At 40.0% G+C, this 72,089-nt stretch overlaps 3 protein-coding genes and 2 long non-coding RNA genes across 9 annotated transcripts; 4 read left to right on the top strand and 1 right to left on the bottom strand.

The window, feature by feature from the left end:
* The first annotated feature begins 26,522 nt into the window (after positions 1–26,522).
* On the top strand, positions 26,523–28,590 carry LOC135781181 (uncharacterized). 3 transcript variants are annotated; one of them, XR_010545089.1, is made up of 6 exons: positions 27,100–27,205; positions 27,294–27,374; positions 27,819–27,992; positions 28,129–28,211; positions 28,347–28,407; positions 28,506–28,590. It is a non-coding gene; the product is annotated as an uncharacterized lncRNA (long non-coding RNA). The 3 variants fall into 3 exon arrangements; XR_010545088.2 differs by lacking the exons at positions 27,100–27,205; positions 27,294–27,374 and adding an exon at positions 26,523–26,672; XR_012335863.1 differs by lacking the exons at positions 27,100–27,205; positions 27,294–27,374 and adding an exon at positions 26,523–26,672 and having other exon boundaries at positions 28,540–28,585.
* Positions 28,591–29,409: 819 nt separating this feature from the next.
* LOC135781179 (uncharacterized) lies at positions 29,410–30,623 on the top strand. The gene is made up of 3 exons (XR_010545086.2): positions 29,410–29,587; positions 29,685–29,880; positions 30,016–30,623. It is a non-coding gene; the product is annotated as an uncharacterized lncRNA (long non-coding RNA).
* A 9,135-nt stretch (positions 30,624–39,758) lies between these two features.
* Positions 39,759–41,952, top strand: LOC135781163 (uncharacterized). Its single transcript, XM_065291508.2, has one exon. It carries the CDS (start codon positions 39,812–39,814, stop codon positions 41,528–41,530), a length of 1,719 nt encoding a protein of 572 aa, XP_065147580.1. The 5' UTR covers positions 39,759–39,811; the 3' UTR covers positions 41,531–41,952.
* Positions 41,953–43,288: 1,336 nt separating this feature from the next.
* On the top strand, positions 43,289–53,898 carry LOC135781156 (uncharacterized). The gene is made up of 19 exons (XM_065291494.2): positions 43,289–45,147; positions 45,285–45,399; positions 45,586–45,660; positions 46,201–46,584; positions 47,406–47,504; positions 47,633–47,865; positions 47,971–48,149; positions 48,397–48,493; positions 48,708–48,817; positions 49,049–49,174; positions 49,307–49,421; positions 49,665–49,727; positions 51,045–51,099; positions 51,301–51,392; positions 51,576–51,693; positions 51,801–51,902; positions 51,993–52,160; positions 52,240–52,404; positions 52,522–53,898. Exons 1-19 carry the CDS (start codon positions 45,055–45,057, stop codon positions 52,728–52,730), a joined length of 2,598 nt encoding a protein of 865 aa, XP_065147566.1. The 5' UTR covers positions 43,289–45,054; the 3' UTR covers positions 52,731–53,898.
* A 2,874-nt stretch (positions 53,899–56,772) lies between these two features.
* Positions 56,773–71,419, bottom strand: LOC135781169 (uncharacterized). Of its 3 annotated transcripts, XM_065291520.1 has the most exons (20): positions 71,121–71,419; positions 70,881–70,952; positions 70,675–70,761; positions 70,279–70,430; positions 69,130–69,192; positions 68,255–68,317; positions 66,019–67,409; positions 64,419–64,462; positions 63,815–64,045; positions 63,164–63,320; positions 62,868–62,963; positions 62,655–62,738; positions 62,426–62,509; positions 62,189–62,278; positions 60,410–60,496; positions 60,034–60,114; positions 59,909–59,935; positions 59,559–59,641; positions 57,826–57,869; positions 56,773–57,039 (listed from the first exon to the last, which is right to left on the bottom strand). In XM_065291520.1, exons 9-20 carry the CDS (start codon positions 64,031–64,033, stop codon positions 57,003–57,005), a joined length of 1,089 nt encoding a protein of 362 aa, XP_065147592.1. In that variant the 5' UTR covers positions 64,034–64,045; positions 64,419–64,462; positions 66,019–67,409; positions 68,255–68,317; positions 69,130–69,192; positions 70,279–70,430; positions 70,675–70,761; positions 70,881–70,952; positions 71,121–71,419; the 3' UTR covers positions 56,773–57,002. The 3 variants fall into 3 exon arrangements, with proteins under 3 accessions (XP_065147592.1, XP_073669431.1, XP_065147591.1); XM_073813330.1 differs by having other exon boundaries at positions 63,815–64,462; XM_065291519.1 differs by having other exon boundaries at positions 62,655–62,723; positions 63,815–67,409.
* Positions 71,420–72,089: the final 670 nt, after the last annotated feature.

The raw sequence follows: 72,089 nt of genomic DNA, 5'->3' as shown, positions 1-72,089 counted from the left end.
AATTTTCTCCCTAGCAACCAAATACATTACCCTAGCAACAGAGTAAACAAAGCCTTTTATCTTCACATCAGAACATCGCAGAGACACGGGGGTTGGACCGTTTGACTCGTATCTCGGAGTGTAATCACTAGTGGATGCCAATTTTTTCCCTAGCAACCAAATACAGTACCCTAGCAACAGAGTAAACAAAGACTTATATCTCCGCATCAGAACATCGTAGAGACACGGGGGTTTGACCGTTTGACTCGTGACTCGGAGTGTAATCACTAGTGGATGCCAATTTTCTCCCTAGCAACCAAATACAGTACCCTAGCAACCGAATAAACAAAGCCTTATATCTTCGCATCAGAATATCGTAGAGACATGTGGGTTGAATTGTTTTACTTTTGGCTTGGAGTATAATCATATATTGTCCCCCGAAATTTGCCACGGCAAGCACCACTTCACATTTTCTTCAGGAAATGTACCTATCTAGTTATTATTATTCTTCTTTTTCTGGACACTTTTTTGGCGCGTAACTCGTCCCGCACGCTTTGTCGTAGACCCATAAATTAGGGCTCAAATCGACCGGCTTATTGAGGAGAAGACTGCTATGACTTTTATAAGCGATCGGGTGCAGGATTTCCGAAAGGGGGGCGAAAAACCACCCAAAAAATCCCATTGACTTAACATTGCGCCCAACTTTGACGAGTCATAGCTCCGCTCGAGGATTTTGTAGAAACATGTGGGTTATAACATTTGAAGAGGGTGGTAGGCTCTTTAAGAACATGGATCACAATGGGGTGTAAGTTGTACCCCTGGGGTGTAAGAGGTGCCCAAAAGTGCCCCAATGAAAAGTCAATGGGGCAAAATCCCATAGACTTACCATTGCAAAAATTTTGACGGGTCATAGGTCCGAGCCAGGATTTCATAGAAACATGTGGGTTACTACATTTGAAGAGGGTGCAAGACTCTGTCAGGACGTCCCCCACAATGGGGTGTAAGGTTACCATAGCAACCATTTTGGGCACCCTAGCAACCTATACCATAGACTGCCATTATAAAATGCCTGGATGGATATCTTTGCACCACAGTGTCATAGAGACATGGGGGTGGGCTCATTTTACTCAGGCATCCAATCAGTCTCTCAGGATCCTTACAGACTTACTAAGCCACGCCCCTAGCAACCACTTTTGAGCACCCTAGCAACATAAAATACAAACAGTTATATCTCGGCATCAGAACATCGTAGAGACACGGGGGTTGGACCGTTTTACTTGTGACTAGGGGTGTAACAATTGGGCACATCATTGGCCACTCCCAAGCCACGCCCCTAGCAACCAAATTTGAGCACCCTAGCAACCAAATAAACAAAGCCTTATATCTCCGCATCAGAACATCGTAGAGACACGGGGTTTGGACCGTTTTACTTGTGACTCGGAGTGTAATCACTGGGCACATCATTGGCCACTCCCAAGCCACGCCCCTAGCAACCAAATACAGTACCCTAGCAACAGAGTAAACAAAGCCTTATATCTCCGCATCAGAACATCGTAGAGACACGGGGGTTGGACCGTTTTACTTGTGACTCGGAGTGTAATCACTGGGCACATAATTGGCCACCCCCAAGCCACGCCCCTAGCAACCAAATACAGTACCCTAGCAACAGAGTAAACAAAGCCTTATATCTCCACATCAGAACATCGTAGAGACATGGGGGTTGGACCGTTTGACTCGTGACTCGGAGGGTAATCACTAGTGGATGCCATTTTTTTCCCTAGCAACCAAATACAGTACCCTAGCAACAGAGTACACAAAGCCTTATATCTCCGCATCAGAACATCGTAGAGACACGGGGTTTGGACCGTTTGACTCGTGACTCGGAGGGTAATCACTAGTGGATGCCATTTTTTTCCCTAGCAACCAAATACAGTACCCTAGCAACAGAGTAAACAAAGCCTTATATCTCCGCATCAGAACATCGTAGAGACACGGGGGTTGGACCGTTTGACTCATGACTGAGAGTGTAATCACTAGTGGATGCCATTTTTTTCCTTAGCAACCAAATACAGTACCCTAGCAACAGAGTAAACAAAGCCTTATATCTCCGCATCAGAACATCGTAGAAACACGGGGGTTGGACCGTTTGACTCATGACTCGGAGGGTAATCACTAGTGGATGCCATTTTTTCCCTAGCAACCAAATACAGTACCCTAGCAACAGAGTAAACAAACCCTTATATCTCCGCATCAGAACATCGTAGAGACACGGGGTTTGGACCGTTTGACTCGTGACTCGGAGTGTAATCACTAGTGGATGCCAATTTTCTCCCTAGCAACCAAATACAGTACCCTAGCAACAGAGTAAACAAAGCCTTTTATCTCCACATCAGAACATCGCAGAGACACGGGGGTTGGACCGTTTGACTCGTATCTCGGAGTGTAATCACTAGTGGATGCCAATTTTTTCCCTAGCAACCAAATACAGTACCCTAGCAACAGAGTAAACAAAGCCTTATATCTCCGCATCAGAACATCGTAGAGACACGGGGGTTTGACCGTTTGACTCGTGACTCGGAGTGTAATCACTAGTGGATGCCAATTTTCTCCCTAGCAACCAAATACAGTACCCTAGCAACCGAATAAACAAAGCCTTATATCTTCGCATCAGAATATCGTAGAGACATGTGGGTTGAATTGTTTTACTTTTGGCTTGGAGTATAATCATATATTGTCCCCCGAAATTTGCCACGGCAAGCACCACTCACATTTTCTTCAGGAAATGTACCTATCTAGTTATATCTTATTCTTATGTCTGCACATTTTTCGGCGCGTAACTCGTCCCGCACGGTTTGCCACAGTCCCATGAAAGACGGCTCAAATCGACCGGATTATTAAGGAGAGGTGTGCTATGACTTTTATAAGCAATCGGGTGCAGGATTTTCGAAAGGGGGGCGAAAAACCACCCGAAAAATTCCATTGACTTAACATTGGGCCGAACTTTGACGGGTCATAGCTCCGCTTGAGGATTTTGTAGAAACATGTAGGTTACAACATTTGAAGAGGGTGATAGACTCTGTAAGAACATACATCACATTGGGGTTTAAGCTGTACCCCTGGGGTGTAAGAGGCACCCGAAAATTCCCATTGACTTATAATGGGGCAGGAAACATGCCCATATAAGGGAATAATAAGTTCCAGATGGGATATCTCTGCATCAGAACATCATAGAGACACGGGGGTTGGACCGTTTGACTAGTGACTCAGAGTGTAATCATTATGGGATGCCAATTTTTTCCCTAGCAACCAAATACAGTACCCTAGCAACAGAGTAAACAAAGCCTTATATCTCCGCATCAGATCATCGTAGAGACACGGGGGTTGGACCGTTTGACTCGTGACTCAGAGTGTAATCATTATGGGATGCCATTTTTTCCCTAGCAACCAAATACAGTACCCTAGCAACAGAGTAAACAAAGCCTTATATCTCCGCATCAGAACATCGTAGAAACACGGGGGTTGGACCGTTTTACCCGTGACTCGGCATGTAATCACTAGTGGATGCCAATTTTTTCCCTAGCAACCAAATACAGTACCCTAGCAACAGTGTAAACAAAGCCTTATATCTCCGCATCAGAACATCGTAGAGACACGGGGGTTGGACCGTTTGACTCGTGACTCGGAGTGTAATCATTATGGGATGCCAATTTTTTCCCTAGCAACCAAATACAGTTCCCTAGCAACAGAGTAAACAAAGCCTTATATCTCCGCACCAGAACATCGTAGAGACACGGGGGTTGGACCGTTTGACTAGTGACTCAGAGTGTAATCATTATGGGATGCCAATTTTTTCCCTAGCAACCAAATACAGTACCCTAGCAACAGAGTAAACAAAGCCTTATATCTCCGCATCAGAACATCGTAGAGACACGGGGTTGGACCGTTTGACTCGTGAATCAGAGTGTAATCACTAGTGGATGCCAATTTTTTCCCTAGCAACCAAATACAGTACCCTAGCAACAGTGTAAACAAAGCCTTATATCTCCGCATCAGAACATCGTAGAGACACGGGGGTTGGACCGTTTTACCCGTGACTCGGCATGTAATCACTAGTGGATGCCAATTTTTTCCCTAGCAACCAAATACAGTACCCTAGCAACAGTGTAAACAAAGTCTTATATCTCCGCATCAGAACATCATAGAGACCCGGGGGTTGGACCGTTTGACTCGTGACTCAGAGTGTATTCATTATGGGATGCCAATTTTTTCCCTAGCAACCAAATACAGTACCCTACCAACAGAGTAAACAAAGCCTTATATCTCCGCACCAGAACATCGTAGAGACACGGTGGTTGGACCGTTTGACTAGTGACTCAGAGTGTAATCATTATGGGATGCCATTTTTTCCCTAGCAACCAAATACAGTACCCTAGCAACAGAGTAAACAAAGCCTTATATCTCCGCATCAGAACATCGTAGAGACACGGGGGTTGGACCGTTTTACCCGTGACTCGGCATGTAATCACTAGTGGATGCCAATTTTTTCCCTAGCAACCAAATACAGTACCCTAGCAACAGTGTAAACAAAGCCTTATATCTCCGCATCAGAACATCGTAGAGACACGGGGGTTGGACCGTTTGACTCGTGATTCGGAGTGTAATCATTATGGGATGCCAATTTTTCCCTAGCAACCAAATACAGTACCCTAGCAACAGAGTAAACAAAGCCTTATATCTCCGCATCAGAACATCGTAGAGACACGGGGGTTGGACCGTTTGACTCGTGAATCAGAGTGTAATCACTAGTGGATGCCAATTTTTTCCCTAGCAACCAAATACAGTACCCTAGCAACAGTGTAAACAAAGCCTTATATCTCCGCATCAGAACATCGTAGAGACACGGGGGTTGGACCGTTTAACTTGTGACTCTGAGTGTAATCACTAGTGGATGCCAAATTTTTCCATAGCAACCAAATACAGTACCCTAGCAACCGCATAAACAAAGCCTTATATCTCTGCATCAAAACCTCATAGAGACACGGGGGTTGGAACGTTTTACTTTTGGGTTGGAGTATAATCATATATTGTCCCGAGAATTTTGCCACGGCAAGCACCACTTCACATTTTCTTCAGGAAATGTACCTATCTAGTTATTATTATTATTATATCTTATTATTCTTATGTCTGCACACTTTTTCGGCGCGTAACTCGTCCCACACGGTTTGTCGTAGACCCATAAATTAGGGCTCAAATCGACCGGCTTATTGAGGAGAGGTGTGCTATGACTTTTATAAGCGATCGGGTGCAGGATTTCCGAAAGGGGGGCGAAAAACCACCCAAAAAATCCCATTGACTTAACATTGCGCCCAACTTTGACGAGTCATAGCTCCGCTCGAGGATTTTGTAGAAACATGTGGGTTACAACATTTGAAGAGGGTGGTAGGCTCTGTAAGAACATGGATCACAATGGGGTGTAAGTTGTACCCCTGGGGTGTAAGAGGTGCCCAAAAGTGCCCCAATGAAAAGTCAATGGGGCAAAATCCCATAGACTTACCATTGCAAAAATTTTGACGGGTCATAGGTCCGAGCCAGGATTTCATAGAAACATGTGGGTTACTACATTTGAAGAGGGTGCTAGACTCTGTCAGGACGTCCCCCAAAATGGGGTGTAAGGTTACCATAGCAACCATTTTGGGCACCCTAGCAACCTATACCATAGACTGCCATTATAAAATGCCCGGATGGATATCTTTGCACCACAGTGTCATAGAGACATGGGGGTGGGCTCATTTTACTCAGGCATCCAATCAGTCTCTCAGGATCCTTACAGACTTACTAAGCCACGCCCCTAGCAACCACTTTTGAGCACCCTAGCAACATAAAATACAAACAGTTATATCTCGGCATCAGAACATCGTAGAGACACGGGGGTTGGACCGTTTTACTTGTGACTAGGGGTGTAACAATTGGGCACATCATTGGCCACTCCCAAGCCACGCCCCTAGCAACCAAATTTGAGCACCCTAGCAACCGAATAAACAAAGCCTTATATCTCCGCATCAGAACATCGTAGAGACACGGGGTTTGGACCGTTTTACTTGTGACTCGGAGTGTAATCACTGGGCACATCATTGGCTACTCCAAAGCCACGCCCCTAGCAACCAAATACAGTACCCTAGCAACAGAGTAAACAAAGCCTTATATCTCCGCATCAGAACATCGTAGAGACACGGGGGTTGGACCGTTTTACTTGTGACTCGGAGTGTAATCACTGGGCACATAATTGGCCACTCCCAAGCCACGCCCCTAGCAACCAAATACAGTACCCTAGCAACAGAGTAAACAAAGCCTTATATCTCCACATCAGAACATCGTAGAGACATGGGGGTTGGACCGTTTGACTCATGACTCGGAGGGTAATCACTAGTGGATGCCATTTTTTTCCCTAGCAACCAAATACAGTACCCTAGCAACAGAGTAAACAAAGCCTTATATCTCCGCATCAGAACATCGTAGAGACATGGGGTTTGGACCGTTTGACTCGTGACTCGGAGGGTAATCACTAGTGGATGCCATTTTTTTCCCTAGCAACCAAATACAGTACCCTAGCAACAGAGTAAACAAAGCCTTATATCTCCGCATCAGAACATCGTAGAGACACGGGGGTTGGACCGTTTGACTCATGACTCGGAGGGTAATCACTAGTGGATGCAATTTTTTTCCCTAGCAACCAAATACAGTACCCTAGCAACAAAATAAACAAAGCCTTATATCTCCGCATCAGAACATCATAGAGACACGGGGGTTGGACCGTTTGACTCGTGACTCGGAGTGTAATCATTATGGGATGCCAATTTTTTCCCTAGCAACCAAATACAGTACCCTAGCAACAGAGTAAACAAAGCCTTATATCTCCGCATCAGAACATCGTAGAGATACGGGGGTTGGACCGTTTGACTCGTGACTCATAGTGTAATCAATATGGGATGCCAATTTTTTCCCTAGCAACCAAATACAGTACCCTAGCAACAGAGTAAACAAAGCCTTATATCTCCGCATCAGAACATCGTAGAGACACAGGGGTTGGACCGTTTGACTCGTGACTCAGAGTGTAATCATTATGGGATGCCAATTTTTTCCCTAGTAACCAAATACAGTACCCTAGCAACAGAGTAAACAAACCCTTATATCTCCGCATCAGAACATCATAGAGACACGGGGGTTGGACCGTTTGACTCGTGACTCGGAGTGTAATCATTATGGGATGCCAATTTTTTCCCTAGCAACCAAATACAGTACCCTAGCAACAGAGTAAACAAAGCCTTATATCTCCGCATCAGAACATCGTAGAGACACGGGGGTTAGACCGTTTGACTCGTGACTCAGAGTGTATTCATTATGGGATGCCAATTTTTTCCCTAGCAACCAAATACAGTACCCTAGCAACAGAGTAAACAAAGCCTTATATCTCAGCATCAGAATATCGTAGAGACACGGGGGTTGGACCGTTTGACTCGTGACTTAGAGTATAATCATATATTGTTTCCCGAAATTTGCCACGGCAAGCACCACTTCACATTTTCTTCAGGAAATGTACCTATCTAGTTATTATATCTTATTCTTATGTCTGCACATTTTTCGGCGCGTAACTCGTCCCGCACGGTTTGCCACAGTCCCATGAAAGACGGCTCAAATCGACCGGATTATTAAGGAGAGGTGTGCTATGACTTTTATAAGCGATCGGGTGCAGGATTTTCGAAAGGGGGGCGAAAAACCACCCGAAAAATTCCATTGACTTAACATTGGGCCGAACTTTGACGGGTCATAGCTCCGCTTGAGGATTTTGTAGAAACATGTAGGTTACAACATTTGAAGAGGGTGATAGACTCTGTAAGAACATACATCACATTGGGGTGTAAGCTGTACCCCTGGGGTGTAAGAGGCACCCGAAAATTCCCATTGACTTATAATGGGGCAGGAAACATGCCCATATAAGGGAATAATAAGTTCCAGATGGGATATCTCTGCATCAGAACATCATAGAGACACGGGGGTTGGACCGTTTGACTAGTGACTCAGAGTGTAATCATTATGGGATGCCAATTTTTTCCCTAGCAACCAAATACAGTACCCTAGCAACAGAGTAAACAAAGCCTTATATCTCCGCATCAGATCATCGTAGAGACACGGGGGTTGGACCGTTTGACTCGTGACTCAGAGTGTAATCATTATGGGATGCCATTTTTTCCCTAGCAACCAAATACAGTACCCTAGCAACAGAGTAAACAAAGCCTTATATCTCCGCATCAGAACATCGTAGAAACACGGGGGTTGGACCGTTTTACCCGTGACTCGGCATGTAATCACTAGTGGATGCCAATTTTTTCCCTAGCAACCAAATACAGTACCCTAGCAACAGTGTAAACAAAGCCTTATATCTCCGCATCAGAACATCGTAGAGACACGGGGGTTGGACCGTTTGACTCGTGACTCGGAGTGTAATCATTATGGGATGCCAATTTTTTCCCTAGCAACCAAATACAGTTCCCTAGCAACAGAGTAAACAAAGCCTTATATCTCCGCACCAGAACATCGTAGAGACACGGGGGTTGGACCGTTTGACTAGTGACTCAGAGTGTAATCATTATGGGATGCCAATTTTTTCCCTAGCAACCAAATACAGTACCCTAGCAACAGAGTAAACAAAGCCTTATATCTCCGCATCAGAACATCGTAGAGACACGGGGTTGGACCGTTTGACTCGTGAATCAGAGTGTAATCACTAGTGGATGCCAATTTTTTCCCTAGCAACCAAATACAGTACCCTAGCAACAGTGTAAACAAAGCCTTATATCTCCGCATCAGAACATCGTAGAGACACGGGGGTTGGACCGTTTTACCCGTGACTCGGCATGTAATCACTAGTGGATGCCAATTTTTTCCCTAGCAACCAAATACAGTACCCTAGCAACAGTGTAAACAAAGTCTTATATCTCCGCATCAGAACATCATAGAGACCCGGGGGTTGGACCGTTTGACTCGTGACTCAGAGTGTATTCATTATGGGATGCCAATTTTTTCCCTAGCAACCAAATACAGTACCCTACCAACAGAGTAAACAAAGCCTTATATCTCCGCACCAGAACATCGTAGAGACACGGTGGTTGGACCGTTTGACTAGTGACTCAGAGTGTAATCATTATGGGATGCCATTTTTTCCCTAGCAACCAAATACAGTACCCTAGCAACAGAGTAAACAAAGCCTTATATCTCCGCATCAGAACATCGTAGAGACACGGGGGTTGGACCGTTTTACCCGTGACTCGGCATGTAATCACTAGTGGATGCCAATTTTTTCCCTAGCAACCAAATACAGTACCCTAGCAACAGTGTAAATAAAGCCTTATATCTCCGCATCAGAACATCGTAGAGACACGGGGGTTGGACCGTTTGACTCGTGATTCGGAGTGTAATCATTATGGGATGCCAATTTTTTCCCTAGCAACCAAATACAGTACCCTAGCAACAGAGTAAACAAAGCCTTATATCTCCGCATCAGAACATCGTAGAGACACGGGGGTTGGACCGTTTGACTCGTGAATCAGAGTGTAATCACTAGTGGATGCCAATTTTTTCCCTAGCAACCAAATACAGTACCCTAGCAACAGTGTAAACAAAGCCTTATATCTCCGCATCAGAACATCGTAGAGACACGGGGGTTGGACCGTTTAACTTGTGACTCTGAGTGTAATCACTAGTGGATGCCAAATTTTTCCATAGCAACCAAATACAGTACCCTAGCAACCGCATAAACAAAGCCTTATATCTCTGCATCAAAACCTCATAGAGACACGGGGGTTGGAACGTTTTACTTTTGGGTTGGAGTATAATCATATATTGTCCCGAGAATTTTGCCACGGCAAGCACCACTTCACATTTTCTTCAGGAAATGTACCTATCTAGTTATTATTATTATTCTTCTTTTTCTGGACACTTTTTTGGCGCGTAACTCGTCCCGCACGCTTTGTCGTAGACCCATAAATTAGGGCTCAAATCGACCGGCTTATTGAGGAGAGGACTGCTATGACTTTTATAAGCGATCGGGTGCAGGATTTCCGAAAGGGGGGCGAAAAACCACCCAAAAAATCCCATTGACTTAACATTGCGCCCAACTTTGACGAGTCATAGCTCCGCTCGAGGATTTTGTAGAAACATGTGGGTTATAACATTTGAAGAGGGTGGTAGGCTCTTTAAGAACATGGATCACAATGGGGTGTAAGTTGTACCCCTGGGGTGTAAGAGGTGCCCAAAAGTGCCCCAATGAAAAGTCAATGGGGCAAAATCCCATAGACTTACCATTGCAAAAATTTTGACGGGTCATAGGTCCGAGCCAGGATTTCATAGAAACATGTGGGTTACTACATTTGAAGAGGGTGCTAGACTCTGTCAGGACGTCCCCCACAATGGGGTGTAAGTTTACCATAGCAACCATTTTGGGCACCCTAGCAACCTATACCATAGACTGCCATTATAAAATGCCCAGATGGATATCTTTGCACCACAGTGTCATAGAGACATGGGGGTGGGCTCATTTTACTCAGGCATCCAATCAGTCTCTCAGGATCCTTACAGACTTACTAAGCCACGCCCCTAGCAACCACTTTTGAGCACCCTAGCAACATAAAATACAAACAGTTATATCTCGGCACCAGAACATCGTAGAGACACGGGGGTTGGACCGTTTTACTTGTGACTAGGGGTGTAACAATTGGGCACATCATTGGCCACTCCCAAGCCACGCCCCTAGCAACCAAATTTGAGCACCCTAGCAACCGAATAAACAAAGCCTTATATCTCCGCATCAGAACATCGTAGAGACACGGGGTTTGGACCGTTTTACTTGTGACTCGGAGTGTAATCACTGGGCACATCATTGGCCACTCCCAAGCCACGCCCCTAGCAACCAAATACAGTACCCTAGCAACAGAGTAAACAAAGCCTTATATGTCCGCATCAGAACATCGTAGAGACACGGGGGTTGGACCGTTTTACTTGTGACTCGGAGTGTAATCACTGGGCACATAATTGGCCACTCCCAAGCCACGCCCCTAGCAACCAAATACAGTACCCTAGCAACAGAGTAAACAAAGCCTTATATCTCCACATCAGAACATCGTAGAGACACGGGGGTTGGACCGTTTTACTTGTGACTCGGAGTGTAATCACTGGGCACATCATTGGCCACTCCCAAGCCACGCCCCTAGCAACCAAATACAGTACCCTAGCAACAGAGTAAACAAAGCCTTATATCTCCACATCAGAACATCGTAGAGACATGGGGGTTGGACCGTTTGACTCGTGACTCGGAGGGTAATCACTAGTGGATGCCATTTTTTTCCCTAGCAACCAAATACAATACCCTAGCAACAGAGTAAACAAAGCCTTATATATCAGCATCAGAACATCGTAGAGACACGGGGTTTGGACCGTTTGACTCGTGACTCGGAGGGTAATCACTAGTGGATGCCATTTTTTTCCCTAGCAACCAAATACAGTACCCTAGCAACAGAGTAAACAAAGCCTTATATCTCCGCATCAGAACATCGTAGAGACATGGGGGTTGGACCGTTTGACTCGTGACTCGGATGGTAATCACTAGTGGATGCCATTTTTTTCCCTAGCAACCAAATACAGTACCCTAGCAACAGAGTAAACAAAGCCTTATATCTCCGCATCAGAACATCGTAGAGACACGGGGGTTGGACCGTTTGACTCGTATCTCGGAGTGTAATCACTAGTGGATGCCAATTTTTTCCCTAGCAACCAAATACAGTACCCTAGCAACAGAGTAAACAAAGCCTTATATCTCCGCATCAGAACATCATAGAGACACGGGGGTTGGACCGTTTGACTCGTGACTCGGAGGGTAATCACTAGTGGATGCCAATTTTCTCCCTAGCAACCAAATACAGTACCCTAGCAACCGAATAAACAAAGCCTTATATCTTCGCATCAGAATATCGTAGAGACATGTGGGTTGAATTGTTTTACTTTTGGCTTGGAGTATAATCATATATTGTCCCCCGAAATTTGCCACGGCAAGCACCACTTCACATTTTCTTCAGAAAATGTACCTATCTAGTTATTATTATTAGTGGTGCTTGCATTTATGCAAAGCATCACTATTACTATTGCTCAGGGATATTATTATTATTATTATTATATTTTATTCTTACATCCGGACACTTTTTTCGGCGATTAACTCGTCCCGCACGCTTTGTTGTAGACCCATGAAAGAGGGCTCAAATCGACCGGATTATTGAGGAGAGGTGTGCTATGACTTTTATAAGGGATCGGGTGCAGGATTTCCGAAAGGGGCGCGAAAAACCACCCCAAAAATCCCATTGACTTAACATTGGGCCCAACTTTGATGGGTCATAGCTCCGCTCGTGGATTTTGTAGAAACATGTGGGTTACAACATTTGAAGAGGGTGGTAGGCTCTGTAAAAACATAGATCACAATGGGGTGTAAGTTGTACCCCTGGGGTGTAAGAGGTGCCCAAAAGTGCCCCAATGAAAAGTCAATGGGGCAAAATCCCATAGACTTACCATTGCAAAAATGTTGACGGGTCATAGGTCCGAGCCAGGATTTCATAGAAACATGTGGGTTACTAAATTTGAAAAGGGTGCTAGACTCTGTCAGGACGTACCCCACAATGGGGTGTAAGGTTACCATAGCAACCATTTTGGGCACCCTAGCAACCTATACCATTGACTGCCATTATAAAATGCCTAGATGGATATCTTCGCACCACAGTGTCATAGAGACATGGGGGTGGGCTCATTTTACTCAGGCATCCAATCAGTCTCTCAGGATACTTACAGACTTACTAAGCCACGCCCCTAGCAACCACTTTTGAGCACCCTAGCAACATAAAATACAAACAGTTATATCTCGGCATCAGAACATCTTAGAGACACGAGGGTTGGACCGTTTTACTTGTGACTAGGGGTGTAACAATTGGGCACATCATTGGCCACTCCCAAGCCACGCCCCTAGCAACCAAATTTGAGCACCCTAGCAACCGAATAAACAAAGCCTTATATCTCCGCAACAGAACATCGTAGAGACACGGGGTTTGGACCGTTTTACTTGTGACTCGGAGTGTAATCACTGGGCACATCATTGGCCACTCCCAAGCCACGCCCCTAGCAACCAAATACAGTACCCTAGCAACAGAGTAAACAAAGCCTTATATCTCCGCATCAGAACATCGTAGAGACACGGGGGTTGGACCGTTTTACTTGTGACTCGGAGTGTAATCACTGGGCTCATCATTGGCCACTCCCAAGCCACGCCCCTAGCAACCAAATACAGTACCCTAGCAACAGAGTAAACAAAGCCTTATATCTCCGCATCAGAACATCGTAGAGACACGGGGTTTGGACCGTTTTACTTGTGACTCGGAGTGTAATCACTGGGCACATCATTGGCCACTCCAAAGCCACGCCCCTAGCAACCAAATACAGTACCCTAGCAACAGAGTAAACAAAGCCTTATATCTCCGCATCAGAACATCGTAGAGACACGGGGGTTGGACCGTTTGACTCGTGACTCAGAGTGTAATCATTATGGGATGCCAATTTTTTCCCTAGCAACCAAATACAGTACCCTAGCAACAGAGTAAACAAAGCCTTATATCTCCGCATCAGAACATCGTAGAGACACGGAGGTTGGACCGTTTGACTCGTGACTCAGAGTGTAATCATTATGGGATGCCAATTTTTTCCCTAGCAACCAAATACAGTACCCTAGCAACAGAGTAAACAAAGCCTAATATCTCAGCATCAGAACATCGTAGAGACACAGGAGTTGGATCGTTTTACTTTTGGCTTGGAGTATAATCATATATGTTCCCCAGAATTTTGCCACGGCAAGCACCACTCACATTTTCTTCAGGAAATGTACCTATCTAGTTATTATTATTCTTCTGGTACAAACTTTTTCTCACAGTAACTCCTCCTAGAGCTTTCAAGCTACACCCACAAAACTTTACAAAACTTTTAAGACTGGTACGTAGATTGTTGCTATGACTTTTCTAACTGATGGGACCTACCGAATTCCTAAACGGGGCGCTTAAACACCCCAAATTTTCCATTGACTTAACATTGCGACAAACTTTGACGGGTCATAGCTGCAAGCGAGAAATTTGTAGAAACTTGTGGGTTACCACATTTGAAGAGGCTGGCAGGCTCTGTAAGAACATACATCACATTGGGGTGTAAGTTTCACCCCTGGGGTGTAAGGGGCACCCAAATTTCCCCATTGACTTATAATGGGGCAGGGAACATGCCCATATAAGGGAATAAAAGCGTCCCAGATGGAATATCTTCACTTTAGAGTGTCGTAGAGATATGGGGGTGGGCTCATTTTACTCAGGCATCCAATCAGTCTCTGAGGATTCTTATTGAGGTATTAAGCCACGCCCCTAGCAACCAAAAATGAGTACCCTAGCAACATAATAAACAAAGCCTTATATCTCTGGATCCGAACATCATAGAGGCATGGGGGTTGGGTCTTTTGGTCATGTTAGCCTTATGCTAGCTCCATGCTAAGTCATACTAGCTTCATGCTAGTTTCGTGCTAGCTTTATGCTAATTTCATAATAAATCATGCTAGCTTCATGCTAATTCATGTTAGCATCATGCTAGCTTCATGCTAATTCATGTTAGAACAATGTTAATTCATGTTAGCATCATGTTAGCTTCATGCTAATTCATGTTAGCATCATGCTAGCTTCATGCTAATTCATGTTAGCATCATGCTAGCTTCATGCTAATTTATGTTAGCATCGTGCTAGCTTCATGCTAATTCATGTTAGCATCATGCTAGCTTCATGCTAATTCATGTTAACGTCGTGCTAGCTTCATGCTAATTCATGTTAACGTCGTGCTAGCTTCATGCTAATTCATGTTAGCGTCGTGCTAGCTTCATGCTAATTCATGTTAGCGTCGTGCTAGCTTCATGCTAATTCATTTTAGCTTCATGCTAATCATGCTAGCATCATGCTAGCTTCATGCTAATCATGCTAGCATTATGCTAGCTTCATGCTAATTCATGTTAGCATCATGCTAGCTTCATGCTAATTCATGTTAACGTCATGCTAGCTTCATGCTAATTCATGTTAGCGTCGTGCTAGCTTCATGCTAATTCATGTTAGCATCATGCTAGCTTCATGCTAATTCATGTTAACGTCGTGCTAGCTTCATGCTAATTCATGTTAGCGTCGTGCTAGCTTCATGCTAATTCATGTTAGCGTCGTGCTAGCTTCATGCTAATTCATTTTAGCTTCATGCTAATCATGCTAGCATCATGCTAGCTTCATGCTAATCATGCTAGCATTATGCTAGCTTCATGCTAATTCATGTTAGCATCATGCTAGCTTCATGCTAATTCATGTTAGCATCATGCTAGCTTCATGCTAATTCATGTTAGCATCATGCTAGCTTCATGCTAATTCATGTTAGCATCATGCTAGCTTCATGCTAATTCATGTTAGCATCATGCTAGCTTCATGCTTATTCATGTTAGCATCATGCTAGCTTCATGCTAATTCATGTTAGCATCATGCTAGCTTCATGCTAATTCATGTTAGCATCATGCTAATTCATGTTAGCATCATGCTAGCTTCATGCTAATTCATGTTAGCATCATGCTAGCTTCATGCTAATTCATGTTAGCATCATGCTAGCTTCATGCTAATTCATGTTAGCATCATGCTAATTTATGTTAGCATCGTGCTAGCTTCATGCTAATTCATGTTAGCATCGTGCTAGCTTCATGCTAATTCATGTTAGCATCGTGCTAGCTTCATGCTAATTCATGTTAGCATCATGCTAGCTTCATGCTAATTCATGTTAGCATCATGCTAGCTTCATGCTAATTCATGTTAGCATCATGCTAATTCATGTTAGCTTCATGCTAGCTTCATGCTAATTCATGTTAGCATCATGCTAACTTAGTGCTAAACATGCTAACATGGTTACTTTTGGTATCATGTTTACGGGAAGTTATAATACTAAACTAAACTTGTTTTAAATTTCTCTCAATCTGTTTTAAACGTTCAGGCTAGGCTTTGTCAAGCCAACATAAAGTTTGTCTTCAAACTTTTCTATCTAGTTATTATTATTAGTGGTGCTTGCATTTATGCAAAGCATCACTATTATTATTGCTCAGGGATATTATTATTAGTGGTGCTTGCATTTATGCAAGGCATCACTATTACTATTGCTCATACTTATTATTAGTGGTGCTTGCATTTATGCAAGGCATCACTATTATTATTGCTCATACTTATTATTATTATTATATCTTATTCTTATGTCTGCACACTTTTTCGGCGCGTAACTTGTCCCGCACGGTTTGCCACAGTCCCATGAAAGAGGGCTCAAATCGACCGGATTATTAAGGAGAGGTGTGCTATGACTTTTATAAGCGATCGGGTGCAGGATTTTCGAAAGGGGGGCAAAAAATCAAACGAAAAATCCCATTGACTTAACATTGGGCCGAACTTTGACGGGTCATAGCTCCGCTTGAGGATTTTGTAGAAACATGTAGTTTACAACATTTGAAGAGGGTGATAGACTCTGTAAGAACATACATCACATTGGGGTGTAAGCTGCACCCCTGGGGTGTAAGAGGCACCCGAAAATTCCCATTGACTTATAATGGGGCAGGAAACATGCCCATATAAGGGAATAAAAAAGTTCCAGATGGGATATCTTCGCTTTACAATGTCGTAGAGACATGGGGGTGGGCTCATTTTACTCAGACATCCAATCAATTTATCAGGATAGTCCCAGAGCTATTAAGCCACGCCCCTAGCAACCACTTTTAAGCACCCTAGCAACATAAAATTCTAACAGTTATATCTCGACATCAGAACATCGTAGAATCACGGGGGTTGGACCGTTTTACTCATGACTCGGAGGGTAATCACTGGCCGCATCATTGGCCACTCCCAAGCCACGCCCCTAGCAACCAAATTGGAGCACCCTAGCAACCGAATAAACAAATCCTTATTTCTCCGCATCAGAACATCGTAGAGACAGTGGGGTTGGACCATTTTACTTGTGACTCAGAGCGTAATAACTTGCGACATCATTGGCCACTCCCAAGCCACGCCCCTAGCAACCAAATATGAGCACCCTAGCAACCGAATAAACAAAGCCTTATATCTCTGCTTCAGAACATCATAGAATCACGGGGGGTGGACCGTTTTACTCGTGACTCGGAGGGTAATCACTGGCCGCATCATTGGCCACTCCCAAGCCACGCCCCTAGCAACCAAATTGGAGCACCCTAGCAACAGAGTAAACAAAGCCTTATATCTCCGCATCAGAACATCGTAGAGACACGGGGGTTGGACAGTTTGACTCATGACTCGGAGGTTAATCACTAGTGGATGCCATTTTTTTCCCTAGCAACCAAATACAGTACCCTAGCAACAGAGTAAACAAAGCCTTATATCTCCGCACCAGAACATCGTAGAGACACGGGGGTTGGACCGTTTGACCAGTGACTCGGTGTGTAATCTCTAGTGGATGCCAATTTTTTCCATAGCAACCAAATACAGTACCCTAGCAACCAAATAAACAAAGCCTTATATCTTCGCACCAGAACATTGTAGAGACACGCGGGATGGACCGTTTGACTCGTAACTCTGAGTGTAATCACTAGTGGATTCCAATTTTTTTCCTTAGCAACCAAATACAGTACCCTAGCAACCAGATAAACAAAGCCTTATATCTCCGCATCAGAACATCGTAGAGACACGGTAGTTGGATTATTTTACTATTGGCTTGAAGTATAATCATATATTGTCCCCCGAAATTTGCCACAGCAAGCACCACTTCACATTTTCTTCAGGAAATGTACCTATCTAGTTATTATTATTTTTATATCTGGACAAAATTTCGGCGCGTAACTCGTCCCGCACGGTTTGTCGTAGACACATGAATGAGGGCTCAAATTGACCGGTTTTCTGAGGAGAGGTGTGCTATGACTTTTATAAGCGATCGGGTGCAGGATTTCCGAAAGGGGGGCGAAAAACCACCCCAAAAATCCCATTGACTTAACATTGGACCGAACTTTGACGGGTCATAGCTCCGCTCGAGGATTTTGTAGAAACATGTGGGTTCTAACATTTGAAGAGGGTGGTACGCTCTGTAAGAACATACATCACATTGGGGTGTTAGTTGTACCCCTGGGGTGTAAGAGGCACCCGAAATTTCCCATTGACTTATAATGGGGCAGGAAACATGCCCATATAAGGGAATAAAAAAGTTCCAGATGGAATATCTTCGCTTTACAATGTCGTAGAGACATGGGGGTGGGCTCATTTTACTCAGACATCCAATCAATTTATCAGGATAGTCCCAGAGCTATTAAGCCACGCCCCTAGCAACCACTTTTAAGCACCCTAGCAACATAAAATTCAAACAGTTATATCTAGGCATCAGAACATCGTAGAATAACGGGGGTTGGATTGTTTTACTCGTGACTCGGAGGGTAATCACTGGCCACATCATTGGCCACTCCCAAGCCACGCCCCTAGCAACCAAATGTGAGCACCCTAGCAACAGAGTAAACAAAGCCTTATATCTTCGCATCAGAACATCGTAGAAACACGGGGGTTGGACCGTTTTACTTGTGACTCGGAGTGTAGCAACTGGTCACATCATTGGCCACTCCCAAGCCCCGCCCCTAGCAACCAAATACAGTACCCTAGCAACAGAGTAAACAAAGCCTTATATCTTCGCATCAGAACATCGTAGAAACACGGGGGTTGGACCGTTTTACTTGTGACTCGGAGTGTAGCAACTGGTCACATCATTGGCCACTCCCAAGCCCCGCCCCTAGCAACCAAATACAGTACCCTAGCAACAGAGTAAACAAAGCCTTATATCTCCGCATCAGAACATCGTAGAGACATGGGGGTTGGACCGTTTGACTTGTGACTCAGAGTGTAATCATTATGGGATGCCAATTTTTTCCCTAGCAACCAAATATAGTACCCTAGCAACAGAGTAAACAAAGCCTTATATCTCCGCATCAGAACATCGTAGAGACACGGGGGTTGGACCGTTTGACTCGTGACTCTGAGTGTAATCATTATGGGATGCCAATTTTTTCCCTAGCAACCAAATACAGTTCCCTAGCAACAGAGTAAACAAAGCCTTATATCTCCGCATCAGAACATCGTTGAGACACGGGGGTTGGACCGTATGACTCGGGACTCAGAGTGTAATCATTATGGGATGCCAAATTTTTCCCTAGCAACCAAATACAGTACCCTAGCAACCGGATAAACACAGCCTTATATCTCCACATCAGAACATCGTACAGACACGGGAGTTGGATCGTTTAACTTTTGGCTTGGAGTATAATCATATATGGTCCCCAGAATTTTGCCACGGCAAGCACCACTCACATTTTCTTCAGGAAATGTACCTATCTAGTTATTATTATTCTTATGTCTGCACACTTTTTCGGCGCGTAACTCGTCCCGCACGGTTTGCCGTAGTCCCATGAAAGAGGGCTCAAATCGACCGGTTTTTTGAGGAGATGGTGGCTATGACTTTTATAAGCGGTCGGGTGCAGAATTTCCGAAAGGGGGGCAAAAAACCACCCGAAAAATCCCATTGACTTAACATTACGCCAAACTTTGACAAGTCATAGCTCCGCTCGAGGATTTTGTAGAAACATGTGGGTTACAACATTTGAAGAGGGTGGTAGACTCTGTAAGAACATACATCACAATGGGGTGTAAGTTGTACCCCTGGGGTGTAAGAGGTGCCCAAAAATGCCCAATGAAAAGTCAATGGGGGAAAATCCCATAGACTTAACATTGCAAAAACTTTGACGGGTCACAGGTCCGAGCGAGGATTTCGTAGAAGCATGTGGGTTACTAAATTTGAAGAGGGTGCTAGACTCTGTCAGGACGTCCCCCGCAATGGGGTTGTAATGTTACCCTAGCAACCATTTTGGGCACCCTAGCAACCTATCCCATAGACTGCCATTACAAAATGCCCAGAGGGATATCTTTGCACCACAGTGTCACAGAGACATGGGGGTGGGCTCATTTTACTCAGGCATCCAATCAGCCTCTCAGGACCCTTGCAGAGTTACTAAGCCACGCCCCTAGCAACCACTTTTGAGCACCCTAGCAACATAAAATTCAAACAGTTATATCTCGGCATCAGAACATCGTAGCGACACGGGGGTTGGACCGTTTTACTTGTGACTCGGAGTGTAATCACTTGCCACATCATTGGCCACTCCCAAGCCACGCCCCTAGCAACCAAATATGAGCACCCTAGCAACGGAATAAACAAATCGTTATATCTCCGCATCAGAAAATCGTAGAGACACGGGGGTTGGACCGTTTTACTCGTGACTCAGAGGGTAATCATTAGTGGATGCCAAGAGGTATTAAGCCACGCCCCTAGCAACCAAATATGAGCACCCTAGCAACCGAATAAACAAAGCCTTATATCTCCGCATCAGAAAATCGTAGAGACACGGGGGTTGGACCGTTTTACTCATGACTCAGAGGGTAATCACTAGTGGATGCCAAGTTGTATTAAGCCACGCCCATAGCAACCAAATATGAGCACCCTAGCAACAGAATAAACAAATCGTTATATCTCTGCATCAGAAAATCGTAGAGACACGGGGGTTGGACCGTTTTACTCGTGACTCAGAGGGTAATCATTAGTGTATGCCAAGAGGTATTAAGCCACGCCCCTAGCAACCAAATATGAGCACCCTAGCAACCGAATAAACAAAGCCTTATATCTCCGCATCAGAAAATCGTAGAGACACGGGGGTTGGACCGTTTTACTCGTGACTCAGAGGGAAATCAGTAGTGGATGCCAAGAGGTATTAAGCCACGCCCCTAGCAACCAAATAAACAAATCATTATATCTCCACATCAGAAAATCGTAGAGACACGGGGGTTGGACCGTTTTACTCGTGACTTGGAGTGTTATCACTGGTGGATGCCAATTTTCTCCCTAGCAACCAAATACAGTACCCTGGCAACAGAGTAAACAAAGCCTTATATCTCCGCATCAGAACATCATAGAGACACTGGGGTGGACCGTTTTACTTTTGGCTTGGAGTATAATCATAAATTGTCCCTCGAAATTTGCCACGGCAAGCACCACTTCACATTTTCTTCAGGAAATGTACCTATCTAGTTATTATTATTCTTCTGGTACAAACTTTTTCTCACAGTAACTCCTCCTAGAGCTTTCAAGCTACACCCACAAAACTTTACAAAACTTTTAAGACTGGTACGTAGATTGTTGCTATGACTTTTCTAACTGATGGAACCTACCGAATTCCTAAACGGGGCGCTCAAACACCCGAAATTTTCCATTGACTTAACATTGCGACAAACTTTGACGGGTCATAGCTGCAAGCGAGAAATTTGTAGAAACTTGTGGGTTACCACATTTGAAGAGGCTGGCAGGCTCTGTAAGAACATACATCACATTGGGGTGTAAGTTTCACCCCTGGGGTGTAAGAGGCACCCAAATTTCCCCATTGACTTATAATGGGGCAGGAAACATGCCCATATAAGGGAATAAAAGTGTCCCAGATGGAATATCTTCACTTTAGAGTGTCATAGAGATATGGGGGTGGGCTCATTTTACTCAGGCATCCAATCAGTCTCTGAGGATTCTTATCGAGGTATTAAGCCACGCCCCTAGCAACCAAATATAAGCACCCTAGCAACATTATAAACAAAGCCTTATATCTCTGGATCCGAAAATCATAGAGACATGGGGGTTGGGTCTTTTGGTCATGTTAGCTTCATGCTAGCTTCATGCTAAGTCATACTAGCTTCATGCTAGTTTCATGCTAGCTTTATGCTAATTTCATAATAAATCTGTCTAACTTCATGCTAAATCATGTTAGCATCATGCTAGCTTCATGCTAAATCATGTTAGCATCATGCTAGCTTCACGTTAAATCATGTTAACATCATGCTAGCTTCATGCTAATTCATGTTAGCATCATGCTAGCTTCATGCTTATTCATGTTAGCATCATGCTAGCTTCATGCTAATTCATGTTAGCATCATGCTAGGTCATGCTAATTCATGTTAGCATCATGCTAGCTTCATGCTAATTCATGTTAGCATCATGCTAGCTTCATGCTAATTCATGTTAGCATCATGCTAGCTTCATGCTAATTCATGTTAGCATCATGCTAGCTTCATGCTAATTCATGTCAGCATCATGCTAGCTTCATGCTAATTCATGCTAGCATCATGCTAGCTTCATGCTAATTCATGCTAGCTTCATGCTAATTCATGTTAGCTTCATGCTAGCTTCATGCTAATTTATGTTAGCTTAATGCTAGCTTCATGTTAATTCATGTTAGCATCAAGCAAGCTTCATGCTAATTAATGTTAGCATCATGTTAGCTTCATGCTAATTCATGTCAACATCATGCTAACTTCATGCTAATTCATGTCAGCTTCATGCTAGCTTCATGCTAATTCATGTTAACATAATGCTAGCTTCATGCTAATTCATGTTAGCATCATGCTAGCTTCATGCTAATACATGTTAGCATCATGCTAGCTTCATGCTAATTCATGTTAGCATCATGCAAGCTTCATGCTAATTCATGTTAGCATCATGCTAGCTTCATGCTAATTCATGCTAGCTTCATGCTAATTCATGTTAGCATCATGCTAGCTTCATGCTAATTCATGTTAGCATCATGCTAGCTTCATGCTAATTCATGTTAGCATCATGCTAGCTTCATGCTAATTCATGTTAGCATCATGCTAGCTTCATGCTAATTCATGTTAACATCATGCTAGCTTCATGCTTATTCATGTTAGCATCATGCTAGCTTCATGCTAATTCATGTTAACAACATGCTAGCTTCATGCCAATTCATGTTAGCATCATGCTAGCTTCATGCTAATTCATGTTAGCATCATCCTAGCTTCATGCTAATTCATGTTAGCATCATGCTAGCTTCATGCTAATTCATGTTAGCATCATGCTAATTCATGTTAGCATCATGCTACCTTCATGCTAATTCATGTTAGCATCATGCTAATTCATGTTAGCATCATGCTACCTTCATGCTAATTCATGTTAGCATCATGCTAGCTTCATGCTAATTCATGTTAGCATCATGCTAATCATGCTACCATCATGCTAACTTCGTGCTAACATCATGCTAATCATGCTAACATCATGCTAGCTCCATGCTAATCATGCTAGCTTCATGCTAATCATGCTAACATCATGTTAAATCATGATGGTTTCATGTTAAATCATGTTAGCTTCATACTCAAACATACTAACAGCCAGATAGCCTACTAAACTAATCTTCTGTCAAACTGTTTTAAACGTTCAGTCTACGCTTTGTCAAGCCAACATAAAGTTTGTCCTCAAACTTTTATATCTAGTTTGTGTTGTTGTGATCATTATAGTAGAAACACAACAAGGAACAAGCGTGATCAACTTATCAATGTTTGTTTACAGCCACCGCCATTACTACCTCACGTGTTGATTATGAAAGCAGTACAAAGGAATGTGTGCACAGCCGAGTGATCCTGTGTTTAATAAACTTGCTGTGTGGAGATATACGCTTAGACGCGAGTAAATAAGGATTGAGATGTACTGTTTGCAATCGTGTATTTTATAAGAATACCAAAACTAAATACTAAATAAGAAAACAACTCAGCATATCATGAAATGGAGAGACTGGATTGTGGATTGACTGCAGGTAGGAAACGAGAGTAATGCTAATGCATATTGATGTCTCTGCTCGTTCACTTCAATGGAGCAGGGCGTGATGATCTCAGCTCATTACAGATAAACATGTAACAGAAGAAAGATGGTACCTCTCCTCCTTTTCATAAAGTTTACACCGAATTAGAATATTTGTTTTTGATTTCACTTACATCATTTAAAAGTGGACATTCCAAGCATTATGTAGACATTTATCTTTTGTTTGTATGACAAGTATTTGTTAAGTTACAGTTCATTTTTCTTACGCGTTTTTGAAAGGACTTCACTGAGGGAGAAAGAACATAATGCGCATCATGTTTATTTTACTAATTTTGCAAAAAGCACAACATTCTCTTTTTATTGGGAGTGGACAGAAAAAAACTAGACACATTAACGTGTTAAATGATGTATAAATCATATCTGTTTGTCCAAAATCAGCAGAGTAATCTAAGTTTTTTTTTGGAGTGATTGAAAAATAAAGCGTTTGCGGCGCCCCCACCGCACGCGGCCCCAGAGTGTTAACACAAGTGTGGGTCGCAATTTATTTTACAGTACGTGTACTTACCTTGTACATATATGGTTAATAAGTTGTACTTACCGACAAATGTGTGGTACTTACTTTTAGGTATCTACATGGAAATTAATTGCTATCATTACTGTACTTGCCAGTGATACATACTTGGTAGTTATTATGTAACTCTAGGTAAGTACCGTGGTAAACCCCGGCCCGAATACGCGTAGAATTTACCATGCTTTACCACAGTAAGTTTAATTCGGCTACTGCGTGGTAAAACCCGATACGCGTCTAGTTTACCATGCTTTACCACGGTAACAGTATACTCTCACCTCAGTCCCCCCTCCCAGAATGTTTTAGATGTCTTCATATATAAAACACCTCCCTTACGAAAATTAACCATGGTTTTATTGTGGTAAAAGTGTAGTAACCATGTTTTTTTGGTGTATTGATTACTATGAGCAAAACCATGGTTTTACTACAATAACCATGGTTAAACTATGGTTTTTGAAAACCATGGTAACTACAAAATAACCATGGTTTTGTCTTGTTCCAGAATGTTTAAAACGTTCCTTAATTAACACACTTACAAGATAATGAACTGAATCAGCCCTTACAAAATTTAACCATGGTTTTACTACAGTTAAAACCAAAAAAACATGGTTACTGTAGTAACTACAATAACCATGGTTTAATTATGGTTTTTGAAAACCATGGTAACTACAAAATAACCATGGTTTTGACAACCATGGTTTTCAAAAACCATAGTTAAACCATGGTTCTTGTAGGTACTACAGTAACCATGTTTTTTTTTTAACTGTAGTAAAACCATGGTTAATTTTTGTAAGGGCTGATTCAGTTCATAAGCTTGTTAGTGTGTTAATTAAGGAACATTTTAAACATTCTGGAACATGACTGATGAGTGGAATCAGGTGTTTCATATAAGGAGACATTTAAAACATTTTGGGAGGTGGACCTTGAGGACTGAAGTTGGGAACCACTGACCTAAAGGATTATTAGGAACACCTGTTCAATTTCTCATTTATGCAGTTATCTAATCAACCAATCACATGGCAGTTGCTTCAATGCATTTAGGAGTGTGGTCCTGGTCAAGACAATCTCCTGAACTCCAAACTGAATGTCAGAATGGGAAAGAAAGGTGTGGTGTTTAATCAGACCCAGCGCGCACAAAAACCACGCACGAGTGAGAGATACGAGCACGCAAACACTATTCAAGCGCGAAAAAGCAGAACACAATTGTGTAAAGCATCCTTGCGAGAGCGCACCTCCGCTCAGCGCGCACAAATGCAGTCACGCGAGCAAGGGCTTGGATGAGCTTTTGCTCGATTCTGACTCTCTCTATGCTCTCACAGCTGCACCACACACGCTCGCTCGATCAATATGACTTTTGGGTCTTTGGGGGCGGGACATTGACTGATGTCTTCGTGCCTATGATTGGTTGGTTGATTTAATCAGTGATTTGCATAATCTTCTGTTCTCAATTCGTATCCAGTCAATCTAGGTAGAGAAGACACGTTTTAATAGGACCCTTATGTCGGAGCCAACACTATCTCACAGCGAATTCGTAATAATTCAAACGATTTAACCAAGTGGCTAAATCGTATGAAATCATACGAGCTGGCTCGTACGAAATCGTACGATTAGTTCATCGCATTTAACACAGCCCTGTGTCGCAGGGATTTCGTGCTAATTAATACGAATATATTAAATCTTACTATACCATACGATTTTGTTCATCGCATTCAAGAAGCGTGACCCGTAGCCAGAAAAAAACCTCTGGGTGTGCATCTGAAAATCTGCGTGTGTCACAGGCAGGCAAGATAACCAGAAACGCTGGGGAATTCAGGTGCTGTAATCGACTCATCTCGTTATAGATCAAGATAATTTATGAAGATCTTTAAACGAAGGATTGGAATATCAGATAGTTGACATGGTAAGCAAGTTAGTTAATAATTTTAATAAAAAAAAAGAAGGAAAAAACGAAATAAAACGAATAGCATACATTATTGTTGTTGCGGTGTGTCACGTGACAATCATGACCCGTCGCCATGGACACAAGGGGTCAGATAAAATATTTGTAACTTGCGTGTGAAAGGTTTATTTTATATATATATATATATATATATATATATATATATATATATATATATATATATATATTCTAAGTAAACAACAAAATTGAAACTATAAATAAATATTCTGCATCCATTTTAGGTGTGCCACTCTGGGTGGCTCCGGCACACTCGTGGCTACGCCCCGCCGTGACCCAAATCTCATTCGCACATCATCGCGATATTTATCATCAATTTACAAATGTCATCACATCTCGGTGAGTATACCATAAAGTGTATGTTTGTTTGATTTTAAATTCATTATATGTGTTAATCCAGATCAGCTTCTAAATGTTCTCTGAATTGTATTGGTCATCTATATTACATTCTTTCTTTTTGTTCAAAATAAGTTCAAGACAACACATAATCAAGCAGTGGGTGAAAAGCTAGTCACGTTATGTTAGTCACCATTAACATAACGTGACAGATCCTCGATCATTTTATTATATTCATATTTTTGGAATTAACTACCAATGTACTTCTACTGTGGTATTTTGTGTTCATAGTACACAAATCGTACCATGTTTTTACCGCAGTTAGTCTACTTCTACTGTGGTGTTTTGTAGTACAGTAACAGCAAACCTTATGATTAACCTCAATATAAAGTGCTTTATCATTCACATTTTTGTGTTAAAATAGATTAGCCTATCCCCTGTATGTCACTGATGCACTACTTCAAAGATGTGAGGAAAAGAACATACACCTGCGAGTAGTCTTAGACATTGCCTGTGTTGTTGCCTCACATCTCCAGGTAAGTACCCTATTTTCTGTGTAAAACTGAATTATTGTTTTGAGAAAAGACCTTTAACTCAAAATTATGTCATACTGTGTTCAATCAGAAATCATGGGAGGGCATATCACACAACATCTCCTTAGTATTACCAGCATTTCATGTTGATGGACACAAATTGCCCTGCCAGGTAATTCATTGACTTTATAGGGATATCAGGACATATAACACACATCATTCACTCCCTGTTTGGCCTCTATTTTTCCTGTCTATGCACTGCAAAGCTGAAATTAGCCAGAAATTCCTAAAAGTAATCTTTAATCTAACATTTTTCCAACCTGACGTTTGTCTAAACTTGTTTCAGAGATGCAATGTGTAAGACAATCCAGTGGAAACCGTTTATCTCAAACTAATCACTATAAGCAGAGGATTGTTATAACCAAATTGGTTTCCTTTGTTTCTTTTTATGCAGATTAACTAATTTGTATAATAATTACATTAATATAGAGTAATAAAAAGAACAGCTTTGCTATTTTTACAAAGTAAAAGATAAAATACCATAAGATCACTATAAGCAGTAGGGTCATGCTTTGTGTACAGTATGTGATATTTTACCACTTTGCTTTAATCATAGATCAAGTACAGTACCAGATGGCTTGATGGGTTTGGGCTCACAGACGGGGAAGGAATGGAAAGGCTGTGGTCTTTCCTCCAAAGATTTGCCAGAGTCACAAAGGAGATGACTCCATCTCATCGCCTTGACCTACTGACTGATGTCCGCCTTGACGGAGGAAATCAACTGACCTAGGTGTGTCTACTGCTGTATAACCTTTCAAAATTCTGTGCTGGTGGTTCACTGTTTATACATTTTATATTTTCTGGAGTGAAGTCGATCACACACAAAATGGTAAGCATACTATAAGTAGATTAAACTGTCTTTTCAGAGGTGCAGCTCCTGCAAAGAGTAGACAAAGCAGAGAAAATATTGCTCAAGAAGATATCTCATCTGTCATCAGAGAGGCACCAGGTAAACAATGCACATAAGAAGCAGGTAACAATTAGTTGTAGATGGGAGAATATTACATTCCATTTATAAGTGCAATTTGCACAAGAGTATTTAGGATTGATGTGTGTCTTGTTTTCTGTTATTGTTATTGTATAGTGTTGATTTCTGAAGGAGACATGGCGAGATGGAAAAAAGCTAGCCCAACAGAAACCAATAAGTAAGGAACTGAAGTTAAAGTCTTAAATACTGTAAGAATGTCATGAATACTATTAACAAAGAAACAGAAGTAACATGAAATTAATTACTTTATTACAGTGGTACTGTGGTAGTAATGTCGTCTTTTCTTCAGAGACTCTGTCTGTAGATGGAAAAGCGACTACATCATCAGACTGATTCATTTAGCCTAGCCCCATTCATTCCTATGGCTCCACACAAAAGTTTTATTTTGTGCCACCATACTTACTCATCTAAATACCTGAAAGTGTTTGGTGGCTTCTAAATTCATCCCTGGAGCCATATGAATGAATGGGGCTAGGCTAAACGCTAATAAATTCACAAGGCACTGTACAAAGATTAAAAGTGCACGCATTGAAAAAAGATAATTATGTATTAATTCGTCTAAGTTGAGGTGAGAACATAGTAAAACAGGGCTATTCAAATCTTACACTGGAGTGCTGGAGCACTACAGAGTTTATGTAGCATTAACCACCTGTGATTTTCTAGTGATCATGAAGACCTTGATTAGCTTGCTCAGGTGTGTTTGATCAGGGTTGGAGCTTAACTATGCAGTACTCTGGCCCTCCAGGGTAATATCTGAATAGCCCTGTAGTAAATTATTGAAAAACAGTGGTGTTTTCCTTTAAGTGCCTTGCTGATGTGCTTCAACGTGTGATTATAGTAATGGCATAGTTTTGAAGGAAACTGTCACCACAGTGGTTATAAATAAAAATATTGCAGCATTATTGCAAATCGTCATGTGGTGTAATTAGTAATCTATTACCACCAAGGCCTTACTTGTAACATATGTTTGGTCAGGTGTACCACAGTAATGCTTTCTGCTTGCTAGCTACTGAACTTTTGTGCTGTACTTTTTGTAATGTGTAGATATGGGACTCGTGAGTCACACAAAAAGGGTGAAACAGTAATCTGTCTGTTACTGTTCTCTGATCAAGTGTGTACATAACGTTTAATACTAATTATTTGCTAACCATTGTAGAATTGAGGACTCTGCTGAACATTGAGAAAAAATACCGTATTGGGAGAAGATGGCAAGAGTCTGATTCAAACTTCCAGTCTACCCTTAAAGATGTGGACCGTGAGCTCAGAGTCCAACTTCAAGGCTAGAACTGAATCAAGGGAGAGAGCAGTCCTCCTCCACCTGAGAAGAATATATCCAGGTATAGTGCTATAAGTGGATAAGTAGATTAGGTTTGAACTTAAAAAGGACTATAATACAAACTAATACATTCATTTTTCTGCATGCTTGTTTCCTAGCTTTGCTTCAGATGGGCAGGGCATTGCCATTAGACTCTCCAAGCAGGTAGCCAGCTCCAACAATAGACTGAGACAGGCAACAAAAGAATACAACAGCATTCAATGGTCACCGCAGATGAGCTTCTTACCTGCGACAATTGATTTTCAGGAATCATGTGATCCCTCTTGGCATGTCTACTTCTGCTTTGATGACACTGTAAGTATAATTACTTTACCCTAGTAACCACACAGCAGTCACTCTAGTAACCATCTGACAAACTAACTACCTGCAAATCATATTAGAAACCACCTGGTAACATAACATAGCATTTTGTTTTCTTTTGTCTTCTAGATTGAAGAAGATGATGTTTCGAGGAGGCGAGGGATTGATGCCTTACATATGAAGACTCATGCAAAAGCTGCTCTCATTCAACACCTCCAACAGCTGGAAAGAAAACTACATCAAGCCATTGTGATGTTTCACCCACATGTATCAGACTTTGTTCCTGCAGACAACCCCCACTTGTGTCAGGCCCTCCCCATGCCAAGCATACAGACACTGGTATACAATGATAAGAGTGATAATGACAATGTGGATAAATATGTTAACTAGCACTACAGATTTTTTTTTAATTTCTAGTCTGATATTGTATTCTGTAAAAAGAATGATGTAAAATGTATAGTATATGTTGCAGCATATCATAGAAACCTTGGTGGTGTAATATAATGTTTGCCTTACTTGTGCAAACATGATGTTTTACTAGATCTGATTTATTTTTAAACGTAGTTACTGTTTTTAAGCACACATATTCACACTAGTCTGTGTGAGGACAAAATTGTGTGTTTACCATTGTGATGTTACTTATTTACTGTAATGTACAAATGTGGTCAATGTGTGTAAGGTGTTTTGTTTTTGTGTGCTAAGTTGAAATGACAAAGTATTGAATCTTGAATCCTTTGAAACAAATACTGTAAAAGTTTGTAAAAAATAAAATGTTTTCCAGAATGAGTTATAGTCATGATTTCAGCTATTGTCACAGCACACTTTAGAGGTGAATGAATAGTGATGAACTTAGTAAATGACTTAACTGTTATACAATGATTTTACAGTCATAATCCACAAGACTGCCACATACAGTAGGTTCTTACATAACCATATTGGCTTGAAATTCTCCCGAACTAAGTTGATGTGGATTAATACTTTTTTCTTCCCATTATATTACCTTTAGTATTATATAGTTCGTTGCTATGGTGGTTGCTAGGCTGCTATCACTGAAACCACGTAGCTTGCATGACGTGTTTTCTTTTTAAATGACATTCAACATTTTCCTAAAGAAAACAAAAACTCAACAATATAATCATTTTGAACAATTTCTAATTCGATTTTGAGAAATGAGTTTTTTGGTAGCAGAAGGTTACAGAAGTGCATTGTGTTGAAGGCGGGGTTTGCGTGTTCTGCTGTTTCGGCGTTGTGGCTAGAGGGGATACAGCAACAGCAAAATCTCGCCGATGAGCGCTGTTATTATCCTAATCCTATCCCCAAAACCTAACCCTAAACCAAACATTTCACGCGATTTAAGACAAGTTGTATCACATCTAGACAGGTCCGCTGTTTCCATCCGAATTCTACCCCAAACTTAACCCTAAAGCGCGTAGCTGTATCCCATCTAGCAAAAAACACTGTTTCTGCTAAAATATCTTAAACAAACAACTTTTTTACATTTTCTTAACGTAGATCATCTAGATGCAGCATAATTAATAGTTTGTCTGAACTAGGTGTTTATATATTCAGTAGATATATGTTTTTACAGCCCTACTTTGCAAACCAGAAAAACTACAATTTTAGTGCTGATTTGTATCAAGCTGCATTGCACACATGTAGGGAATTGTAGTTTTTTAAAACATTTGTGTTTTTCTTATAATTGGAGGTTGTAAATAGTGAGTTGAGAGTACAGTAAGGTGTTTAGGGGATTGTTAACACACTTATGCAATCAGATTTTAAATATTTAACTGTTAAATAGGTTTAAATAAATTTTAACCATATTTGATTGAGTCCCAAGTTGTTGACTATATTGACATTATAACTGAGGTCAGCTCTCATTAAGAGTTTGTCCCATGTCTATAGCCCCTTTTGTTGCCTAATTATAAGCATTCAAAATGCACCAAGGTGATGTTTTAAAGGTCCGTATTTCAAAGCAGGAGCCATGTAGATTCTTTATACTGCCATATGTTATTCTGCAGGTCAAGATCTTTCTAACGATGTATTTGGCTTAGCTCTATAACAAACTTTTCATGTTCTCATTTCAAGTACACAAGCCATCTCAGGTGTAGTTTCAGAGAGCACTTTGAAGGCTCAATAAGGTTAGATTTAGATAAAATAAAGCTGTTTGTTTGTTTCTGGCTGTGTAAACAGACCCCACACCTTGATGAATACCTGCTGGCCACACACACAAACTGTGCATTTCTGTTTGGGCTTCTATGCATATACTATCTATTTATGTCAATGCTGCTATGATAATTAAAACATACCATTAATAAATAAGACCATAGTCTGATGGGTAGTCGTCTCTGATTGTAGGCTAGTAGATTATTATTAGGCCTATTGGTTGTCAATACCCAGATTAGCAAACATTATACACAATGTTTGCTACATAATGTACATAATGTATGCTCTCTTGCATCTTTTGTAGCCTATTTATTTATGTTTAGATGTTTTCTTTTGAGCTCAACTAAAAATTGTAAACAGGCCTATTTAGTTTATCCATTAGAGTACCATTCCCCTTCTTCCAAACACTTTGAGAAACTGAATGCTTCAGCTATGTGTATAGTATAGGAAGCCTATGTATTGTTTCATGTTCCGTCTTTCTAAGCAGAAAGACAGGCCTGAGCAGTATGCAAACTATTGTAAGAATTTTGATTGATCCTGACCAAAAGGTCAGCCCTTCCTGGGAACACAGCATGGATGCCCGAGAGTGCAGTGTGTGTGCCCTGTAGGTGCCCGAGGCAGCAAGGACATCAAAAGAGAACTTTTGCAACACAACAACTTTCCTCCAGGACTCACGGCAGGGGACCAAGACCCCCAAAACACCCCTCTCGGGAACCAGAACTTTATCTCGATTACAGGAGACTCCCTGGAGAGTTACACTTGATTTTCAAACACCACATCTCCATACAAATGATGGACCTGCAGACAAATGTCTGACCCCTCTACCCCTCCTTTCCTTGTTACCTCCTCAACACAGGACAGTCTACAGCACACCAGATGATTATGTGTAAGAAAGGTCATATCAAATGTAAATAACAGTGGAAAATATTCATGTTTCATTTCATTACGAAGGTTTTATCGCGACTGGTACACAGGTCTCATTCTCACATCAATAAAACAAATAGTAAAAAGGTTTAATAGAGTTAAGAAAACTTAACTCTACCCAAGGGGCGTACACCCCACTACAAATGTATCCAGGACGAGGTGCCTCCCATAGGTCTGTAAGAACCAATCACTGCAAACTTCCATTGATAAATAATGTTTACATAATGTTTATTCTATCTGGGTATATAAGGAGAGCTGAAAAACATTTCTGGGAATCTGTAACCAGATATCCCGCACAATTTACTGTGTGTCGTCTTTACCAGGTATGAAAGGTTTTTATATTTCCTGTTTGATGGAAATACTATTGGTTTGTATTTGTGTTACATTTTATTTGAACTGTGAATTGGCTTTGAATTGTGATTTTCTTACCTGGTTAATAAATTGTTAAGTTTGATTTATTCTGTGTTGCTCGGTAAATGTTGACACTGCAAGTAATATCGTTGTATCCGTAGTTACCGTAAGGACTGAAATCAGGCTAGGATCGGCCCAAACCCAGTTAGATAGTGAATAATACATCAGCTGAGGATTTGTGAGATACGAATAGCAATTGGCGTTAGTTTAAGTGTACTTAGAAGCGTGGAGGCTGTGTTTCCGTTTAGAGTAACATTTCTGATTACTCTAAATAGGGTCAGCCTCAACCTCTGTTTATTTCAATGTTATTCTATTCATTAATCTTGATTAGAAATAATAATTGTAATAATTAAGTGTCACCTCTAAGGGGACTAAATAAAGTATGTTTAAAGTTGAGCACGCAGAAAGCGGCCGCTTAAGCGTATAGTCCAACCTCTGGCAGCGACCAACACTGATTCGCTTATGACCGTTGACCAGTATATTAATTATGAGGCCCATACTAGGATCATGTGCGACTGTGAGAACCGAATGAACGAGTGTAATACCAGAGCTTTATCAGAATAAATAAACAAACATCCATTCAAATTATACTATTAATAAATAACAATCCACATAAATATTAATTATGTCTTATTTAATTGGAGTCAGATAAGAGCTTAATAATCTAAATGAAGAAATGTATAAATCCATATCTTATTATCCAATGTGAAAGGAAAGACTGAAACGCGCGAGAATCCTCCCCCACGCCTCTGGAGACCGCTATTGGACCAGTGGGTGGTGCATACCTTACAAGTTGGTGACCCCGACGTGATCTCTCTACCTGCACAGGCGAGTGAAGTCTTTCCGACGCGACTATTCAGTTCTGGATTCACACAGAAGATATGAGGTTTGATCTCCTTCTACATTGTCTACAGCTGCTGTGGTAAGTTCGTTCCTTTTTGCCTATTAGAAGTGTTGAGGGAAAGTTTTGCACACCAAATTTAGACACCATTTCTTGTAGAACGGGCCGGTACGCCCATTGTTAGACCGGAGACCGTAGAAATCCGGTGGGGTACAAGAATTAGAGAAACATGGACTCACAGGGACATTATAGAAGCAGTGTAGAGGAGGAAATCATGGAAACCGCCGCGCTAAAACTGAAAAACACCCTTGTTCTGTTAAAAGAGAAGGGACTAATTCTCACATGGAGCAATAATGAAATCGTATCCTGGTATTCTGTCGAGGGCCGTAAACTGGAAACGAAATCCAAATACAAAAAGACTCCCCTCGCTATTGTTTACCTGTTGCGTCGCAACGATTTGAAAACCATAACCAAAACCGAGCGAACAATCGCAAGCATAAAAGAGATTGAAAATTCACGTTCAGACGAACTAAAAAGGCTACGAGCTCAGGTCGACTCGTTTGCGTATGAAAAACAAAATTGGGCAAGACAAAGCGAGACGATGGCTAAAAAGATTGACGAATTTCAAAAGAAACTCAAAAACGGTAACAATTACATATCCGCGCTTGAAGATTGCTGCGATCATTCGGGTGTCCCCGTAGCTGCCATTAAACAAGCAGCCATAAACGAGATGCTAGACGCCGGAACAAAAAGCGATAGCGATGAAGATGATATAGCCGTGTTAGAGGCAAAAACGCAGAGAGATGCTCGTAGACGAGCTCCAATGCAAGAGCCTGAGGGTGCTAATCAAATTAGCCCAATGAGAACGAGAGCGAAATCGAACGATGTTCAGCAAGATTCAGTCAAAGTGGCCGTACTAAAAACCGTAACAAACACAGACGACGAGATTACAACCATTAGTCGTCCATTAACATGCGAAGAATGCTCACGACACAAACAGGTCGTAGGGATGATGCCTCGCAAAGGCCCGTTTCAGCCGTATTGGGAAACTTTAATGTTACAAGCGACGGTATACGGACTAGAAGTCCGAGACGTGTGGCAAATAGCACTCCTCACCATTCCTGAGGAAATGAAACCAAAATTGACCGCTGAAATGAAATCCGGAGACATAATAAAGAGGAAAAATGGCGAAACCGATGACGCAATTTATGAACGGTTAAAAGCGGCAATGATAAGCTTAAGAGGGCCAACCTACGTAGACTGGGAGAGAATTATAGACATAAAACAAGCACCCAACGAAATGTTTGAAACATATGCAGAGCGAGTATGGGTAACATATAAAGAGCATTCTGGTTTCGAAGACGCGAGTCGTGATAGTGAAGTATTGTTACAAATGATTAAAAGTCACGCTGGCCTCCCGATCCAAAAAGCGCTGTTAAATGGCGTGGATCCAGCAGAGAACACATTCAGAGCGCTAGTAGACTGGGGCACAAAAATAGAAAATAGATGGAAAAATAAAACTCGCGCCGTTGCGTCTGCACAATGGACAGCAGAAGGACAGGGAAAAGAAAAACCATACCCGAAATCCCAACAAAAATTTTGTAACTTTTGCAAAAAAAAACCAATCACTACACAAAAGACTGCTTTAAAAGAAATGGGGACAGACAGCGAATGCAGAACCAAACCGATCCCTCTGACAAAACTGCGGAGCTGGTTAACACACTCCTCGCCGCATTGAAAAAACAAAATGATTCACAGAACGGAGCGATCGTTGCGAGTTCAGCGCCAGAGAAATACAGTTTCCCATAGGGGTGCGTGGCCTCCATTGCTATAGGAAGCATAGTTAAGAGCGGCAACCGGATCAAAATAAGAGCTAATTTAGGAGGCCAATTAGCTGACGTACTTATTGACACGGGCGCAGCATGCTCATGTACAAACATTCGATTGCCATTAACAGACGAAACCATACACATTAAAGGCATCGGTGACACGCTAATGATAGCAACACAAACCAAACCCGCTCGACTCGATTTAGGCATAGCCATAATTGAAGAACCTTTCTGGTACTTGCCAAACAACAGTGAAGGAACTGTACTGGGAATGGACATCATGAAAAAACATGGATTTGTCATTCATTGTTTTGAAAAACAGATTGAAATTCAAACTAACAAGACGGTGAAAAAATGTCCACCACGCAACGTGGTTAGAATTATGTCCATTTCCACTACAGATCCCATTCAACAGTTGATTGACAAACACAGCACTGTTTGGGCTGATCATGAACATGACTGTGGCCTTATTGACTTTGTTGTGTGTATTGAAGGAGAGCCCCCTCCCCCACAAAGACAATACCGCATCAAACCTGAGGCTGAAACAGCAGTGCATGAAATAGTCCAGCAGCTTGAAACCAGAGGTATAGTCAGACGATGTAGCTCGACCACAAACTCTCCGTGTCTGCCCGTTCCAAAACCAAATGGTAAATGGCGTCTTTGTATTGACTACCAACGTCTTAACAAAGTTTTACCTAAAGCTACACCTATCGTTGCAAACCCCTCGACCTTGTTGACACAAATCTCTAACAGAGCGTCGTGGTTTACTGTACTTGATATAAAGAATGGCTTCTGGTCCATCAAGGTCAGACGTGAAGACCAATGGAAATTGGCCTTCACGGTAAACCAAATACAATATACCTGGCGCCGCGTGCCTCAGGGGTTGCACAACTCGCCATCGATCTTTCATCGAGCCTTAGAGGACGCGCTAAAACCTGTAATAGGAACCGGTAATGTAATGCACTATGTCGATGACATATTAATTGCAACCGAAAACTCATTCGATGAGCACTTACAACTCGTCGATGAAGTACTGTTAACACTAGGTAAAGCTGGTTTTAAATTGAACAAAGAAAAAGCCCAAATTGCACAAAAAGAAGTTCAATACCTAGGTTATACAATCACCCAAAGCCACAAGACAGGTTGATGCACATGAAAATACTCTGAGTGGAGTGCTTGCGCAAGATCATGGAGGAAAGTTGCGCCCGATTGCATACTATAGCCGTAAGAAATCTCCAGTCGAACAGGGATTCGACCCATGTACACAACATGTTCTTGCGGTCCATTGGATGTTAACAACAACAGAACCCATTGTTGGTTTTCAATCTGTTGTTGTGCACACAATGCACACGCCAGTGCAAATGCTGTTGCAGGGCCGAATCAAAGGAGTATCGTCGCAAAGACTGGCACGATGGTTGGCAGACATCCAAGCTCGCAACATTTCCATGGTAAACACAAGAATTTTACCACATCTCTTGGGGGAGATGGAGGGCCATCCACACACATGCCAAACAAAACATGAAACACAAAGTCCAGTTCATGATACACAATTTGATAATCAAACGCCAGTATACATTGATGGATCCAGATATTGGCATGATGGCAATTTCCGTACAGGATGTGCCGTGTGGACCCCCCACCCCCTCAACTCAGATTCAGAACAATTGTTGATAAAACTGCCAGCAAACAAATCCGCACAAGAAGCCGAATTAATTGCATTACTTGAAGCCATAAAAGCGCACCCAGAACCAATCTGTGTGTACACCGATAGCAGGTATACATACGGCATAGTGCACGATTATATGGCCCAATGGCAATTAAGAAAGTTTCTCACATCCGCCGGAACGCCAATAAAACATTTTGACACAATCACCGCAATTTGGCAAGCAATCAAAACGCACAACTCTCCAATCTCAGTCATCAAAGTTCGCGCGCACATCGCTAAAAGCACCGACGAGCACGAGAAAAATAACAACATCGTTGACAAACTTGCAAAACTTGCAGCCATTAAAGGGAATGAATGGCAGCCTGACGAGCTGATTGCCCCTTCTGTGAGTGCGATACAGGTTGCTCCCATTGACTTAAAACAATACCAGCAAGAGTTATGGTTGTCAGACGGAGAGCTTGTACCGCAACTGCAGCAGGATCAATCAATCAGCATCGTAGAAGGTATGGTTCTCAGAGATGGGAAATACATAATTCCAGAGGCCCTCCAGAAACCAGTGATCAAATTGTACCATGATTATGCACATGTATCAGCTACCAAAACACAACAGCTGATACAGAAAAACTTCTGGTGGCCAAAAATGGCATCAGACATTGAGAGATGGTGTGACACATGCCTCGTATGTGCCACCATCAACCAGGGTAGAACTGGACGTACAAAACTGTGTCGCCCAGAACCACCCAAAGGGCCATGGGAATTTTTACAGCTAGATTTTATTGGCCCATTACCCACTGCCAAAGGGGGATATCGCTATTGTCTCGTCATAATTGATAAATTTTCAAAGTGGGTGGACGCGATCCCAACTCGGGACAACAGCGCACGCACGGTGGCACGAGTAATGGCAAATCAAATCCTCCCAATTTGGGGAACACCAACCCAGATTGAGTCTGACCAAGGAACACACTTCACAGGTCAGGTAATGAAACAAATATGTGAAATGCTACATATCAAACAAAGATTTCATGTTCCATACAGGCCGCAAAGCTCAGGTATGGTAGAGCGCGCAAATCGCTCGATTAAAGAAAGCATCTCAAAACAAATAATGCAACATCAAAACAGGTGGACTGATGCACTGCCAACAGTTCTGACAGTTTTGCGAGCAACCCCATCCAAAGCAACAGGCATCAGCCCGTTTGAACTCATGACAGGCAGAGTCATGAAACTACCCATAGACCCAGAAATCTCCCCAGCAGATCTGGGACCCCTGGTGCTTGCAAAACAACAGACTGTGCTAACACAACTACAGCAAAGACTGGCAGTGTTACAAACACAAACCGTTTTAAAACAGCAACAGTCGGACCTTATGAATGATGCACAATTTAACCCAACCTCTGAGATCAAATTTACCGAGGGTGAAATGATCATGATACGGGTGTTTGTAAAACAGGGTCCATTCACACCAAGATGGCATGGACCACATGAGATAAAAGCTATATGCAATAGCTGTGTGGCAATAAGTGTCAAGGGGAAGTTGAAATGGTACCACATGTCCCAGTGCAAAATCTTCAAAGGTTCCGCTAATCAATAATTATTAACATTTCTCTCTGTTTCATCGCCTAGGTTGACTGCTGCAATCCCATGGAGACCGGACGAGAGGAAAGTTTCTGGACCCGCTTGCATCAAGCTGGGTCAAAGGGTTTCACTCACACACACACTGGAATGCGGGAGATGGGTATGGAAATACACAAAGAGGTCATCCACATTTTTCAGTACATTTTCAACCAGAAAACTAGTCACATGGCCTCCCGGAGTAGTACCGGAACCAAATTGCGCATCAAAAATTTGCTGTAAAGTAGGCTCCGACCATCTCCCTATAGTAAACATTCCAGGTGACACACCGGCACCCACATTTTTCCACAACATAACAGCCTGGTATCAACTTAAAGCAGAGCCAGGAGCAAAATTGGGAGCATGCGCACTCTCTATGAAAAAATCAACAATGGATTAGATCCAAAAATTTGTTATTTAACCAAAAATTTAGAACCCGCAACATATAGGTGCACACACACTGAGACAATCAACACTACGCATATGAGTTATACCGAATACCAATTCGATATAACTTCATATGTACCTGATAACAATCAACCTGAAGCCTTTGTCTGGACTAGCCAGAGAGAAGGCATGTATTGCGTGGGAAAATGTGTCAACGACCCAGATAATTACACTGGGCCACAGAATTGTACATGGATAAAGAATCATTGTTTTAATTTAACCACCTGTGGATATAGCAAACCAAAGAAATGTCCGAAACTATATCCTATTCCTCCTGGTGGATTGATAAAAGGGAATGTTAACAAGACATTATTTCATGATGTAAATCTAGTGATGACACATGTATCATACAATATTTCTAACATTTTATCTGCTTATGTTAATCACTGTGATAAAAATGACAAGACATATGCATGGCTACAGTCACGAATCGATGATTTAATTTCTGATTACAAAAACAGACTTGCCGTGCAAATCTCACCTGCACGCTCGAAACGAGACCTGCTCGGAAACATAGCGGGTCTCTTCGGCTCCATTAATTCCATTGCCAACAACTACAAAATAACCAAACAATCACAATACTCAACATGGTTGGCAAACCAGGTAGCCACTGGTTTTCAGCATATCACAAATAGCAATGAAAATATCATAAAAGCGGTTCGATCCGAAGCGCAGGCGCTTCTTGCGATCAGCCACACATTATTCAATCAGACCCGTACCATCGAACGTGACTTAGCTTGTAGGACATATGCACAAGATCTATTCACTGCTGCTAGACAAGAAATCCTAGATCTTCGTCTGAACAAGACACCTAGACATGTTTTAAATGACCTCATAGAGATCTTAGATCTACATAGGTGGTATGAATCAGAAAAAATGAAAAATGTAAGGTATTCTGAACTACTATCCACCATAATGATGTTTACAGGAAATGAATGTAATGGATGCATTGGGTTTTTCGTCAGTTTTCCTTTGATACACCCAGATCAGGTTTTTCCAAATTCCACTACCATACGCTCTATGGGCGTGGTAGTGAAGGATCAGGTAATTAAATGGGATCACCTCACTGGATACATGACACAAAAGGGTAATGAGACCTTGTTTACCAGTCGCACATGTTGCCATGAAACACACAATTATGTTATCTGTACATGTAACACCTTGCAACCTTTCTCCCCCAATGACACCAAACTTATAAATGTTCAGTCACTGCATGGTTACTATGATGTTATCCAGGTGTCACATTCACAGTGGTGCGTGGTCAGTGAGATGAACTCTTTTACCTACGGAGGACTGGCCTGCTCTGCTAATCACTCGTTTTGCTTGGAAGTGACAGAGGACTTTTCGATGGGTCAAGTCAACATTTTAGGAAGAGTGCCACTGGACACAGAGACCTCACCATGGTGGGATGACACTTTCTACGAACAAAGTACCCAAGCTGTGGTTGACACGATGGAGCTAACACAAAGACTGATCCTGCAAACTGAATACCACCTCAACCAAGCGCAGGTTGAGATTAACCTGGCACGAAAGACTGCACAACTGTTATCCAGTTCATCCACTCGGTCGGCACAGTACACATACACCTGGTGGGACTGGGTGTTCCGGGGGTGTGCCATTGGCAGTGCCCTGATCTTCACCTTCACCATTTTCCAGTGTTGTTACTTCAGGCATCTCATCCAATCTACACAGGAATCCACACACGCTGCCCTTGCCCTCAGCCCACTGCAGATACCTGTGTTCCAAAGACTCTAAAAAAAAAAAAAAAAAAAAAAAAAAAAAAAAAAAAATACTTTGCTTTGTCTGACCCCGCAGGTACCCTATTACAATTTTCCCGCGGGGCCAAGCGGAGAAATACTGTAAGAATTTTGATTGATCCTGACCAAAAGGTCAGCCCTTCCTGGGAACACAGCATGGATGCCCGAGAGTGCAGTGTGTGTGCCCTGTAGGTGCCCGAGGCAGCAAGGACATCAAAAGAGAACTTTTGCAACACAACAACTTTCCTCCAGGACTCACGGCAGGGGACCAAGACCCCCAAAACACCCCTCTCGGGAACCAGAACTTTATCTCGATTACAGGAGACTCCCTGGAGAGTTACACTTGATTTTCAAACACCACATCTCCATACAAATGATGGACCTGCAGACAAATGTCTGACCCCTCTACCCCTCCTTTCCTTGTTACCTACTCAACACAGGACAGTCTACAGCACACCAGATGATTATGTGTAAGAAAGGTCATATCAAATGTAAATAACAGTGGAAAATATTCATGTTTCATTTCATTACGAAGGTTTTATCGCGACTGGTACACAGGTCTCATTCTCACATCAATAAAACAAATAGTAAAAAGGTTTAATAGAGTTAAGAAAACTTAACTCTACCCAAGGGGCGTACACCCCACTACAAATGTATCCAGGACGAGGTGCCTCCCATAGGTCTGTAAGAACCAATCACTGCAAACTTCCATTGATAAATAATGTTTACATAATGTTTATTCTATCTGGGTATATAAGGAGAGCTGAAAAACATTTCTGGGAATCTGTAACCAGATATCCCGCACAATTTACTGTGTGTCGTCTTTACCAGGTATGAAAGGTTTTTATATTTCCTGTTTGATGTAAATACTATTGGTTTGTATTTGTGTTACATTTTATTTGAACTGTGAATTGGCTTTGAATTGTGATTTTCTTACCTGGTTAATAAATTGTTAAGTTTGATTTATTCTGTGTTGCTCGGTAAATGTTGACACTGCAAGTAATATCGTTGTATCCGTAGTTACCGTAAGGACTGAAATCAGGCTAGGATCGGCCCAAACCCAGTTAGATAGTGAATAATACATCAGCTGAGGATTTGTGAGATACGAATAGCAATTGGCGTTAGTTTAAGTGTACTTAGAAGCGTGGAGGCTGTGTTTCCGTTTAGAGTAACATTTCTGATTACTCTAAATAGGGTCAGCCTCAACCTCTGTTTATTTCAATGTTATTCTATTCATTAATCTTGATTAGAAATAATAATTGTAATAATTAAGTGTCACCTCTAAGGGGACTAAATAAAGTATGTTTAAAGTTGAGCACGCAGAAAGCGGCCGCTTAAGCGTATAGTCCAACCTCTGGCAGCGACCAACACTGATTCGCTTATGACCGTTGACCAGTATATTAATTATGAGGCCCATACTAGGATCATGTGCGACTGTGAGAACCGAATGAACGAGTGTAATACCAGAGCTTTATCAGAATAAATAAACAAACATCCATTCAAATTATACTATTAATAAATAACAATCCACATAAATATTAATTATGTCTTATTTAATTGGAGTCAGATAAGAGCTTAATAATCTAAATGAAGAAATGTATAAATCCATATCTTATTATCCAATGTGAAAGGAAAGACTGAAACGCGCGAGAATCCTCCGCCACGCCTCTGGAGACCGCTATTGGACCAGTGGGTGGTGCATACCTTACACTATACCGTGAATGTATGTGGATCAGGTGTGTCCAGTTCAACCTGATCTCACAGAATTCCGTGTAATGTGCACGGACCCTTAACTCAGAATCTGTGGTGGCATCACGGAATCGACGAAAATTCCGTGATGGGTTCACGGAAGTGATACCAATGTAAGTAAATGACAGGCATCACCCGTGATCCACCCACGGATAACCGGATTCAATTATAACTGCACCGCAGTCGCTCTTTTTACGTGATCCCCACACGGATCGACTGATTCACCCGCTGCCTCACGTCGGTTTCTGATTTGGAAACGTAAGCCTATCACTTTAAATATTCTTAGACCTACTTAAAAATACTTCAGGTGAAATACTTTTTCACCATGCCTGAAGCATTTTTCTGTGGTCGTTTGAGCGCTGATCCGTGATGGTGTCACGAAATCTCCCCTGATGGTGTCACGTATGTATCTTTCATGATCACCACAGCACAGTTTCACCCGTTAGGCTATATTGGCTACAGTAGTTTGTTCGTGTTGACACTAGACGTCTTCACGACTGTGTATACGATGGCAATTAATCTGTCAACCTCTCATCTATCAATGCTTTCATATAATTCAGTTTGTTGCCTTTTGCTTATTGTGAATTTATGTGGTGGCACCACGGATTCTTCCGTGGTAGACAGACACACGGACAAACTCGGGTGTCTATCGCGAAAAGTGGCAAAGAAAAGTGGAGTTCAAGAATAACATTTTAAGCATTTAATTGAATGGTCAAGTGAAATAAATAGTAAAGCTTTCTTTGATTTTATTAGGGAGACGGGACTGATAAATAGAATATAAATCTGTCTGTTCCGAACTCCGGAGCAGAAGGTGGCGGTAATACACATATTACGATGGTTACCAGTCGCCGTTAAAACCCTAGACGAAGTCTTTTAGATACACAGCTTCAGCGAGGATAACCGTCCACAGATCGTTACTGTAGGTATCTCAAGTCCGTGTTATTGATTTTTTTTACACCACCTTGTTTATTCCCGCGCCAAACGACGTTGTTGTCACACCTAAAACTTGCACAAGTGTCGGTTTCATCCTGGTGATTTTGAGTCTGGTAGTTGCAATAATGCTAAAGCAGTTTAGAATGGGCATTTTAGACCACGGAAACAACATCAATAATTAAGGCTACGCAACATCTAAAAGGAAGACATAAAAAGCACTGTCCAGAAAAAGGTTGATTACAACACCAGAGTGCTAGGCTGGTTTATGTGGTACCAGAATCCATACTCAACAACAGTGTTGGCACTCTGTTACACACTGCTTTTTTTCTTTGGGAAATTCACTTTAACATAGACATTGTCAATGGAAAAGGTTTAAACTCTTAATTTTAACCACTCTTACTGAAGAAATAGTTTGGGTTTGGGAAGTGCACCCATGTGCTTCACACACATTATGATATAGTACAAAACAATAATTTTAACACTATTGTTTGGTCTCCAAAATCATTACATATTTATTCTTTGCACTGTTTTGGTTAAATGTAACAAGTAAATGACTATTGTGTACTCAAATGTTTGTGAGTCAATGTAGAAATTATAATTTTTCTCAGATGTCTTTTTAATAATGTTTTTTTTGTCTGTTCCACAGATTGCTTACTGTTCTACAGATTATAAGACCCAAAGAATAAAAAAGGCACTTTTAAGAGCCACTCTCTCACTTGTTCTTACTGTCTCTCTCTCTCTCTCTCTCTCGCTCTGTTTTCTCTCTCTCATTTTTACACACACCTTCATATCTGTATTGTGTGTCTATTTTTTGTGTTTCTTTGTATTTATTTGTGAAACATGTCTAACAACCCAAGGGTCTTTGATGATCCCAGTAAGATCAGAGGCCATATGGCCGCTGAAATCAGTCATGCTCTTCTCCGTGAGGCCAAGGTGAGACAAATTTACTTCTATGAACATCACTATTGATAGTGCTCTTATCAATTGTTTAAAAAACATCCACCAAGTTATCATAACTCTAAGGTAGGCTGATATTGTATTTGAAGAAATTTACTTTTTTCCTCATATAGGCTGCAATGGCAATGCAAAGCTCTGCCATTCCTCAAAAAAGAAAGAGGACTAGGAGAAAGAAATCGGTCACATGCAGCCGTGAGAAACGTCAGAGAGCACAAAGACGTGCATTGGGTTTGTTGTTTACTGCACTGCTGTCATAATTCAATAATGATAATTCACTAAATGTTGGTGTATGTAAAGATGGTGTAAGCCCACTTTGACAAATGAATGATGACATTTTGTGAATTTTCTAGACTAAAATAAATGATAATGTAAGACCCTGCTAGACTAGATTACCAAATGTGTTGCCCTCTTCAGCTTCTGAAGTTACAGGGAACCCAGTGTGTGAGGATGTCCCTCAGATTGAAGATCCAGAGTTGACTGCAAGTCTTGGTGAGTATGTCTGTATTATCCCTATGACTACATTTCCTATTCGTCCACCTTCATACTTGTGTATCACTTGATAACATGGTTTGTGATGCCATTAAGTGTTTAACATTGGCCCGGCATCGTGGCCAAACTTGCCCATTGGCCTACTAATTATCCCTCATACTAATTGGCTATATCACTCTGTCTCCTCTCCACTAATAAGCTGGTGTGTGGTGAGCGTTCTGGCGCAATATGGCTGCCGTCGCATCATCCAGGTGGATGCTGCACATTGGTGGTGGTTGAGGAGATTCCCCCATTCATATGTAAAGCGCTTTGAGTACTGAGAAAAGCGCTATATAAATGTAACTTATTATTATTATTGGTGTAACTAGGGCTGGGTATTGACATTGATACTTTTTAGGTAGTGAGCCATCGCAGCATTGACTGCCCACTTTTCTGGGTGTGTGTTTCCATGTTTATTCACTACTTAATGCTGTGTGTGTGCACTTTCCTGGTATGGGTCACCATAATTGGTCAGACGTCACATCCTTTTTTCTTTTTCAGAAACACGTCTTCAAGAGTTGAGGGGTGCTCTTACCTCATTTGAGTATCCGGTGGCAACAGAACAGACGGTGTGGGCACAACGACAGGTGTTTGCTGATGTAAGAGCAAAAACAGCTCGGCCAGTGCTCCTTGATGCCAAACTCTCAGCTGAAAGAGTCATCAAGCATATTTGCAACAAATGCCATGCTGGAGAGGCTTTCATTAGGTGCCTGGATTGTGTTCCTCTGGACATGGAGTTTCTATGTGGAAGCTGTGACAAAGAGGCCCACAAAAAGAATGTGTTTCATAACAGGGAGGCAATATTTCATGGCTACTTGGAGCCTATTCCCCATACAAAGGCTGTGGTGTCGGATGACAATGGCCAGCCTCACTTTTGTGAGCAGGGTATGTTTATTCAACAACTGTTGTTGACTAGTAAAGAGTAATTGTATTAATTCCAAAAATATTCTTAGTTGTTAGATTTTGTCAATGGAAAACGTTTAAACTCTTACCGTATTTTTCTGTCAATAAGCCACGTTTTTTTCATATCTTGGCTGGTGCTGCGTCTTATACTTAGCTGCGCCTTGTAAGTCAGTATGAATTAATTTTGACATTTATGAGGCAAAAGACATAATTACCGTCTACAGCCACGAGTGTCCGCCATATGCTGCTTCTGTATTTATGTAATTCAACGGATTCAGTAATGTGAAATGACGAGTATGCGAACTTCACGCTAGTTTGCTTGTTTGATTAATTTAGCCTATTCAACCTTCCAGGTAAGTTCTGTATGCTATTGTTTATCGTTTAAATAACTGATAATATTACTTTAACGTACAGATATCTATTCAGCCTGCTGTTCTGTCTGCTATTGTTTAGTTGAATAACTTCCCTTTCCAGATTAAATGTCTGTTCTTCGGCTTGGATTTTGTGAAATACTTTTGTAAATAAACGCGACGTATAGTCTACTGTAACTTATGTAATTTCCTCTTAATGATGCAGCTTATACTCCGATGCGGCTTGTAGTCCAGAAAGTGCGGTAACTGGAATCACTCTGACTGAACAATTTTTTTTGCTTGTTTTTGAGTTTGTGCTTTGAAATGTGCTAAAGCATTTTCCTTTTTGACAGAAAACAGTGATAATGTCATAACAATTTTGTCAATGTTGGGTTTGAATTACTAATATGAAAGCCTATAGATATAAAAATTGGACAATTTCTTGCATTGCAGTATGTCAATTGCCCTTGCCCACACAGAGGGCAATATGTGAGTGCACCCATGAGATTGAGGTCACCACTGGGAGGCATATTTCAGTGGTCACCATGGATGGTAAGTTTGGAAAAGTCTAGCTCATTGTTTTGTATCTCTGTATTAAATGAAGAATGTACAGGTGAGTTGAAAGAGTTGTATCTGTAAAAAATACTAAGTCCAATGTCCAACCTCTTTTTTTTCCACAGGACGTTACGATGTCTGTTTGCCCCGTAAGGTTTGCCCTACCTGCTTAGCAGAATGGACTCCGGGGGTGAAAGACCTTCTGAACTACCGTTACTGGCCAAGCACCACCAGCTGCCAGACACTGTACCGTTTTGATGTCTTTGAAGCTTTTGCACACATGAAGGTATCTGCTCCTTCAATGTCAAGACATGCCTTTTTAAAACTGCTGGAGCACCAATCTGTTCAGGCTGGAAGGGTAAATCTGGATGAATCATCTTGTAACACACAATTATATTACTGTATATTGTTAGTATTGTTTTTTTTTTTTGATAAACATAATCAAACTTTTTTTATGTCATAGCCAGGGAATATCTGTGCAGACACCTTTCAGAAAAGCTTTTTTGAATATTGTTTCTGCAAACACATGGAAGAGATGATGTGCGAAGTCAATATCTTTCATTGTCCAGCATGTCACCCAGACATGTTGGCGGTATGTTGCGATGGGAATCGCAAACATTATCGCTTTAGAAAATCAAGGGGGTATGTACACACACACACACACACACACACACACACACACACACACACACACACACACACACACACACACACACACACACACACACACACACACACACACACACACACACACACACACACAGACACACACACACACACACACACACACACACACACACATTAATGTTCATATCAAAACAACATAGAAATAGTTGCATGTAAAGTCTGGTCAGTTGGTGAGGTTTTTTTTGTCATTTTCCATGGACAGGACTGAGGAACCCTCTCTATATGCGGGGTTATTTCTTGCCCAGGATGAGGAGGTATCGGCATTCCTAAACAACATCAGAAGCCGTAGCACAACAAGAGTATGTCAATGATTGCATATCATGGCATTATATATATAGGGGAAAAATAGCAAATTTCTTCAAATACAATATCAGCCTATCTTATAGTTATGATAACTTGGTGGATGATTTTTTTTTAAGAATTGATAAGAGCACTATCAATAGTAATTTTCATATATGTGTTTGTCTGTGTTTTGTGTTTATTTGTAAATGTGAGTAATATCTGACATCACAGGCAAATGACAGTGGGATGTGCGGTGTCTCAAGGTTCAGGGCAAGTAAGGAGACATCAAAAAAATCATCCTCCAAAATAGATGAAGAGGGGATTCAAGTGGCAGTCTGCAGGTATATGGTGGCAGTCCAGAAGCATGTGATTGTAAAGATGGCACTTGTCAGTCATGCCGTGGAAACACATTTGGTTTCAGTAGCAAGAACATAAACAAGCAGCTAAACAAACAGAGTCCTTTAAAGTAGTTTATTTCTGATTTTGTGTGTGTGTGGTTTAGGACAGCTTTGATTTCCCCATGTCTTGCTGTGTAAGTTGATCATTAACCATACTGTCTCCTTATCTAACAGACACGGGATATTGCTACGAGGACTGAACCACTACCGTGGTGAGGTATTTGCCTACCCAATGTTTTTGCAGAGAGAGTTGTCGAAGAGGGCAAATGTCACTTTCTTCTGCATGGATGTTGTCTGCAGGTAATTTCTCTCTGTCTGGTTGAAACTCTGTAAACCTACTGTATATTAAATGACAAATCCCTCATTTTGTTTTAGATTGATGGCTCAGCAAATTGTTGGTTCATGCCTACTAATGCTGCACTTGTTTTTTAGGTACTGGCCATACCTAAGCAAAGTGGCTGAAGAATCATCAGATCTTCAGCCACTAATGGAAATGAGGCCATTTCTTAGTGTAATGCATGCCAAAGCTCATACAGCGAAATGCGAGGTACCTCCGAGTATTCAAATGCAACCATAGCCAGCAACTAATACAAAAAGGCAATGATGAAAAATTTATTATGCCGACTTAAAATTGGGGACAATAGACAAAATTATAAGTCGGTGTGATTTATGATATGTTTATTATATTATTCAGATAAGATATGACAACTTTAATGTGCAGAAATTCTTTAAAAGTTTAAGTAATTTAAAGTAATATTATTCTAATTATTAATCTAATACTGCATTGCAGGTGAGATGGGGTGGCAGAAGTCAGGATGGAGCAGGGAACACTGTTGGAGAAGAAGTTGAACAAGTATGCTACTACCTACATTTTGCTAACTATGTGGATATAGGAGACTTCACTGATACTTTCCCAGCTAACAGAGAAAAGTTCTAAGAACGTTCCCTGAAAGTTCCAAATGTTCCCAAAAACGTTCTGCCAACATAGAAAGTGTCCAGTTTTCTAAGAACATTTCTCTGTTATCTGAATGTTAGAGGAATGTTACATTTTACCATTATCAAACATTATGACTACTGTGTGTCATGTTTTAATGTTCACGTGGTGTTTAAAACAACAACAGTTTTTTATATTGACTTGTTATGCTTGATATGTAAATAATAGAGAAACATTGCTTTTTATTATTTTAAAATTGTTATAAAAGATTATTTCTGAATGTTCAGTAAAAATATTGCCTGTAGAAAACACAATTCACTTTTTAGATGTTAATGTTTTGTTTCATTTGAAGTCACCATTATTGTGATTAGTGTTTGTTTTAGTTGGACTCTTGACCCTTAGCTTTTGTGCTAGCTTTTCCCAGATTGTGTTAACTTTGTGTTTGTAAAACACATTTGTTACGGTAATGTAAAGCTAATAGTGCAATTCTTTGGTGGTTGGTATATAATGGTAAAGATCATCATCTAATTTATTGATTTACTCATCAAAAGTTTCTATTCTGTCAATAATGTATATGAGATCCAGCACTCTCACAACATTTTGACATACAAACATCGTGAATCAGACTATGAATCTCAACCATGGTGACAAAGAAAATTGTAAAAAAATACCGCAGTGCATGCCAGGAGTCCTGGATGAGATTTTGTAATTTGTTAATACCCAGCATGCATTGCAGCATGAAATGTTTCATTTAATTCTTACAATTGTTGAGATTCATAGTTTGATAAGTAAACCAATTAATTAGATGATGATCTTTACTATTATGTATCAACCACTACAGAATAACTCTGACTTTACATTACTATGACAAGTGTGCTTCATACACACAAAGTAATGCAACCAGAAAAAACAGCAAGCAAAAAGTCATGGGTCAAGAGTCCAACTAAAACAAAAACACTGATCTACATCATTGTGACTTTAATTAAACAAATTATCAACATTTAAACCTAATAAGTTAATTGTGTTTTCAAAAGCTTATAATCATTTTTTAATAATAAAATGCAATGTTTCCCTATAAAAAGAACACGTGCTGGGTTAAAAATTGACCAAATGATGGGTGATCAAATGTGAGTGTGTGTGTGTGTGTGTGTGCGTGTGTGTGTGTGTGTGTGTTTTGTTTTGTTTTTGTAAGGTAATATACATATTAATTACATTATATATGTTTTTTATATCTAGGTCAACAGCTTTCTATCCAGGGCAGCACTTGTCACAAAATACATGACGAAGGCAGGTTGGTATGACACATTACACTTAAATAATGTGCTGTGATGAGTCTGTTCTGATTGCTGTGGACCGAGACTTGTAAAATGCTATTTTCCTGTTTCCTCCGAGTCCTCAGTAAAGTGATTGATGTGTCTAAATTTTTTTCTAATTGCAATGTTCTTTTCTATGTAAATTGATTGTATTGCGCATATGGATTTTTTTCAATTAGGGAGAGAGAATATGCTGACTCAACAGGCCATGGGGTGGAACAGAAAAAAGATAGAGAACCTCCACAAAGTCTTGGCTCACAGATATATCAAAGTAAGGATATTTTGCAATGGTCGTCTTGTCTGATACAGCGACAAACAGCAGACTTGCAGCCCCGGCATCTGCAATAAGCTCATTCAACTGTTCATTTATATACATTACATTAATAATTTCATAATAATTTCTTGATCTGGTGAAGGTTTTTCTGAAACTTGCCTTTTTTTGTGTGATTTAAAGATCTCTGAGAGGGCAAAGCTGGAAGCTGCCAACTTCAGTGAATTCCAGCAAAAGAATCGCCTCACTGAACAAACCGTACAGCAGTGGGTATGTGATGTTCAGCAATGGGCAGTCACAGGTAAAATAATACACATTACTTGGTCTTTTCACAATTTTTCACAAACTGTGAAATACTTTGTTTAAATATGTACTACATAAGGTAATCACTTGACTTTATGTATTTAGAGCTAGTTTCCACACCAGGGAGCACAGAGGACCTCAGAGCTGAGATAGAGAGCATCACAGTTAGCCTGCTCCGCAAGAAGCAGGACCTCTATCGTCAAAATGGTTGGTTGACAGATTTTTTTAATGGTACATTACCAAAACAAACAAAAAAACCCACTGTTTTCAACTCTGTTTTCTTGTTTCACTTTGCAGATAGCAACCAGACAAGGCAAAGGAAGAGAAAGAAAATAAGAGATTTAAAGAAAAAACTAAGAGAAAAGATCTTGCAGTACAATTCAACTGAAGAGGATAAGATTGATGAAGACTTGGCCTGCAGTTTGACAGAAGACTACATCCTGCCTTGGGAGAGGCTTGAAGATGGTATGTGTTTGGGTTTGTAACTGTTTTTTTGGGTTTGTAAAATATTTTTTATGTTTCCATCATTTTCCTCTACTTAAAGGTCACTCCTTCAGATTAAAACGGTCAGTTTTTGACCAAATGATGCTACTTAAACGCCTTGAAGAGGAGAAGAGCATCCTGGTCAAAGAGATGTCCCAGCACATCAAGTCTCTCCAGAAGGAGATAAAGGGAGTGGAGAAATGCAAAAGAAACACCAGAGCTTGCAGTATGTCAAATTCTGAACATTTATCAGTAACATCTTTGTTATATATGTGGCTGTACATACTATGATTTGGGAATTTAATATTTGTATTTGTTATGTTTGGTTTCCATTTTAATACAGATTTTGGTGACATGTCGGAGGAGGCTGCAGAGGGTTGGAAAAGTGTCCTCATGCGGCGATCTTCTGCACTGGAGAGGTTATGTCAAGAAGCCGTAAGCACATACCGTGCTATAGTTGATGATCTTCAGATACAGGACTCAGAATGCAGGACAGACACTGATGACGATGAATATGACCTTAGTAGTCCAGAGTCAGAGGAAGGAGATTAGGAAGGAGACCACTCTGTTTTGTTATCATCATCATCGTCGTCGTCGTCCCTGGAGAGAGGTGTACAGACTGCACAGAATTTCATATATCAGGGCTATTCAAATCTTACCCTGGAGGGCCGGAGCACTGCAGACTTTAGCTCCAACCCTGATCAAACACACCTGAGCAAGCTAATCAAGGCCTTCATGATCACTAGACAATCACAGGTGGTTAAGTTTGATTAGGGTTGAAGCTAAACTCTGTAGTGCTCCGGTCCTCCAGGATAAGATTTGAATAGCCCTGTCATATATCAACAGTTTCCATACATCTTCAACCCCCATTGTCTGCAATAGACACACAGCATCCTCAAGGATCCATCCCATCCTGCCCACCTACTGTTTGAACTAATGTTTTCGTGGACCTGTACCATTTTTTGGAGGGCAAAAGATTCATGAACTGTTTCTTTCCCAAAGCCATTACCAACACTGAAGTCTGACACTCACCAAATGCAACTTATCACTAACATGCAACAACCACTATGAAGCACTGTACACTGAAAATGGTGAAAAGCACTTCAGGCCTACCATGGGATATTTGGACCTTTCAGCACATGGCTTTAACTGTATATTTTTGGACTTGACTGAATGTGTTGAAAAGTGAAAATATTCTTATACATATCTTGTTGTCTTATTTATCTTTCATTGGCAGAATGTTTATGATTCAGATATAGTACCAGTACCAGACATGTAAATACCACTGAAACGATAGTAATTCAGTTTATCAACATTAGATGTTGTCACATCTGAAGTTATTATGCACTTCAACTTAATGTACTTAAATCATAACTGTATACACAATGCCAGTGCAGTATCTACTGAACAGATTGGCCCTTTGCACTATGTTTTCTGAACTGTTCCTCTTCAACTGCAGCATATAGAACAGTATAGGGCTCATGTATCGTTACATTTATAGGTTGGCTCTGCATTTTCTTTTGTTGTATGTTGTTGGATGTGAGCACATAAAGACAGATTCCTATCAACTTATGAAACGGCTACAATAAACTTGAACATGAATTTTGAAAATGTTGTAAATTATCTGAGATTTCAATTAAAGTGCATAAACTGCGAAACTGCCCAGTTGTCTTTAAAATGCAGATTTTAAATAAAGTATAGGGTAGCGTGGGGCACAACCTAACGCTTTTTGTCTTTGGCTCTATAATTAAAAAATTATTCAAGTTAAGACTAATCATTTTTTACACAATTAACATACACATCTCTGCTACAAATGAACACTTAAAGTTTGATTGTGGGACCTACCGTTGTCATACAATTACACTGAAAGTGACAGTACTGCAAACATTACAACTATCCCCATAGATTGGGTTAATTGTAACAAACGGAGGGTTTGTTGTTACACCTGCTAGAAAATTTGGTTAAAAGACAAATAAATCAATTCAATTCTGTCTATATACCAAAGGTGGATATTGTTTTAGTATCTGCCTGTAATAGGTAAATGTGTGGATATCTTGCATCCATGATCCCTCATCTAACTGTCCTTTTGTTATGCATCAATGCATATACACTCTTTGTTTAATATCTTAACCAAAACGCACAAAACTTTTTACAAATTCACAGGAGATCATCTTCTGACAGTAAGAGAAAAAGACCAAAAGCATAGATTGCTCAGCCCTGTAGAAACATGTAAAGTAGCTGCATTACAATTAACCCTGCGTTAGTTTGAACCCCACTCACCCCTATTGTCACATATAAAACTCCTAAACTGTTCAGCATGCTGAAGTGGAACTAATGAAAATCTCATCAGAAATCAGTCATTGTCCAGGGGACCTTTTGTCACTTGGCAGTGATTAACTAGCCTGTGAAAACAAGGCTAGAATTTAACTTCCTATAAGAAAAATGAACATGTACTGATAAGTTTGAAACGGCTCGCAAGGTACGGTGACTGAAAGCTACATGCCAGATTTCTACCATCTTTTCAAAGCCTCCTATTTCCCCTATCCCTGTCCATTGCTTTATTTACCAATTGACCAACTCATCTCTGAGTAGGCCTAATCGCCAGACACCGTCCTGTTTTCAGAAAATTGACTGTATCTGAAAAAGCTATCAAATCATCAGGCATTTAATAAAATATTATTTGCCTATTTGTGGTATACTCCATGTTAACATTAAAGGGGCATTTAACAGTGACTGACAAGTCACACAGTACAGTTATTATTACCCCTATGATAGAGAAACTGAAGGGGAAAGACACTGTAGGAAGTCACGGTAATGGACATACAGTACTGTCCATATGAGGGAAAGACTGGGCATATTGGCTGGCATTAACTTACATGCCTATTTAACAAATTAATTATAGTGTTTGATGTGAATATCAGTGTATGTTTTATATAAAGCAACTGCATATGTATTTGCAGCCAAATTGTATGGATGGAGGATATAATCCATCATCACATCTAAAGGGTATTCACTTCTAGCAACTTCCTAGTCTCTTAAAGTAAGCTTTATTAATAGGAAGATGCATAATTGTGCTTTGTCTTGTTTCCATTTTGCTGCTGAATAGATATGTACCTGAGAGTGTCCTCTATATCTGGGCCTATAAAACAAGACCAGTCTTAGAAAGATAAATAGTTAATCGGAGTCATTGTCTGTCAAGCATTGATGTCTATAGTGTTGTTGCACTCTGTCCTTTTTTTCTTGAAAGCAAAATGAGTTTCCCTTTGGAACAATAAAGTTAAAGGGACACTTCACCCATTTGCATTAAGCTTTGTATAGTTAGAACCCCAGTCATGTTTTTGAATGGTCATGCATCATTTCCTCAGTTGCTGCTGAGACGGTAGAAATACAGATTTTAGTGTTGCATTTCCTTTGCAATAATATCTTTGTTGAGGGGGTGAGACTACAAACACCCCTTTTTTTCTGTTAAATAGCCACCAAATTCTAAATGTATGTTACATTTCGACTACATATATGACACACTTTCAATAAAGATGAATGTTTCTACGGGTGAAATGCTCCTTTAAATTAACCTGTTACCTGCACCGACTCTGCTGCATTGTAACCATTGCTTACACAATGAAAACTGGCGGGGACATACCTTATAGCCTACAGTGACTGGGTACCAAAGTCTTTGACAGCAGAGGAAGGAAGAAATGAAAAGGAGTTCTAGTACTGACTATACCAGATACCTCCAGATTACCCATAAGAAAAAAAAATGTGGATATATTGGAAGACATAATGTAATGAAACAATATATTTTGATATTGGGACTCTTGTCCTTATATTTTTCAATATTCTGCAATATATGCATGAACCATGTACTGTATAGCCATATACTGATGCATAGAAAATATATATTTAGCATTTAGACAGAAACAATAAAGAACTACATAGCTTTATTGAAACACTCATTACTTTTTATTAACACATGGGTATATAACACATTTAGTTTTTTACTGTCATTGCACGATTTCAATCATACATTAACCAGAAACAACAACACCTTCCTTTTCTCATGAAAGACATGCAATGCAGTACTAATCAGTGTCTTGCTGTCGGTATAATTATATATATATATATATATATATATATATATTTATATTATATATGTGTGTGTGTGACATTATCCTGTACAGTATGTTTAACTGTATGTTAAATTGTATATATATTTACAAATATTCCATATAAGTATATATATTCAAATAAATATTTACACTGAATTGTGTTCAAATATTGATTATACATACTCCCAAATACATGTGACTATATGAGCATCATATATATATTGCCCAATATATGGAAATTGACAATTACTTGTGTATTATGCAGTATATTGAAATATATTATCAATGCATTTTTCTACCAATGTAACTACCAATATACTAAAAATTCTTTAATATATTGACTGTTCATATGTAATAAAAAATATTATCTTTCCATAAGGTATATTCATTGAGTCTTTACTTACATCATACACTTAAAAAGGCAACTCATCAAACTCCACTTGATATCACCTGAGTGTGTGTTGTTACAGACATGACAAAATAATGGGAAAGCTTCATAAATCTTTATTAAAATAAGACATATTCAACAAATTAAAATAAACATTAAAATTCAATATTGTATTTGTGTCAGTGTAAGTGTAAGTGTAAGTGTGTGTGTGTCTGAAAGCTTTCTGAGAGCAAGAGTGAACAGGTGGGATAGAGACAAGGCCCTCTTTGAACATGAGGATCATGTTAGAATTTGATTGAGCTTGAGTGAGAAAATGTGTGTGTGAAAGTCTCAAGCAGCCTCCCAGGTTGGAGGCCACGTTTTTCCACTGGGAAAAAAAGACAATAGATAGATGATTAGTGATACAGTTATGATTAATGACTTTACATTCAAAGCTGTTATATTTACATTACACTTTTAGGTTGAAACTGGCGGAGTGCACAATGTTTGAAAAACGCTTTGGAAAAGGGAGTTGGGCTGACTACCAAAACACACTTGTAGCCAATCAAGAGTAAGAGGCGTGTCTACTAACCGACATCCTTGCCGGGGATGCGTACTTGTGGGGCGGGTCTATCAAAAGAAGATCCAGATTCAATTGGGGTAGGGGCGTGTTTGTTTTGGTGATTTCAAATGTCAACATTGGCTTTCAAACATTGTGCACTCTACCTTTAAGACAGAATTAAGAAATTCACAAAACGTTCCAGCATCAAAATCTCAGGTCACTACACTACGACTTCAGAATTCTTGAGAAAAAAGACGTTAAAATTGCTTGTAACCTGGTAGAAATATGACACATTATAGACAGTATATTACAAAAACGTTGATAATGCAATGTGATATGGCCTGATTTTGCCAACGGGAAATGCATAAGGTCATTAAAGGGGACCAAACAGCTGTATGAAGTCAATTATGGTATGGTGTACAGGATAGTTTATGAATACAACAATAACTTTACTCATACCCATACTGTGCATATCCAATATGATAAAGGGTATACTGTGTCTATTGGGCAGCTTTTTTCTGTTCAATGCAAGGTTTTATGTAAAGACATAATGCTAAGTGTAAGCAGGAACGTTACAATTTTATGTTTAATAACCAAGGATAATTAACTAACCATAGTTTGCAGGGCATCCAATCATAAAGGTGTTCTGTCTTTCCCTGTGAAAGGCAAAAAAGACATGGAAAATGTGTTACTCAGAAGAAATACTGCACACACCTTTACAACATACCTTTAACTTGAACACTCATTGAATTAGTTACAACATTAAATGATAGGTGATCAATTTTGTAATGATATCCATTATTTACAGTAATTTGCACTTAGTGAGTCTTTGTGAGCAATGCACAATTGTTTGAGAGATACCAATTTTATACCAATAAAATCTAGTTGCTCTCTCCTAAAACATCCTAGTTTCTTACCAACTTTACTTTAGTGTGGTTTTCTAATAATTGCAATAAATTCTACAAACTACCCAGATTACAATGTAACTGTAACTGGGGTATCTTTTCAAGGCACTGGTTACAAGAACTGTGTTCACAGCGATATTGTGCTTAAAAAAACTTGTATTGACCCATTAACTTAGGTTATGGCTCTTTCTGAATTATTCTATGTATTAAGGTTATTAAAGGGATTGTTCGGCCAAAAATGATATTAAACCCAAGAAGCCGTCCGAGATGCATATGTCCATCATTTTTCAGACAAACACATTTTCAGTTATTTTAGAAAATGTTTTAGATGTTTCAGTTAATCAAATGTGAAGTTATGGGGTCTACGTCCTTCAAGTCGAAAAAACGTGCATCTATCCTTAACAAAATAAATCCAAACGGCTCCAGGATGATAAACAAAGGCCTTCTAAGGGTAATCCGTGACGTTTTGTTGTAGGAATATCCACATTTAAAATGTTATAAACAAAATTAACTAGCTTCTGGTAATGCTGCCATCTTAGTCGCGTCCACACTCCGAATTTGTCATACGTCACTAAGAAAAGTGTTTACACTACGCTGATACTCTCTCCTGAATACAGAGGAGTCTAAGATGGTTGCACTACCGGAAGCTATTATTTTAGTTTATAAAGCTTTAAACATGGATATTTCTACAACACTGTGCGGATTACCCTCAAAAGACCTTTGTTTATCATCCTGGAGCCGTTAGGATTTCTTTGTGGAAGGATATATGCAATTTGTTTGGACTTGAAGGACGTGGACCCCATAACTTTACTGTTTAGCAGCTGAAAGAGATAAGACATTTTCTAAAATAACTGAAAATGTGTTCATCTGAAAAATTATGGACATATGCATTTTGGATGGCTTCAGGGTGAGTAAATCATTGGCCGAGTTGGCTATTCTGCTGCTTGACTAATCAATTGATAGTCATGGTTCATAGACCCAGGGAGAAGACCACATCCCAAGGTAAGAGCCAAACACTTATAGGAACTGTAGAGCAACTATCTATACCAGGGATGGGCAACTTCGGTCCTGGAGGGCCGGTGTCCTGCAGAGTTTAGCTCCAACTTGCCTCAGCACACCTGCCTTAATGTTTCTAGTATGCCTAGGAAGATCTTAATTGGCTGCTTCAGGTGTGTTTAATTATGGTTGGAGCTAAACTCTGCAGGACACCGGCCCTCCAGGACCTAAGTTGCCCATCCCTGATCTATACAGTAGGCCCAAGTAGTTCTTGTAGTGAAAAAGCTTGTATAAACACAATGGGGTTGCAGATTTATTCCATATAACATTTAAAGATGTTAACAGGAATATTACCCAACATTATGGTCCATATTCTGATTGCATGGAGGCAATATTGCATGTAAGAAAAGCAACCGTAACACAATTAAGCGTCCGCAGGCCTACCTTTCTCTGCCTTGTCTGGATTATGTCCTTGTATGGGTGCACCTCCCAATTGTTGTGGGGGCATTCTTTCTGTTTTGTTCCAACTGTGTAAGATAAGTATATAGAAAAAAGCAAATGTAGCAAAAACAGAAATAATAAAAAACAAAAATTAGAGAATACATATTTTTGGTGTGGCTTAACTCAACAACTTCGGGTATCTGTAAATGCATCTATAAACACTATGCATACAATTTATCTAGACATTAACTAAACCAATAATATTAGGAAGACCTGCATGACAAATCAATTCATACTCTATGTTGATAATGTAAAAGATTGCAGAATATTAGCTTTGTCACATATAAATTTACCTTTCTTTCTCCGAATTTGTCTTGTCCCTAGATAGACAAATATACTTGGTTCAGTACATATAGAGATTTGGTGGTCCAGCTTATTCTTAAAAAGATAAAGAACACAAAAAAGCTAAAGAGCTTACTTCGTCCTGTAGGAGGAAGGTTTAAATATGGTTCTGGATCGACCATAGTTCCAGGCTCCTGGTCCATAACTGTTGTGAAATCTGGGGGTGAGTGGAGATATGGCGTTATATCATGTATTAATATACAATTAATATACAAATAGGTTAAAATAGAGATCTGGAAAAACAAGCTTAAACGAGAGCCCTGGGGTTCAAGCTCACCACGTGCTGTTGGTCGGAAGAAAAATTAGAGTATAGCAAACAGGCAGCATGCTAACTCAATAAGTTAACTGCCAGTTTTATTTCAAACTAAATTCTCACGTTCTTCTTTCTAGTGAAAGCATACAGTGAGCTGGAATAACAGGGCTATGGTAAGAAGGCCTGTACGCTTCAACACCTTGTCCTGTAGGAAGAGGGTTAAGACTTGATTCTGGATCATCTGTAGTCCCAGCCTCCTGGTCCAGACACATCATGGCGTTCAAATCTGAGGATGAGTGGCAAGTAAGTATTGTCTCTTAAAAGTGTACACACAGATTACATATTATACAGTCGGGGCTGTATTCACAAAGAACCCTAGGACTAAAAGTAGCTCATAACAGACAAAATATGTTGCGCTTAAAGCATCACCTGTCTTGGATAGCTTAGAGGTAATCCAAAGGACTCCTAATACTATGAGACCAATTCATAAAACAGTATCTTTAATCATAATCAAACTAAAGTAGCCTACTTTTTATTTGTGCAAACATGTTATCATGGATGCATTTAAAAATCAGTGCACAGATATTTTGTTTATTTGCAGTGTATTCCATTACCATATAATTTTTAGCCATGTCATCTATCTCTGTCACCGTCCACCATAGCAATCACATAGCACATGCATGTGATTTGTAGCTTATCAACCGATTGGGGTGTCATGGTACACAAAAGTCATGGTTCGTATCTCGGTTGACGCGGTTGAAAGACCCATATATGGAATTTAAATTAACGCGCCCCAGAGAGTAAAAATATGTGGATTTGGGTGGTTTATTGCATGTATTGATGTTTTACTAAAACAAATTATAGAACATAGTACTTAGTGTATAGAGCATTTGTAAGTTAATGTTTATAATATCTTAGTGTGGTTTTGTCCATCTCTGCAAATAAGAATGTTTACAGTGAAAAAATTAAAAGCTAAATGCATTCTGGACAGTATGGAAAAAAGCTGGTTCAGGCGATGAGCTTGATGCGTTGTAATAAAACAACAGGGATGCACCGATACCACTTTTTTAATACGAGTACGAGTAAGAGTACTTGCATTTCAGTACTTGCCGATATCGAGTACTTACAAAAAACATGATTTAAATTTACAGGTAACAGCTTTAGTCATATAATTTAACAAAAAAACAAGGGACTAGTTTTCCAGTTTGTTGTAAACTCTGCCTCTTTGGACAACACAAGAGGCATTAACCCCTTACACGCCGCTCAAACATAGACATTTCTCAGACCATGGTATCGAGTACTTTAGAAAATGTGGTATCGAGGCCGATAACCGATACCAGTATCGGTGCATCCCTAGAAAACAAAACAGCTTTTAAAAAACTCACTCCATGGATACAGTTAGGATTTTTAAAACCTACATGTGAAAGGGTTCACGCCTACCTGTCTCTTACGTTTTACCCACTCATAATGAACAAAAACAACTTTTCGGGGCAGAGATTGTAGGTGGAGTTCGGAATAGCTAGACCAATCAGACTTTGAAAGTGACCAATAAGTCACTACAAGTGTAGATCTCAAGTTAAATGCACATACTAAACCATGACCCCTGAACCATGAATGCAACCAACAACCCCCCCCCCCCCCACCGCCCCTGTGTCGTTAGGGTCAAAACGAATACACGTACCATGCCACCCCTCCTAACCAATCACAGAGGTATCTGCAAGCAGGCTTGTACATGACAGCAGACAAAGGAACATTTATCATATCCTAGAAGTTATTTTTCCTTATTAACAGTAAGTCTCAGTAGCTTTGTGAATAGGTTTAAACTCTTAGTTAGGATTTTTTGTATGATTTAGGAGTTCTCTTTATGTTAAGATAACATCTTTGTGAATATGGTCCCTGGTCAAAAAAAGAGATCAGCTACTAAGGACATCTCACAAGGACATGAATGAAAAACAAATAAAGCTGAAGAGTTAAACACCTTGTCCTGTAGGAAGAAGGCTTAGATCACATGCTGTACGGTCTATAATAGTCCCAGTCTCCTGTTCCAGAGATGTCACGGCTGTGAAATCTGAGGAATGAGTGGAGAGATGGTATTGTCTCTTAGAAATGTACAAACATAGATTTCATAATATATAATCATGTCACAATAAATCTGCTGCTAAATATAATCTCACAGGGATATGAAGAATACAAATAATGTTGAAGAGCTAAAGACCTTGTCCTGTAGGAGAGCTGAGATCAGATTCTGTACCGTTCATAGTTCCAGCCCCCTGGTCCAGAGACGCTGCGGCTGTGAAATCTGAGGAATGAGTTGAGAGATGGTATTGTCTCTCAGAAATGTACACATAGATTTCATAATATATAATCATGCCAAAATAGATCTGCTGCTAAATAACATCTTACAGAGATATGAAGAATACAAATAAAGTTGAAGAGCTAAAGACCTTGTCCTGTAGGATGGCTGAGATCAGATTCTGTATTGTCAATAGTTTCAGCCCCCTGGTCCAGAGACACTGCGGCAGTGAAATCTGAGGATGAGTGGATAGATGGTGTTGTCTCCCATTATAGTGTAGAGATACCCTACTAAAACACATTCTCACAAAGATATCAATGGGGAACAACATAAAGCGGAGGTGCCAAATCCCGGCCAAACACACCTTGTTCTGCTGAAGGGTTGACCAAAGTCTCTAAATGTAAAATTAAAGTAGCTTCCTCTGGTTCCTGGCTACTTTCTGTTGCTTGGTTTGTATTTCCTAGAACAGTACAAACACAAAAATATACAATATGCAATTAGGTCAAAATGTGAATGGTATGGCAAAATAAGGCAAGGCAACATCCCACATGACGGGAAGCATATCTGCCCTCACTGTTTCAAACCATTGCTCACCACCTATATAATAATATGAAAGTAATTGAAATGAGTTTTTAAAATATATGTTAAATATAGTCTCACCTTCAACCATAATTTTAAAAATTTCGTAGATGTTTTTAACGCACGTTTGTGCATTTGTGCCCAACGCCAGATCTTTAGGCAAAATCAGTCTTGGCTTCTTGTGGGGGTATTCAAGAAGAAGCAAAGGCCTCCAGCCAACTGCGTGTAGCTTCTCTATCTGAAAAAATAAAAACAATTACAAGTGCTTTGGTGTGGTGTATGGATCTTTGTGTGCATATCACAAAGCTGGGACACATACAGATCAATATGAAAATCTTAGGACCAAAGCAGACTGTACTTATTTGACAAATCACAAGAGAAAACAGTATATTGACAAAAAACAATGACGGAGCAGTGAACAGTGAAAGCTCACTCATGGTCAGATGGTGGCACAATAAGTTTCTGATGGTCTGCTGTCTAATGCACCTCTGTCTTATTGGCCAAGTTCAGTTCACATGTCACATCGATCACAAGATACACAAGTAAAACTGCCCCTAACCTGTGTAGTGATAGTCACCCAAATTTTAAATGACAAATTAAGAATCGCTATCCTACCATTTGAAAAAAAATACATGCATTTCAAAGAGCCCAAAATCACTGCACCCATCAGGATCTGTCATTTTGATAACATCATTTCTACTATGGTGACATAGCACAATCCAAGTTTCTTACCAGAATGACGGCATCATCCAGTAAGTGAGAGATCACCTGGTTTCTTTTGCTCTTCTCTAGCCATGAGTTCTTGTTTTGTTCAAAATTTTCTATTTTTTTTTTTAATCGAAGATTCTTAGGCTGTGGGGCCTTGCAGTTGGGGCACATTTTAAAACCATTAAAAATCTTTTCCTGACAAGCAGGGCAAGTTTTCTTCAGTCCTCCTCCCCTCTTCGACATGGTATGGTGAAACTGTAAACCAGAAAGAAGGTATTCTGTTAATATTGTCATTTTTTAATTAATTGCTAAGACATATCACCTACATAACAATGGTGGCAATCTTTTAATTGTGTTGTAATATACAGTAATACGATAACTGCACATATGTGACTATCCCCAGAATCTGGCATAATTGTTTTGTGACTCGCTGTGCCTACATCAAGCTTGAATTGGTTAGTAGTTACTCCCCTAATGCTAATTGTACATCTACATGAGTTTAGCAACAGATATGTGCAGAAATGTGCTGGCACAGCATATAACACTATGGTGCCTTTAAAGAACCTTTTGAAGATTGGGATTCGGTTTGTACAGTGAAAAATAATAACATTTATCCTTGGATACTTACTGAAATGTTGGGATAAAGAAAATGTTGGGTAATTCACAATTAATCTGCAGGGCAGACAAAAATGTACATAAATAGAATTACATATGATACAAAACATTAGTTCATTAAAATTAGTTCACTAAATTATGATGGTGAAACAACAATTACAGCTGAGCCAAAATCGCATGAGCTTGCGTTGCCAAACCAACAAGCCAGTTCTTTAGTGTTAGGGCAACTTCAATATGCTTCTGGATTGCTCTTTATTTTGCTTTGGTTTAACCTGTTTTTAAGTTTTGTACTTTTATTTACCACATTCTCTGGTACCCCAGTTTCAAAAACATTAATTTATTATAGTTCAGGTACAACAAAAGCTATTCTTTGCACGTTCTTTAATGAATTATTGACAATTCAATGCGCTCATTAACAATTATGTACATATATTTAGCCTAACATTACACAGATTGAACAAACACAGAGCATGCGTCTCGATACCTACAGACATTTCAAAATTAATCCTAACTGTCCAAAAGTAGGCTGCTGTTTTGATAACCCAAACATAACCTTACATGAATTTCGGAGACAAAGTTTGCATTATTGCTACAGACTCAAAGTAACTTTAATCCCCAGGTTGAAATATTGTGACGCAACGTCGTTTAGTGCTGTTATCCGTGGAAAAAACAACGTGTTGTAAATAAATCAATAACAGAGGCTTGAGATACCTACAGTTTCGATCTGTGGATGGTGATCCTCCTCGCACTGACTGGAAAAACCGCGAAGTTCTGGTACGCGCGCCTGAACGTGTGACGTGTCGCCGTCATGGCAACATACTCGTCTGATTAAATATTTATTTAATTAATTTATATTAAATGCATATTAATTTATATTTATATTATAAATATATTTTTAATTAATTTAAGTTAATTTATAATGTTACAAAAAACGTTTTTTTGTTTATATATCTCGATTTCCAATAAACAATAATAATAACTTTTAATTAGTCAAGTTACTATAGACTTTCTACTCTGATACATTTTAGAGTCAATCTGTGTGTATTGACTCAACCAAATTATTTTAAATGAAACAGTATACAAGCCATTGCGTGAGACTCGAGTTTATCCGTGTGTCCTCCACGGAATAATCCGTGGTGCCACCACAGAAATTCACAATAAGCAAAAAGCAACTAATTTAATTATATGAAAGCATTGGTAAATGAGAGGTTGACAGGTTGTATACACAGTCGTGAAGACGTCTAGTGTCAACACGAACAAACTACTGTAGCCAATATAGCCTAACGGGTGAAACTGTGCTGTGGTGATCATGAAAGATACATACGTGACACCATCACGGGAGATTTCGTGACACCATCACGGATCAGCGCTCAAACGACCACAGAAAAATGCTTCAGGCATGGTGAAAAAGTATTTCACCTGAAGTATTTTTAAGTAGGTCTAAGAATATTTAAAGTGATAGGCTTACGTTTCCAAATCAGAAACCGACGTGAGGCAGCGGGTGAATCAGTCGATCCGTGTGGGGATCACGTAAAAAGAGCGACTGCGGTGCAGTTATAATTGAATCCGGTTATCCGTGGGTGGATCACGGGTGATGCCTGTCATTTACTTACATTGGTATCACTTCCGTGAACCCATCACGGAATTTTCGTCGATTCCGTGATGCCACCACAGATTCTGAGTTAAGGGTCCGTGCACATTACACGGAATTCTGTGAGATCAGGTTGGTCCAGTTATAAAAATTCTGCACACATAAAAAGTACTAAAGTAATTTATAGTAAATACCCATACTATAGTAAAGTGTAGTATACAGTATATATTATTTAAAACTTTGTTAATGAATGTTACAGCATACTGTAGAGTAATAAATACACTTTAAAAACAGATGTGTTAAAACAACACAATCAGTTTTATTATTGGAACACCAAATTTTGTTACTTGTGTTGTCACTTTAATTTTAACACAAAATGTGAAATTACTTAATCATTCCAAAAAATTCCTTACAACTGAGCATAGCCAGTTTTTTAACTCATGATGGGTTTCTGGTCTCAATTTTTTTGTATTACTTTCAATTCATATATAAATATATATTTCTGTCATGATGGTTCTTTTCATAACATTAAATGTGGTAATAGAGATTTGCTTCAACTTCATCTGTATGATGGAGGAAAATCACTTTGATAAAGCAGATACACATAACATCATCATCCTCATCATCGTTCATAGCAACCATTATATTTAAATTGTACTGTTCAGTTGTATATCAAAGTATCCACAAGTATCACTACTGCTCTGACATAAACCAACTTTTCAATATCCAATTTGCCAAATACCTCTCAGTGACAGCAAGACTGCAAAAAGAAGTGAAAGTTATGTAAACTATTTAATCATAACATGAAATCGAACTTTGACTCACTGTATTGAAAAGTATGGCGAGGTCCTTGCCAACACCCAACCTACCGAACCATTGATAAAATATGAAACAATAGGCTACTTATCATTTACAACCTGTGGACTAAATTCAGTACAATAGATATTAATTGGTCCCCACATGTCCCAGGTAAAGGGACCACACTTATGGTGCCAACAAATGACAACAATAAAGATTGAATGAAAAATATGTTTTATTATAAGTGTAATCATTACAATACATTTGCATGAAAAACATTAAATGGCACCTAATACATAAAAATAAAAAAAATGTGTGTGTGTGTGTGTGTGTTTGTAGGGATGGGGTCATGAACAAAGTAAAAACAACTCAAAGTTAAAACATAAAACATCTTGTGTAACTAGCATGTTTCCTATCACTGATGCAGCGCTACAGGCTGTTTGCATGGTGTCTTTACACTGGCATTTAAGGCACATGTTTTTTTTAAACCACATGCAGTGTGTGACCATGATTGGCACACTGACTGTGCACTGTGACCATGAACGCCACTTCTTTGAAGAATTTTCTTCCTGTCATCGAAAAGGACGCGGCAGACACAGCACAAATGGCCTCCATCTATCAAAACAAATATATTTAAGTCAAGCCAGTTAGTTGAATTAATACTCAAAAGCATATTTTAAGTAACATTTCAAAGGCAGTTTATTCAATATTCTATTGCCAAATTAAAATGTGGGTATTGCTGACGCTCAATCATAAGATACAAGCAGGTCAACAAAGAAGAATTCCTGGGGCACATTTCAGAAAGTGGAAACAAGGAAAACTCTGGGTTTTCCATTTCAGAAATGTATGTAAATCAAACATGATTCAGAAGTGTAACTCAATTTTAAAAAATCTCACCAGCACTTTATTCTTCAGCTTTAGCATTACTAACTGTAATGCCATAACTCATACAGTCGTAGGTTGGCCTGTTCTAGCCATTCATAGGCTTGTACACAGGAACATCATCATTTTAAAAGCAATTGTTGGTGTGTTCACCTTCTATCTCTGTTTGTAATTTAAGACAATGTCCTGGACAACACCCTTTAAGATGTTTTTATACATTAGGTCCCAAATGTATGTACAGAACTTTGTTTATGTATTCTGCACGTTCTGCCTGGAAACTGCCCGTTGAAAGACTTACAAAGTGAATCTAGTTTAATGCTGTTAGATCCTAAATGAAAGATTTGGAGGCTGATTTGTCACAATGTGTCACTGTGCAGTGGATTGTTTCCCTTTTTATATGTTTTGGTCTATGGTTCTGTTCCAATATCTGTTCTTGTTAAAGTATTGTAATCTGTTGAAACTAACTGTTTTTATTCATGTTGCTGCCTCCAAACCAGGTCTACTTGGCCTGGTCTACTATGAGGAAGAGCTTATTATTCACAATGGGACATAAAAATCAGCACAATTTGAAAAGATACCTTAATCTGCAGTCATCACGATAGCTACAGTAGTGGCTGTTTCTGAGGACTGTTCTTCCAGCTCTGTAGAACATAAAACACAATAACAACTTTCTTTATACAACATTTGAATCTAAATTACAAATTCATAATGCAATGTGTCAACATTTATACTGTCAATAGTTAATTAGTAAATTGTAGGTCAAATACAGATACAGTACCATTCATTGTTTGCATCTAAATATCAACAGCCAATTCAAAGTGTAAAATTATCATTTCAAGATGTAAGCAACTTCCTGTTTCAGTTTGTAACTGTTTTCTTTATTTCACAAATAAAGAAAACATCTTAAAAATGTTTCTTTAACTTTTTGATTAAGTTTTATATGTCCTGTTGGTTGTATTTTATCCCAACGTTTATGCTGTGTTAAAAAACTGATACAGGATGTGCTTCTGGACCAGTGTTGTTTACATCTTGCAAAATGGTCTATAAAAGATGTTAAATGTCACCTTAATAAGTATTGTATATATAAATTGTAATTTTCATACAAGTGAGCTTTTCTCTTTGTGTCCAATGTCAATGGCAGACTTTTCAGAAGAGTAGTTTTAATTAAGCTTGAACTTAAGCAATGCCATTCAAATTGTATTACAATGAAAAGAAATACAATTTTCACACATGGCCTCTAAAATTTCTGGGCAACATCTACTGTGTCTGTTGATTTGAAGATGTTAAACTATCACACACAGATTTCATCTTTTGATTTGATTATTGTTTTAATAATGTGTATAGTGGTGAAATGTACAGTGTAATGACCACAATTACATATCTAGTAAACTATGCTTCTTAAGTTAAATGTTATATATTTATTTAAAGATAAAATAAAAACAACTCAGCGTACCTTCTGCGTCCATCGCCTCTGACATTCCTTCTGCTTTGTCAGTGGAGTTGCATTGTGCTGCATCTAATTAATGTATACGGAAAAAAAGAAACACTTAGAAGCATAACAAATAACTGGTCTTTCTGCATCACACAGCAGTATTAATGAAGAAATATAATTTTATAGATAAAATTCAACTGTTGCCAAGGGCTATCACAATCACTAGTCAAATTCAACTAAACAAGCTATAGGATATTCTGGAGAGGTGCCTTTTTAGAAAATGTGTCCACTGTAATGAGGAAACTGCAACTGAGAAATAGTGTTACATCCCTTACAAACTGCCATAGACACATACAGAATCTATAACCTGAATCTGTTTCAATTGAATTACATTGAATTTTTAAAGTGCCAATTCATAACAAAGTGACCTCACAGCACTTTTCAAACAGAGTAGGTCTAGACCATACTGTACTCTTTATATTATTAGGCTACAAACTCTCAGAAAAAAGGTACATGAAGATACAAAAGTTGACATTAGGGCAGTACCTTTTCAAAAAGTACACTTTTGTACCTAAAAGGTAGACATTGGTACCACCAAGCTACATGCTGGTACCTCATAGGTACATATCTGTACCTAAATGGTACATTTTAGGACCTTTTTAAAAGGTAGTGTACCAGTGACAAAAAGGTACAACTTTTATACCTTTTTTTTCTGAGAGTGGAGTGGCAACTTCCTTTTTAATATGCAGCAACCTCATGCAGAACCATGGTTCAGAATGGGCAGCCATTTGCCTCGACTGGTTGGGGTGAGGGGACATGGAGAAATATAGTGGCCCACACTCTAAAAATATCTGGGTTATTTTTTTACGCATGTTGTGTAAATATTGGACAGAACACACCACTGGGTTAACATTGACCCAATGCTGGGTTGTTTTAACCCAACTGCTGGGTTATTATACCCCATGGTTGCATAACAACAATCCAGCATTTGTTCTATCCAACATTTACTCGTTATGGGTCAAAATTTACCCAACCAGTGCTGCACTATACATAGACTCACATGTAGGCCCGTATTATTGTTTAGTGAACTTATTTTTTCCACTTTGCATAGAGCCAAATGATCTGCCGAAACACAGGTGGAGAAACACAACCACTGTTAATCTCACTTACTGATTTCAAATGAAATCTCCTCAGCAGCTTGCAAAATCCCCTCCAACTGCTTCCTTCCATAATAGGATGGCTTTTTGAGGCTGTCCTGCAACTTTAACTGCCTTGATTTACCAGGGACTGGTAGGGGAGCCTTCCAGTACCTCCGGCATCCTCTGAAAGACACGGGCAAACACATCCATGAAGATGTTACACATTGTAACACAGTCGGAAAATTGTGACTCTCCCATCCTGTTAATAGCCAGTGTACCGGCTGTAAACAGTCTTTTTGGTAATGTGTCATAATCGTATGGTTGATGGACACAAATAAGTTATTGATTTGATAATAATGCCATGGATACATTAAGCCAAGCTATATTAGGTTATCAAGACTTAAAAAGTGTTTGAACATATGCTTACTATATTTTTGGTTAAACAGATCTTGCACGTTTCTCAGCAGTACATTGACCTCAACTCTGGTTCTCGGTGTTGCGGCTGAGAAGCTGGCTACAGATGTAACAACAGACAACAATCAATTTTATAAAACTATATTATTTATATTGGCACTATTACGGACCTGAGTCCATTTATGTGGATATACGGATATTTTATATAACCAATATTACCTTTGAAATGCAGTGCAAAGTTCACTGTGTCTTTTGAGTCCAGGAAATCGCTCGTTTGGTATTCTTTTTCCGCTGAAAAAAAATTGGAAATAAACATGTTAAAATAAAATGCTAAAAGTGATTGAAAGTAAGGACTTGGAAATCTATGAACAGATAAAAATATACATTTATTAAAGTAACTTAAGTGTAAATAAAAAATTAACCAAATAAAGAAGAAAACTAAAATGTAATTAACTTTACCGGTGGAGGATTGAACATTTGTAGAATTTCTTTAGCCTCCCTGGTAGCTGCTTCAAGTTCAGCATTGTCAGCTTTCATGTCAAGATGCTTTGAAATAGTTGCAGCTTCCTGGCATAACTGGTCAAAACCTGAAGATGCCATATTAAAGAAAAGAAAGAATGCAAAGAGAAATAGGCAAAGCAAATTGAAAGAGGGACAAACAGAGAGAGGGGGAGAGTGAGTGAGTGTGTGTGTGAGTGCGTAGGAGAGTAGGGCTGTGCAAAATAATCGTCTGCGATTCTCATGCGTGTTTCATCAGTAAAGCCGGTTCCGTGATTAAAAGTAAATCGCCATCAGCTGCTTTCAGATGGAGCGGCATATATTACACAGGCCCGTAGTTCACCGAGAAGCTAGGCAAAATCTGGTTCAAAATCAAGGAAAATCGACTCCGATAATCGATGCAATTTTGCCTAGCTTCTCGGTGAACTACGGGTCTGGGTAATAAATGCCGCTCCATCTGAAAGCAGCTGATGGCGATTTACTTCTAATCACGGAACTGGCTTTACTGATGAAACACGCATGAGAATCGCAGACGATTTTTTTGCACATCCCTATAGGAGAGTGAGTGAGTGAGTGAGTTGGAGGGTGAGTGAGTGAGTGAGTGAGTGAGTGAGTGAGTGAGTGAGTGAGTTGGAGAGTGAGTGAGTGAGTGAGTGAGTGAGTTGGAGAGTGAGTGAGTGAGTGAGTGAGTGAGTGAGTGAGTTGGAGAGTGAGTGAGTGAGTGAGTGAGTGAGTTGGAGAGTGAGTGAGTGAGTGAGTAAGTGAGTTGGAGAGTGAGTGAGTGAGTGAGTGAGTGAGTGAGTGAGTAAGTGAGTGAGTGAGTAGGAAAGCTTTTGCAAGTGATGGCTCTTAAAAGAGCCGTTGGTTTAAATGTTGTGGAGCGTGTAGATGGAGGAGTATGAGATGTATGTGAAGAAACTGCAAGACAAA

This window comes from Paramisgurnus dabryanus, chromosome 23 (assembly GCF_030506205.2).
Source record: "Paramisgurnus dabryanus chromosome 23, PD_genome_1.1, whole genome shotgun sequence".
Lineage (NCBI taxonomy): Eukaryota > Metazoa > Chordata > Actinopteri > Cypriniformes > Cobitidae > Paramisgurnus > Paramisgurnus dabryanus.
Note: the sequence above shows the minus strand (reverse complement) of the source record. Positions and strands in the feature narration are given on the sequence as shown.

Excerpts from the sequence above, each read along its gene's own strand:
- LOC135781156 (XM_065291494.2), top strand. The coding sequence starts at position 45,055 with ATGTCTAACAACCCAAGGGTCTTTGATGATCCCAGTAAGATCAGAGGC. Across the intron at positions 45,148-45,284 it reads CTCTTCTCCGTGAGGCCAAG|GCTGCAATGGCAATGCAAAG; the intron begins GTGAGACAAATT and ends TTCCTCATATAG. Across the intron at positions 51,694-51,800 it reads TCAGCAATGGGCAGTCACAG|AGCTAGTTTCCACACCAGGG; the intron begins GTAAAATAATAC and ends TTATGTATTTAG.
- LOC135781163 (XM_065291508.2), top strand. The coding sequence starts at position 39,812 with ATGAGTTATACCGAATACCAATTCGATATAACTTCATATGTACCTGAT.
- LOC135781169 (XM_073813330.1), bottom strand. The coding sequence starts at position 64,084 with ATGACAATATTAACAGAATACCTTCTTTCTGGTTTACAGTTTCACCAT. Across the intron at positions 63,321-63,814 it reads TGGATGATGCCGTCATTCTG|ATAGAGAAGCTACACGCAGT; the intron begins GTAAGAAACTTG and ends TTATTTTTTCAG. Across the intron at positions 60,115-60,409 it reads CCCTCTTCCTACAGGACAAG|ATTTCACAACAGTTATGGAC; the intron begins GTGTTGAAGCGT and ends ACTCACCCCCAG.